The 72089-nt window shown below is 37.2% G+C and overlaps 4 protein-coding genes across 8 annotated transcripts; 1 reads left to right on the forward strand and 3 right to left on the reverse strand.

Moving 5' to 3' along the window:
- The first annotated feature begins 10381 nt into the window (after positions 1–10381).
- LOC121242893 lies at positions 10382–18916 on the forward strand. Its single transcript, XM_041140897.1, has 7 exons — positions 10382–10884; positions 12661–13437; positions 13562–13914; positions 16168–16379; positions 17608–17864; positions 17955–18133; positions 18282–18916. Exons 1-7 carry the CDS (start codon positions 10641–10643, stop codon positions 18363–18365), a joined length of 2106 nt encoding a protein of 701 aa, XP_040996831.1. The 5' UTR covers positions 10382–10640; the 3' UTR covers positions 18366–18916.
- A 1562-nt stretch (positions 18917–20478) lies between these two features.
- LOC121241932 (protein BPS1, chloroplastic-like) lies at positions 20479–21993 on the reverse strand. The gene has a single exon (XM_041139792.1). The coding sequence runs from the start codon at positions 21491–21493 to the stop codon at positions 20540–20542; it is 954 nt and encodes a 317-aa protein (XP_040995726.1). The 5' UTR covers positions 21494–21993; the 3' UTR covers positions 20479–20539.
- A 3232-nt stretch (positions 21994–25225) lies between these two features.
- On the reverse strand, positions 25226–44758 carry LOC121242933 (histidinol-phosphate aminotransferase, chloroplastic-like). 5 transcript variants are annotated; one of them, XM_041140945.1, is made up of 10 exons: positions 44656–44758; positions 44303–44566; positions 29319–29402; positions 28969–29123; positions 28741–28838; positions 28412–28520; positions 27778–27935; positions 26773–26915; positions 26507–26647; positions 25226–25642 (listed from the first exon to the last, which is right to left on the reverse strand). In XM_041140945.1, exons 1-10 carry the CDS (start codon positions 44701–44703, stop codon positions 25511–25513), a joined length of 1332 nt encoding a protein of 443 aa, XP_040996879.1. In that variant the 5' UTR covers positions 44704–44758; the 3' UTR covers positions 25226–25510. The 5 variants fall into 5 exon arrangements, with proteins under 5 accessions (XP_040996879.1, XP_040996881.1, XP_040996883.1 ...); XM_041140947.1 differs by lacking the exons at positions 44303–44566; positions 44656–44758 and adding an exon at positions 34101–34224; XM_041140949.1 differs by lacking the exons at positions 44303–44566; positions 44656–44758 and adding an exon at positions 33320–33444 and having other exon boundaries at positions 28969–29179.
- A 10958-nt stretch (positions 44759–55716) lies between these two features.
- On the reverse strand, positions 55717–56602 carry LOC121242934. The gene has a single exon (XM_041140950.1). The coding sequence runs from the start codon at positions 56480–56482 to the stop codon at positions 56006–56008; it is 477 nt and encodes a 158-aa protein (XP_040996884.1). The 5' UTR covers positions 56483–56602; the 3' UTR covers positions 55717–56005.
- Positions 56603–72089: the final 15487 nt, after the last annotated feature.

A 72089-nucleotide genomic window follows, 5' to 3' on the forward strand; every position in this document is an offset into this window, starting at 1 on the left:
GCCTCTCACCCCTTGGCCACCTATAAATACTTCCCTCCCATTCTCATTTCACCCACACCACAGCTCCAAGCATCCTTTTGAGCCTTGAGAGCATTTCTCCCTCTTAGAGATCAAAAGAGTGCAAACCGAGTGAGTTTTAGTGAGTTCTTGAGTGTTCTTGTGTAAGGTAGTCTAGAGAGCTTGGAAGACCACAAAATTTGTAAGTTTTCTTCCTTTTGATCTTACCTAGCATGTCAATCTTTGTTTCTAAGTGTTGGTACAAAATTTGGTTGAGTTTTGAGAAGGTTATGATGCTTAATGCAAAACCGGGTCAATTAAAGGAAGGTTTGAATGATTGAATGTTTTTAATTGAAAATTTAGCTATGACATGTCCTAAGCATGATTTGATATGATCTGAAATTTTCCTAACATGATTACGGAAGGTTAAATTTGTGATTAGAAGCATGCCATGATAGGTTTTAAATCTATCTTGTTTTGATTATCAAGCATGAATCAGTTTTAAGCATATTTGGTGATTAAGGATTTCTTAGCTTTGATTAAGTGTCGGAATGAACTTGAATACTCAAGGATTAGACTTAATAATGTCCCTAAAGATGTTAGTGATCATTAGTGATTAAATAAAATCACATATGCATGCATTCATAGGGATCAATAGTTGAAAATACATATAGGCATCAGTTAGGATGCATGCCACGAGTTGGGACTAATTGGACAAGTTTCACTTAGAAATTTTAAAATTAAAGGCCATAGATAGTTTTAGAATACCAAAAATATGAAGTCCATAAAATTTGATTAAATTTGGAGTTCATTTGCAATCAGTAAAAATTTAGGGCCTAAATGACAATTTTTGAAAGTCTTGGGATATTTTTGTAAATACTCAATTTTTGAAGTTTTTGATTTTGAATCTATCCATAAGAGTATTAACCCTAACTTAGTACACACATGATTTACGCAGCTACGGTGCTAATTTTGAATTTTCCCGGAAGTTTATAAGTTGACCTCTAACTTACATCTTGATAAATTTCTTATGAATCATTGATAAATGCTTCATTTATTCTTCAATTATCATTTTGAGCATAAATTATCATGTGAAATGACACATTGAGTGCATACTTACATAATATATGACATTTTCACCATTTTTGCATATTACATTTATAAAAGTTATTTTTTGCGTGAAATTTACTACATTTGTAAATGTCATGAAAAATATTTTTTTTTTAAAACATAGCATGAAAATCATTTTGTCACGACCCCAAAAGCTAAGATGGGGAATTATCCTGGTGAAATTCCTCTGTCCACTCTAGAGTGTTTAATAATGGAGTGGTAACCCCTAGGTTGACGAAGATCAGTCAACAGGCTTCGAATGGGTTCTTTTTAAAGAACGCCGAAGCGAAGTCAACATGTTATGAAATCTAACACTGGTGGGTGTACACGTTATAATTTTTATGATGTTATTTTATATACCAATACATTGAGAACAAGTCTATAGACAACATAATTTCAACGTAAGTTATACTACAGTCATCGACAGGTACTCACAGTGCATATGAGGAACTGTGACATTACCACACGTTATGTTATTAATTAAGATAATGATATAAGTCCATGATGATGAATGTTTATGATGAAATTTTTATGAAGAAGTTATATCTTTTCAAAAATGATGACGAAATTACTTGCTAAGTAAAAACCCGTGTCTCCATATTTTTTAAAAAATGTTGAGGAATCTAGATGGGAGACATGCATATTGATTTCCTGCATCTCATACATTGCATATTTATCATTTTTCATGATTGATTTATCTTTGTGTCAGTTAATTATTTAACTCACTGAGATTTCGAGTAAATCTCACCCTTTTGTAGGACCACTCAGAATAATAGAAGTTGTGTCAGGGATCGACCAAGACGAGATTGATGGAGCACTGGATTTGCATGATTGAGGAGGAGCCGGATTTGGAGAGAAAGTTGGACTTAATTTTGATGTTCATAGCCCAAGTCCTTTATACTTTAGATCGCATGAAGAGAATGATATGACTTTGTATATAAGTCTATGCTACTTTAGTATTTTGAACATGATGATTATCTAATGAAGTTGGGATGTTTTAATTATTCTGGCATATTTTTTTCACCTTAACATTTTATTTCCACTGCGATTATTACATACTGCTAGTTGCATATTAGGATGCATTTCATATTAACTGTCACGAACGAGAGTATGTAACCTTGTGTTGCATGTCCCAATACTCTAAGTTTCTATTTGATCCCAAGCGGGGAATGGGGGCTTCACAGTTATTGATTAGGGGTGAGCTTCATTGTTTGCCCTTCATGCTCCATGCACGGAGGACTAAGTGGCTGCCAAGCGCATTCCTTAGAGCAAGTATCACTGCTTGCCCATTTTGCAAGAAGGCTGAATGACTGCCAGGCTGGTTGCTTGGGGCGCATTTCATTACTTGTTTGTGATATGGGGAAGGCCGGCCGAATGACTACCATGCTAGTTGCTCAGGGTGAGCTTCATTGCTTACCCATGATGCAGGAGGTTGAATGACACTAAGATGGTTGCTCGAGGCGAGCTTCATTTCTTGCTCGTGATGCAAGCAGGGTGAGTGCTTGCCACATTGGTTGCTTGGGGGCAAGCAATGAAGCTAGCCCGTGATGCATGTAGGTTGCATGCCCACCACACTCTTTGCTCGGGGTGAGCTTCATTGGTAGCGAGCGAGCTAAGTGCTCACCATTCACGTTGCTTGGGGCGAGCTATGGAGCTCGCCCATTTGTTGCTCGGGGTGAGCTTGATTACAAGCTGGAGCTTTAGTGCACATGTGGACTAAGTGCTCGACCCTCAATGTGTTTTGCTTAGGGTGAGCTTTAATGCTCGCCCTTGCACGCTGTGTGCATGGATGTGCATTGCCTATATTGTGCAATGCATGTGCTTGCCGCTTCAAACTTTAAATCATAAAATAAACATGTTGTATTTGAAGAAAGTGACAAGAGACTTATCTTTGTAGATGTTTTATCGTGGTTTAACTAGACTGCTCCTTCTTTTAATCTAGAACTATATTCATTCTTTCTCATTGTAATCATCCGTTGAGTACAATGCCTCATTTGTAGAGAACTAGCTTTTGTTGGGTCATGTTACCTTTCTTTTGTTTGGAGAGCGGCAAATTGTTTCCACGGACAAGGCCTAAGATTAATGCGATTTTTTGGGGATCGAAGCCCAACAATCCAGTCGAATGGCCCAAGATGGTACATGGGTGTTGATTTGGTGCTTGGATGCTTGCCCGTGACTTAAATAGTAAATAAAGTATATAAAATAAATGTAAATAAATAGAGAGACACAGACATTTACATAATTTGGTATAAAGTCTTACCTTTACGAGTTGTTTAAGGGAAAATCTACCATGTTTGGTGATTTTATGTTTCTCATGACCTCAAATAGCTTTCAACACAATTGAGAAAATAGGGTTGATGAAAGGTTGGACAAGATGCCATCCTTGTAGAAATATGAAGAGAAAGATAGAATCCCTAGAGCGCGTAGATTCCAAGCTCCACGTTTGCAAACATCCTCATTTTTTTTTTTTCTTTATAGGGGCATTCATCATTCTCTAGAGTACTTAAGTCCTACTTGCTTTATATCACTTTAATATTTTTGTACGACAGTCAACAATGTTTAGTTTTATCTCTTACTTGTCTTATTTTGTCCTTTTATTTTAGATAATGAGCTCAATTGGTTTGGGGAGGGGGGTGAGATAAAACATAAAATTATTATCTCATCTCATCACATCATTACACCTTTTTCGGGGGGGGGGGGGTGAGATAAAACATAAAATTATTATCTCATCTCATCACATCATTACACATTTTTCAAATTCACATATAAAATATAATAAACAATTCAACTTTTCAAATCTCAATTCAACATTTTCAAATTTCAAAACAGTAATAATATTAAAAAATAATATTTTAAACTTTTATCTAAAATAAAAAATTCTCATCTTACCCTCCCAAATGCCGTAATATCTAACAAAGATAATCTTGATCCAACTTATTTAATTAAACAATTCAGATTGTTTAATTTTAACTAACTAATTTTGTGTTAAATTCATACCGAGTATACTGGTTTATTAAAAAAATAAAAATAAATGGCGAATGGGACCAAGTTTAGGCGCAGTGAATCCTACACTCGAAAATCCGGACAGAAGCATACTGAACCTAATTTCAGGAAGTTAAAAACCCCTTTAAAATAGATTTCCTGTCAGATTTTTAATTGGGGTTGGAAAGTCGGTCTTCAGATTTGGTTAAAAATCCCTATAAGCTAGATTTCCTGTCAGAATTTTTGTTGTCTCGTTATGTTCGAGTGTTCTCAAAATCTACCTTAATTTTTACGTATATTTTCGTTCTTGCAGACTTTTAATTTTGAAAAATGATAACTAGACACTAAAATGAGATGAGATGATCTATAAATAATAATAAAATATTTTATAAATAGTAATAAAATCATTTGAGTTAAGATATTTATAAGATTTTAAGAAAATCGAATTATTTTTTGTGTTTTGTTTGAAAGTTTGAGAAAATTGTGATGATTAGATGTAAAAGTTCAAAATTTAAATTTAAAAAATATTTGTGATTATGATATTTAGATATTGAGATGAAATTGAGGTATCTTGCTATCCAAATTAGGCCATATAACTATAACTATTTTATAACTTTACGTTAAATGGATGGTAGTTTTACAATATTAAAATTTAATTTTAATGAAGTGACATAATTTCATTGATTGCTTAAATATGAGTTGTAAAATAATTGTAAAGAGTTGTAAAATGTATTAATATCTTGGGCTCAAAACTAAAGTATCTCATCTCATCTAATATAATCATTATAATTTTCTCAAACTCTTATACAAAATATAATAAACAATTCAATTTTTTCAAATCTATAAAAAAATTAAAAAAAAAATATTATAACAATATTTTATTTAATTTTTAACAAAACATCTTATTTCATCTCATCTGAATTGCGTAATCAAATGAAACCTTTATAGTTCTAATTTCTGGATTTCATAATTTTGTCATTGAAATCATTCCTACATATTTTTGTCAACTAACTTGATTAAAAATCACTGAAATTTTGTACACATATTTTGTACTTTTTTAATTTTTTTATTTAATGGTTCAAGAAGTGTTCTTTTAATATTTTTTATTTTTAAAAATATTTAAATGGATTTAAAAAAAAATTACACGATGAAAAAAATTGGTAGAAGCTTATGTGGATGTAAGATCACCCTTTATAAAAACTACGTTGCAAATTGACTTGATACGATACATTGACTCCGCTGTACAATGAAAAATATTTTATAATAAAAAATATTATTATTTTTATATTAAAAGAGTTTTACAACTTATCTCAATTTGTTAGGAAGTTTTTATATTTGTTTGGACTAACTATTTTCCTAAGTTTATTAGTGTCAAATAGGCAAAATGATCATTTTGATTCAAAATGAAAAATCAAACTAATGTCTTCTCGAAGTTTATTTATTTATTAATTTTATTTTATCAAAATTGTTAAATAAAAGTGTAAATTCAGGAATAAATGAGTATTTAACCTAAAACAATTTTATAAATTTAATTTTATTATAAATATAATGATATATATTTTTTAAAATATATAGTTGTCCCTTTTTTTTTTTCATCTTATAAGATTTTTCTGATTTTCTGGTTTTTTTGGTGCTAAGAATTTAGATGAATCATTCCATAATTGTAAATTAATTTTAATATAAATTATAAAATAGTTGTAAAAAATAATTAAGAGTAATGTTAAATACACTTTTAGAATGTGTAAGTCTCGAGCATTTTCTTTTAAAAAAAATGAGATCTACCATTAAAAAAATAATTTTTTTATGTAAATTTCAGATTTACTCATCTTTTTTTAAAAAAAATTGCATGAGACTTGCATACTCGACTGTAATTCCAAGTATTTTCATTCAAAGGCTTCGGGACGATGAAGGAAAAACAGTATTATGCAGCTTCAAGATGAGTATGGTAATTGGAAAAAGGGGTTTCAATGGAGCATTTGATTATAGATTATTTTAAAGTTTTGTTTACTACTGTCGAAAATGTTGATATGGAAGAAGTCTTATCTGGAGTAGAAGTGAAGGTGACTGGATAGATGAATGATTGTTTAACATGACCTTATGATGCTTAAGAGGTTGAGGTTGCAATTAATCAAATGCATCCTTCCAAAGCCCCTGGTCCAGATGGGATGTCTCTAGTTTTTTATCAAAAGCATTGGTAAGTGCTAGGTAAATCTGTCACTGATGCTGTTTTATCTATTTTAAGTGGTGAGGAGTTTCCTAGGGATTTAAATCACACTCTTATTACTTTAATCCCTAAGAAGTCTATTCCGATTAAAGTGGCAGATTTTAAACCTATTAGTCTTTGTAATGTGTTTTATAAGATTATTTCAAAAGTCATTGCTAATAGGCTAAAACAAGCTTACTTGATGTGATTTATGAATCTCAGTGTACTTTTGTGCCTAGAAGATAAATTATTGATAATGTTTTGATTGCCTATGAATTATTACATTATTTGCGACATAAGAGGAGTGAGAAAAAGGGTTTTATGTCCCTTAAATTAGATATAAGTAAGGCGTATGATAAAGTGGATTGGAGATTTTTAGAAAGTATGATGGGTATTTTGGGTTTTGATTCTGGTTTTATCAGCTTAATTATGAAGTGTGTACGAACTGTTTCATTTTCAATTCTAGTCAATGGTGGCCCTACAAGTACCTTTTTTCCAAGTAAAGGGTTAAGGGAAGGAGATCCTTTGTCTCCCTATCTTTTTTTGTTATGTACGAAAGGACTTCTCAGTTTATTGAAAATAAATGATTGTTGAGATGGGGTGGAAGGTATTAGAGTATGTCAGGGAGCTTCTCGAATAAACCATTTGTTGTTTGCAGATGATAGTATGATATTTTGTAAAGCTGATAAGAGTACTATTGAAAAGATTCATTCTCTTTTTTGTTAGTATGAAAAAGCTTCGGGGCAGTGTATAAACAAGGAAAAGACTTCTATGGTCTTTAGTAAAAATGTTAGTGAAGCTGGAAAATCTGAAATCATGCAACTTTGGGAGGGAAGCCACACTCAACAGTATGAAAAATATTTGGGATTGCCGCCTATGGTGGGGAGATCAAAACAACGAGTTTGCTTTTGATAGTATTAAACAAAGGTTGTGGCAAAAATTGCAATTATGTAAGGGTAATTTGTTATATCAAGGAGGTAGGAAAGTCCTCCTTAAAGCTGTTGTTATGTCCATTCCCACGTATGCTATGAGCTGTTTTTTATTCCCTATATCTTTATGCCATGAATTCGAAATGTTAAAGGCTAATTTTTGGTGGGGCTGCAAAGGTCAAGGGAAGAAGATTCATTGGGTTAGCTGGAAAAAGGTTGTATGATTCAAAGTTTAGAGGGGGTATGGGATTCAAAAATCTTAGGATTTTTAATTTGGCTCTCATTGCTAAACAGGTTTGGAGACTCATGCATAATAAGGTATCTCTTATGTTTAGAATGTTTAAAGTTAAATATTTTCCTCACACACCCTTGTTGGAAGCTAAGATGGGTGTAAACTCTTCGTTTGTTTGACAAGGTTTTGTTAAAGCCTTTGATTATTTCAAGAGTGAGTGTTGTTGGAGGGTGGGGAATGGTAGAAGGGTGAGGGTGTTTCATGATCCTTGGATCCCTAAAGTTGTTGTGCGGGATCTTCCAGTTGCTGGTCCAAGTGTGGATTTAAATTTGAAGGTTAGTGATTTATTGGATGAGGATTCAGGTTGGTGAAATGTGGAGGTATTGAGAGCTCTCTTTAATTCAAGAGTTGTGGCACAGATTCTTAAACTAAATGTGTCTTTAAATGTGGAAGATAATTTGTTTTAGTTTCTAGAAAAAAATGGTCACTACTCTGTCAAAAGTGCTTATAAACTGTTTTTGCACCTAGATGGACAAGCTGGGGGGAAAGCTCTAGGGAGAGTCCTATTAAGAGAATAACTTTAGACAAGAGACATCTATAAACTGAGAATAACAGAGACCAGTAGTGCGCTGACATGTAAGGAGCACATGATAAATTATACCCTGCGTAAACAGCAGATCAAACTTTCTATTTGCCTCTCGATTCTCTACTACCCTCTCTCTCTCTGCTTTCTCACTCTCTCTGTCGAAGACGAAAAACCATGCTACCTCTCTCTCTGCTCTCTCAATCTCCATCTCCGAAAGATACATCCGAAGGCATCATCCAAAAAATCTGCTCCCTCTCTCTCTACTCTCTCAATCTCCATCTCTGAAAGATACATCCGAAAGGAATTATCCTAAAAATCTGCTCCCTCTCTCTTTGCTCTCTCACTCGAACCGAAAGACAATACCTCCGTCTTTGTCTCTCACTTCCCTCTATCTCCATCTTTTCAATAAAGCCACCAAGCCCTCATTGAAGAACAAATATACTTTTAAAATTAATTTGTGGCTAAATGACTAATCTTCTGCAAAACAAATATTTTTTTTTTAACTGCTGAAAGCCAAAGAGGCTCTTTGGGAGTTACAAGAACAAAGAATGTATAGAGAAAATTCTGAAAATGGCTGGCTATTCAAATCCACTTAGCCCCAAATTCCAATCTACAAAATCCAACAAAGGTCATTTCGAATCTGTAGTACGTATAAATGAGTGGGTCAAAAGTTGTGCCACCATCCACCTCTAATCGGACTCCTTCTGCAAGCAACACTGAATAAAGCTATGGAACACTTCCGACACACTCTCCAGTAAGCTCGGTGGCTCGCCAAAACAGATTGCGCACATTAGGGTCGCCCAGTTGGGTCTCTGACCAGGTGGTAGGAACGGAAAATGGACCAAGTACAGCCTCAACAAGGTTAGCCCCAAGCTCCATATGTTGTTGGCGTAACCATTGTAATTCTTGCCGTAGTTGTCTAAGTCGGACCGTTTAGGGCTCATGTAGGCACAGGTACCGACGTATGAGTTGCACGCGTATGAGAAAATTGATTTCGAGGGAGAGAGAAAATCGATTTCGAGGGAGAGACAGAAAGCCGATGGGGCTGATTCGGGCAACGTTTCTATTGATACCTTGTATGCATCCCCACATTAACAACTGAGGAAAGCCTACATGTTACCTCTCTATTTGTCTCCGTTATTCCCATTTTATAGGTGCCTCCGTCCAGCAGCGTTTTTGATCTATTAATTCTTTTTGGAAGTGTTTTTGGCATCTAAAAATTTCAAAAAAGATTAAGATTTTTGGATGGAAAGCATGTCTTGAAAATCTCCCTTCTGCTCTTAATTTGAGAAGAAAGAAAATGATGGTGGATGCTAATTGTGCTTTGTGTAATCAAGCTAGTGAAGATGTTGCACATGTGTTGTTCTATTGCTCGTGTGTTTTTACTGTTTGGGCTCAATATTTGCCTTTTTTGCATGACATTCAACCTGATTTATCATTTTCGGAAGTGGTTGAATTGATCAAGGAGAAGGGCTCAATAGATGATCTCTCAAAGTTTTTTTGTATTGCTTGGGGTTTATGGTATAGACATAATCAGTTTCTGTTTGAGCACAAACTTTTGGATGTTAAAGCTGCTGTTTATCACTTTTTGGCTGTGCATTATGAGTTTAAGCAGGTGCAAGCTTTTGATGTGGGTTGTAGAGTTGTTAAAAGAGTGGTTTGTTGGGCTCCTCCTCCAGTGGGGTTTTTAAAGATGAATGTTGATGGGGCTACTTTCTTTGATCAACAGAAAGCGGGGATTGTAATCCTTAGAGATGAAAATAGTTGTGTAATTGTAGCCTGCAGTAAAGTAGAAATGGAGGTGACCTCTTCAGAATTTTTTGAAGCAATGGCTATGTTGAGAGGTTTGCAATTATGTGCGGGATGGGAGGGGGGGGGGGGGGGGGGGGGGCGGGTACACTTGAATCTAACTGCTTGGTTCTGGTTAATGCTTTACAGGATGCCACCACTCATTTTCTAACAGCTTTTGACTACTTACTCAGAGACATAAAAAAGTTGATGGGTGGATTTAGAGATATTCAGCTTTCTTTTGTTAATAGATTGAGAAACTTATTACGCATAGTTTAGCAAGACATGCATGGGACCGAAGATATTGAGTTATGGCGGGAGGGGTGTCCTTTTGTATCACAAGTTGTTGGGCTTGATAGTAATAATATGGCGAAGAACAATTGTTTTGTTTGATTCAATGAAATCTTTGATTACCAAAAAAAAAACAAACTTAAATTGATCATTTTTTATTCATAAATATCTAAATCAATTTCAATAGAGTTTCTTTTATTAAAAAAGAAAAATAAAAGCGCAAGCAGGTAGCAAACAAGAAACTAGATCGAAAACATTACAACGTCAGCTTCTCTGTCGCTGTTAGAAAATCCAGGCGTGGGTCGGGTACAAGAAATCCACGATCGTGAAAATTCGCCGGGCATCCATCGCCGGCTTATCCATCAAAGCATCCTCTGCACTCTACTTGCTTATTTATTTACTTGAAATTATTTTCCAAAAAATAAGAAACAGAATATTATCATCATTATTAATTTATTATAAAAGAAAAAAACTGTGTCACTTCCATCACACTCTCTGCGGTGAGAATGGTACGATGCTAAAATGGCTCAGCACAGGCTGCAATCGGGAGCGGACAGGTTCGTCCACCATTCTTCTTCCAACGGCACGCCTGATCACGTTTCCATCGGGATTCGCGCCGCTCAATCGCACAAGCCGTCACGGTCTCGGCGCTCGGCACGGTCCGACTGGGGCCGACGCATCTCCTTCGGCGCCGTCATCTTGATCCTGTCCCTGGTGCTCGTCGTAACCGTCTTGGCGTACTATTACCTTTCCAGTGACATTAGAGGTCAGTTTCTTGGTTTTTCGCTGTCGAGAATATGCGGGAAACCACGGCGGATTTGTTCGCTTTCTTTGTATGGTCACCGTGGATAAAATGCAGGAAAAGGAAAATGAGAACGGATCTGTGTGTTTCATGTGTTTATATGTTGTTTTCTTACTTGCATTTTGATTTGGATTGTTTGATCTGTTTGTTGGCTGAAAAAAGGTGTACGAAAAATTGGACCACTGGGCGGCAACTTCTTTGTACTGTGGTTTCATTGTTTTTTTTTTTTTTTTTTTTTTTTTTCCAGTGTACTTTTTGAGTGTTGTTTCTCTGTAGTATTGATTATCTCGAGACATTTGCTCTTGCTGCCAAACAATGCTCAATTCCTTACCAGCCATTCTGGCAGTTGCAGCTGTTTTTCTTGGTATTAATTGGCGGATGATATTTTTAGTATGCTGGATTGGAAACTCCGAAACTTGACTGTGTACTCTCAATTCCTTTCCTACCTTTCTGCTGTGTGCATTTGTTTCTATTTCTGTATTGCACTACATGCCTATCTGGTTGCCAAGAAGTTTCAGGTATCGTTTGGATTTGAAGATGAGTTGAGATGAGTTGAGATAGGTTATGAATAGTAGTAAGATGAGTTATGAATAGTAGTGAGATTTGTGAGTTAAAGTTGATGAATAATAATGAATAGTAGTGAGATGAGTTGAGATGACTTGCGAATACAAACCGGGCCTCAGTGTAAGAAAACTGGAATTTGAATTTCATATGGATATTGTTTTGGGTTTCATTAACCCTTTGCCTCCAGCATCTTTTAATTTAATCTCACCTGTGCTGGCCAAATGGTTGTTTGATAACCAAATAGATGCAAGGTTTATAGTATGAAGGGGCTGTTTGATCACCAAAATAAGCACTGATTCATTTCAAGTGGATTTGATAAGCTCTCAGTTTCAAGTCCAAACATTCTTATGTGATTGATAATCATAATAATTCAGCTTTACATTAGAATTGATTTAAAATTCTATGGCTGCTCAAAACTCATTGCTGAATGCTGAATATTCTCCATTTCGCGTTCTTTAAAGTTTTCATTGAAATGACATGCATATCTATGAATGTATGTGTTTTTTTTTTTTTTTAAATTCTTTTTTGTTTATCATCATTTGTGCAACGAATGAAATCATCACATCACATCAAAAGGACTGTTGTCTATGCTACCATGTCGAAACTATCAAACCCACTCGAGGATAAATTCTTCCGCTATAACTGCCAACTTGATTCCGACCCACATGACACCGCCAGAATGATTTTCAGCTTCACAGCACCATTCCTCCACCATCACCTACTGCTATCGTTTTTGGCCCTAGGCTACTCATTCTTGTCATCACTATCACCACAACCACCTTTGATTTGGTTGTTGCACCATCTTTGTTACCAAATAGCTAAAGAACAAAGGAAAAACAAATATTATGGAGAAAAATCTAGGAGATTGTCTTTTATATTGAAGAGTGTATTCAATAGAATGCCTAAATTTAATAATTAAATAGCACCTAATTCTGTTCATTTATTTTTGCCATCTACATTTTCTTCTCAGCAATCAAATGGAGTTTGATGGATTTAATCTCCCTAATTTTTAGTAATTTTTCCATTCTGAACATCAAAACACTGGATCATTTTGTCATTGTATGAGCTTTTTCTTTCAAATGGATTATTTTACCTTGGTCGATAATTGATTTATGTACTGACTACAGGAGTCTGATTATTATCTAAGCATTTGAATGATTATTTGTGTTTGTGTAGATGTAAGTAATGCTGAGAATGAAGGATTGAAGAATGATGATTTCCTAACAAATGTGACACGGACAAATAGGTATAAAGTTCTCAAGTTTGGCCAGGGTTCAGTAGGGCATGGCCGGGACTCGAGGTATTGGGATAGAGATGATAGGAGAAGGGATGAAGATTACAATGAGGATGTTCTGGAGCATTCTAGTGAGGCTGCTACTAATAACGCTTCTGATAAGGGTGACGTTCTGGTGAAAATGAAGAATGGAAACAAGAAGTCCTCTCTTGACGATTCTACTAATGGTTCAGATCGGAGAGGTGTTGGATTGTACAATGAAGCTGGGCGTAGTGAATTGAAAGTTTATGAAGCACAATACAAGGCTTCTTTAGAAGATGTGGGGCAAAAATCTTCAGAAAATGGTAACTCAAATCAGCTATTGGATGCTGAGGATTTGAAAAGGCAGACTGAGGTGGTTGATACTGATGATGAGTATGATGATGGTTTTGGATTTCATGATGGTAGAAATGAAGACTATGATGACAACGGGCATGGGAAAGGGGACCATTTTGATGAATCAGATTCACACAATGAAGATGTCAGAGACTCTAGGGAGTCATCTGATCTTCTTAATGCTGGAGACGAGAATCAGAATGTGGTTGAGGTGGAAGAAAAGTCAACTAATTCATATGAAATGCGGAATTATGATAGTGTCAAAACAAAATCTAGACGTGTCCGTGCCAATGGAAGACAGTCTACAAGGACAAGGTCAGATTCAAAGAGGAAAGCAAAGCGCCGTAAGTATTTTGGCAACAGTTTTGTCTTCTTATGCAAATGGTCTGGGTCCATGTCACTTTTTTCTGAACTTGGTAACCCTATACTCTGGTTTTATTCCTAACGTGTAATGTTTAATTGCTTTAGGCTCTTGTGAGATGAAGTTCTTAAACTCGACTGCACAGCTTGTAGAGCCTTTAGAAAGTCGAAAGTTTGCTAGGTTTACCTTGCAGTACACAGAGGTAGAGGAGAAGCCCAATGGACAAGGGCAATGGGATCCTAGGTTCGCAGGACATCAGAGCCTTGAAGAAAGGGAAAATTCATTCTTCGCACATGATCAAAAAATAAATTGTGGCTTTGTTAAAGGTCCCGAAGGATCCCCAAGCACAGGATTTGACTTGGCCGAAGATGATGTAAATTACATCAGTAAATGCCACATTGCTGTGATCTCTTGCATTTTTGGAAATTCAGATCGCTTGAGGACGCCGACTGGTAAAACGGTACACGATTTTTATTTTATTTTCAAGTGAGAAAACTTAATGTTTTGCTATTTTTCTTCAAGGAAAAATATTTATTCTAGAGATTTATGCATGTTGAAGGGAAAGTTAGACCACAATACACCTTCTGCAAGGTTAGAAACTTAGATCTAGGAGACACCACATGAAAGAACCAAAATCTGAGATTCTATTGATTGTTGAGCTTCCTTTTCGTCAAAGATCTGTGCATTCTGCTTCCTCAAAATACACCACATTAAGCATAAAGGGCCATCCTTCATACTAACAATAAATGGGAGTCCAATTTAAAGTCTATAAGGCCTATGAAAATGGTACTAAGTAATATACTTATATAGAAAGACTCAATATTGACAAAATACTCCTAAAAATGTTGGATGTTGGATGTATAGGTTCCATTCAACACATAGTAATGATTTGCTTTGTCTACCAAGATGTATTTCTAGGTGATAATACTAGAGCATTTAGAATTAACCTCTAGGGGTTGGCTCAAGTGGTAAGAGCCTTGAGGGAGGTTTGGATAGTGAGTTGAGATGAAAGTTGAAAGTTGAATAAAATATTGTAAGAATATTATTTTTTAATATTATTATTGTTTTGAGATTTGAAAAAGTTGAATTGTTTATTATATTTTCTATGGGAATTTGAGAAAGTTGTAAAGATTAGATGATATGAGATAAGATGAGATGAATTAATTGACTTTTTGTATCCAAACCTCCCCTTGGTCTTGGTGGTATGCAGGGGCCATAATATTGGGGGAATTTCCCCTTGAATTACCAAATGTGCACTTGCAGCAAACTCCTTGTTGAGGGCCTGTGCACCCCTGGGATTAGTTAGGACTTTGTTCCGGATAATTGGTGCCAATAAAACAAATACTAAAGCATTTAGAATTTAGAATTTATTTTCTTTAATGAGAATATAGTGAGAGATGGGATAATCTGTTCTGGTGCAAAACTGATGTGGAACATATCTGGAAACCTGTCTACTAATGCCTGCATGGTGGGCTATGTTAAAAGAATTATTATCATCAGGGTTAGGGTTACTAGAAGAAAAGTTTTGAATGCTTGATATAGAAATGGATTAATTGGGCTTTGATGTAAACATTTGAAGAAATTTTATAGTACAAGTTGCAGGAATTTTCAGGCACTAGCTAAATTTAAAGGGTGGTTATGATCAGTTAATTGATTGCTGGCAGTAGGGTCATAATGGGTTTGAGTGGTTCTTGTAGGTGTAAGACTGGGGTTTGGGTTTATCATCTAGTCACAGAATTTCATGGCTTTCAAGAATACTTTCGGCTTGGGGAGGAGCATTGGTGAGAGGCGAAGAAGGAGGAGGAGGAGATTTTAACCACCCTTTTTTCTTATAGGATCACTCCTAATAAAGAGAGTGAGACGCTTAAAAAATTAAGTTGGAAATTATTTTAAATCACACACAAAAACTCACTCAGTAATCGGAGTAAAAAACATGCCCATGGGCCAAAATCAACATTTTATGTTCAGCAAATCAGAGAATTCTTGAGACACACACATGTTAATATGAAATAATTAAACCAATTTCCTATCAACTCAAGTAAACATATGCTGGCAGCTAACCTCAAATTCATTATGTATGGTCAATGGGAAGTGCAAAATCAAATAGACTTCTTACCTGCCTATGCTTTTTCTTGGAACCACAGGTTGTGTGCAATTTCATCATCACTCAAACCATGTGCCTTAGGGAACCTATAAGTGCACTAATTGTCAATTGGTCTGAATACCCTTTACTGAGGGTTTACGTTCATTATATATTGCCGAGAATCCATCATTGTTGCCGGATTCTATGCATCTATCTACCACTAATATACTATACAAGGAAAGTATTTACATCCTAATTGACAGCTATATACAATGTAGCCATAAAGGAAAGTATGACCAAAAGTAGTACAGATCTCCCAAATCACATCTCCGTAACTAATCACATTCTTCTACAATAATCATGGTATATTGTTATGCATCTCAGATATTAAACTAGTAATCAGATGTTGACATTAATTTTGGCCAAATGAAGTATTTCTTTTTTCCAAATTTACAATCTGGGAATTAGACAAGTGGATGGAATTATCTAAGGTTACAGTGATTTTTGAGCTACATCTGGTCAATTTAAATTCTATTGCTTTCCGGAGTGTCATTTGTATCCGTGCTATGATCTTTATCATCAAGAGTGTGGTTCGGATTTTTAAATGATCTCAATTTCTCTTTATTCCAGGTGACTCGACTGTCAAGGAAAAATGTATGTTTTGTTATTTTCATGGATGAAGTTACTTTGCAAACACTTGCTTCAGAAGGTCTAGTGCTAGATAGAATGGGTTTTATTGGCTTGTGGAAGGTTGTGGTCGTGAAGAATCTACCTTATTCTGATATGCGAAGGGTGGGAAAAATACCTAAATTATTGCCTCATCGACTATTTCCATCTGCGAGGTAAGAATGCGACTAGTAATACTAATAGAAGTGTTACAGAAGGTTGTGTTTCGTGATGCAGTTGATTATAAAATGCTGTAGTCCTTATAGCTTGTTACTGTACTAATTTGTGAGTGGCGATCTACATTTGTATCTTTTATACACGTGTCAACATATCATGGATGGCACATGATATTGATTATTACATCTATTCCATACTGCAGACAACTATACGATGATGGAAATTGAGTCCTGTTTAAAATTATTTTAAATCATGTGGTCCTTATTTCAATTGCTATGCAGAAATGTACTGGAATAAATTCATAATGAAATTCGTTTCTCCTTGATTATCTTGTCTTCTTAAGAGTTTATATGATATATAGAATATGTTCATAGTCCATTTTCATACAATCTGATTAAGATCCTCTAGATTTCCTAGGGTAATCAACTGGATGGATTTCTTTAAAACCCAATCCTTGCTTTCAATTCCAATGATAGAGATTTTGACATGTCAGCATTGGAACCCTGAGCAGACTGCGGGTGATAGATTAGTTTTAAATTCAAATTCAATGTGCTAAACATGGTAAATATTAAAATGATAAATATTTGAGTTTGCAAGTGTTAAATGTAGTGTGGAGAAATGCCCACCATTAAATTTGAATGCAATGGTTTGGATTGAAAGAAATCTACAAAGTGGATTACCCTAAGAAATCTAGACGATCTTAATCCCTTACAATCTTTGTTTCCCATATTTTAGTAAATCTTGAACTTGGAATGATTTTGGGTATGCGCATGGGAAAAAATGTTATCAATGGTCACTAATACATAGGTGTCGCTCTGGTATATGTCCCAAGCATTTGTGCTATGCCTATCAATTTAATCAATAAAATTTTTGTGTACCGATAGAAGAAATGTTACAAGTGTGCCTCAGTTTTAACCTGGTATAAGCTGTGAGTTTTGGAGAATGAATCAACACTAGTATATGTAGCTTATATTCTAACAAAAGGTGTAGCTTATTAATTGCATAAAGGTTTTGATTATACCCATAGTTATCTCCAATATTTTATATTAATAGTATGATTATTAAGTCAAATACCTACAAACACCCATAAGTATTTTCTGTAATATATATATATATATATAGTGTTTTTCAGGATTACACACTCAACTCATGTGGGGAGTACTCTTTACACGTAGTACAATTGCCCAGGCACTCATGTCTGATCTTCTGTATCTAAACTATTTTCAGGTATTCGATCTGGTTGGACAGCAAATTGCGTCTCCAATTTGACCCTCTTCTGATCTTGGAATACTTCTTGTGGCGAAAAGGTTATGAATATGCAATTTCTAATCATTATGACCGGCATTGTGTATGGGAAGAGGTTTCGCAAAACAAGAAACTGAACAAGTACAACCATACTATCATCGATGAACAATTTGCATTCTACCAGGCTGATGGACTGAAAAGATTTAATGCCTCGGACCCAAACAAGCTTCTCCCTAGCAGTATGTTTTTTCATAAGATTAATTGTCCAAAACTTGCTGATACATATACTTCCTCCTTTAATTTACAGCATAATTTGCCAATGTCTACAGATGTACCTGAAGGATCTTTTATCATTAGGGCACACACTCCAATGTCAAATTTGTTCTCCTGCCTTTGGTTCAATGAAGTTGACCGGTTCACTCCTCGTGATCAACTGAGTTTTGCTTATACATACCAGAAGTTGAGAAGGGAGAATCCTGGCAAACCTTTTCATCTTAATATGTTCAAGGTTAATAAATCTATGGAATTTAATCACCCTTGAAGTGAATTGAAGCCATAATGGCTGTCTGAAAGAATTATTCATGTGCGCATAGTAAAAGAAAAGGTAAAAGGGGGTCGAATGTGGATCTAACAATTTTGTTTGGTTCCTTATGCAGGACTGTGAGAGGAGAGCCATAGCTAAGTTGTTTCATCACAGGTCAGAGGAAAAGCGGAATATTCGCCAAAGTGCAATCGAGTGAAATGTATCATTTTGAATAGGAAGTTGGTATCTTTACGCTGTGCTTGGTCATACACTTCTTGAATGTTCCGTGAAGTATGCCCTGTAATGTTGTACATGTTGTAGAAGTGCTGCGTGTGGACGTGATACATGAACTTTGTGATTCCAGTGCAAGGAAAGGCTATAGCAGATGAAGAATATTATTGGCAGTCATCCCTTGAGGTGAGGTCAAAATTCTGCAGTATTTTCAAATGTCTGTCTCATTAGAAACATACAACTCCAATCTTCTCTAGCCACATTGTATGCATTTCGTTATTCTTTTTTTTTTTTTTTCCATTCATTGCTTTGTTTGGATGCAAACAAAGCACCCGGTATCTCTATGCCACTCCGACAACATCCCTTCCCACTTACATGGTGAGTTTATTGTTGCCTTTACAAGAAATTTTGAATTTGTGGTTCTGACTTGTATTATAATTGGGAAATTTTACTAGTGATTTTGCAGTTCTGATTGTGTTTGGTCACAATGATTCATTGTACCTATATTCTGGGTGAAAAGTGAAATTCCATTTGGTCGCTCTATCTTTTAGAGGGTGAAGGTTGACACTAAAGTGACATGTTTTTTAGTTCATTCTTCTGATAGGTTAGTACAATAAAGTTCCAGTGACTGTCAGGTATCAATGGTTTCAAGTGTTGGATCGTTGCTCACGTTGGGATAAGTATGTTTACAAACTTAAGTGACTTAATATGATACGTCAGATTTATTTGACACTAAAAGAATTTTGCAATCAAGCATATCATACTTTTAAACCTTTTATTTTTAGTTTTGGTAAGATCTATTTATAGACCAAATATTTATCTGAAAATAAAACAGCCCCTTCTAAGAGGATCTTTTATATCACTAGCCTTAGCCATAAAGGTTAGTATGACCTATACACATTTGTCAGAAAGATTAGAATTGTGAAGATATTATTTTCTTTTTGTTGAAATGATTGAAAATCGAATACTTTTAAAAAGAGAAGTTTTTGGCCAAAAATATTAATAAAAGGCATATTTCTTTTTATGCGGAATTAATAATAAAAATGCATATATTCGAGTACTAGGTCCATAAAATTGGACGGATGCCACACCTTATGTTCCATCAGACTATTCTTTACCTAAAGGGTGCTTTGACGATATTCCAAAGACACAGAGCATAGCAGGAGTAGATCCTTGCTATGTTAGTAAAGATGAGAAGTGCATGACTATCATCTCTCACGAAAGAAAAGTCTCTCAAAGTCCAACCTCCTTCCTTTTCCATTCTTTGCCTTTTCTTTTCCCTAGTTTTTACCCTTTATCGTTCTGATCAGTTTGCCAATAATGTACATGATCAAGACCACCATTAGCACCACCACCTCCTCTCATGTCGTCCCTGTCAGTTTCGCCAATGCGTGGCTGTCACGTTTTGCTGGTGGTACACGTGAATGCCACATTACACATGAATGCCATGAGGCGCCACCAACATGTATGCATGTCCCACATTGTTACCCCTAAGATTCTATCAAGTTTTAACCAATCTTTTAAGTTTAACCTATTTTAGCTCGCAGTGTAGGCCTAATGGTTTTTGTTTCATTTCTCTATTTTTTCCGTCTTTTTACTTTAAAGCAAGAGTAATTTTATATATGACCGTGAAGTGTGTAAATACTGCGTAATCGTTTTGAAAAAATGAGGTCCATTATTAAGAAATTAATTTTTTCATGTAGATTCTATCATTTATTCATTTTTTTAAAGCAATTACACAGCAGTTGCACAATTCATGATTGTAAATATCTTTTCTCTTTAAGAAATTTGAACTTTAGAAATGTGACTCTCTATCATCTCCACCATCAACGCATCTTTCCTAAATTCCCTTGGTATTTGGCTCCAACAGCACCATCAACTAAATTTTCCTTCCGACAAATACAGTAGTCGTTGGCGCGCGTAGTTTCCATGCATTGTTGTGCTTCGCATAGGTTTTTACTGTTGTGGGTAACTGTATAGCAACCCAATTCTGTATTGTCTCAAACCCTCAAAATATTAAAGCAAATTATGTGTGTATATATATATATATATATATATATATATATCTTATAATAATTATCTTGCAAGAATGTACAATATTTCATAAGCTCTTCTTATTCATCGTTTTATCAAAATACACTAGCAGAAGATCTAATCTCACTAATTAACATCAACCATAGCCAGCACCTTATTCCTTCCATTGACAACCTCTTCAAACAGCTCATCCACTACAGATTCAAACATCTCCATGCGTTCTTTGAGAACCAGAGAGCTTTGCTTCAGCAAATTGATAAGCTTCTCTTGATCCACAGCTTTTCCCTTCAAAACCTGAGCTTTAATATCCAAAACTGCCTTCTCTATAACCTTATTCTCAACCAAAATTGGCATTGATTTGTCTTTGACCCCCTCAAGTACCTTCAAGAAGCAACCCACAAGCTTCCCAATTGAAACTGAGAATGATTTTAGCTGAGGAGACACCCTCCTGTAAACTTCCTTATCCATTGTAATTGAAATTGGATAGAGCAGTGCAGAAAAAAGCAGCATGCCTACCAATCTCATGCTGCTTTTAATGGCATAGATAAAACAGATGGTGCTATCCTTGCTTTTAGTTTTAGGCATTTCAGTCTTGAACAAATTCATATCTTTCCACTTCTCAACTCCATAAATCTTCTTACTCTCACTTACTAATCTCTCAATCTCAGTGATCTTGGTAGTTGCATCTGAAATATTCCCACCATTTCGCAACTTTCCTGCAGCAAACTCAATCATTAGCCTGTATCTTTGCATCCCAGAAATGGCTGATTTTAGAGAGTTGCATAAATCAAGGAGATCTAATGTCTCTTTCATGTACTCCTCCAAGATATCTGTACCATACCACAAAACGGGTAAGTGATATTTCTCAAAAAACAGAAGAAAATGAGAGTGCATCTTCCTCAGGAGATTAATGGCTTCAGAGCACCATTTGAGGGTTATGGAATCTCCAGCTAGTGATGTTTTTAGCCTCTCGATATCGCTGATTAGGGAAGAAAATAACTTGACGGGTTCATTGATATTCATGGAGGAAGAAGATGATGATTTTCCTCTGCACAATGGGAAGCCTGTATGAAACACCATTTCCTTTGTGGAATATATATCAGTTATGACAGTTATGTTGAGATTGAGATCTTCTACCACCTAGAAAAATTTCTTTCAGGTAGGAGAGAGATAGATACACGAAATGGCCGTATAGCATTTGAAGCCTTAAAATTCTCACAAAAACTTGAAAATATATTGATGATTATGACAATCATTTGCAAGATATCTTTGTTTAATGCTCAACCGACTTGCAAGATCACTTTCCATTAAAAAAGATTCTGGAAAGTAGTTGCATGAGTCATTGGGAATGGAATTCTTTAGCTTCATAGCGTAAAGTATGACTTTTATCGCATCAATGGAAAAGAATACGTGATACTTAAGCACTCCATGAGAAAGCAATGGGGAATGTAGAAGAAAGTATTCTTATGAGGCATAATCACTTTGTATTATGAGCATAAATGAGAGCAACCGTAGGTGTGGCGGCTAGATATTAAAATTGAGGCAAAAAAAAAAAAAAAAAAAAAATAGATCCGACCTTTTACTTTGACATATAAATTTAAGCCCTATAGGCTGAAATAAAGAGATTGAATTTTCTGTGGCATCTCATGCAATAGATAGAGTAAACCTTTGCAGAGTAAATCTCGGTCTCGTGTACAGCACCCTCGAAAGTTTCTCTACACGAAACTGGTTAAATCGCTGACTTTTCATCAGCGGGTGAGGCCCTAAAAAATTGTTTGCACCCATGAAGAATTTAGCCTTGGACCTTGAAGGGAGTGACATCCCAAGACCAAGGGCCTTCACCACTTGGGCCAACCCGCTTGGGGTTTCATCTCATGCAATATGGGTGACAAGTAGGAGAGATTTGTTAATGAATTTGACACAAATAATGGATTATTTTCACTTGGCTCAAATTCATATGGGGTAGCTGAAGAAAATTGCGCTAAATCCAAAAGCTTAAAAAAAAAAAAAAATCATATGGGTAGTTGAAGTTGATTTACATATGGGATTGCTTGATAAAGACAAACCCAGATGTGAGGCAGAGTGAGGACGAATTGAATTGGGACAAAATGCCTTGTCAACAAAACTAAAGCCAATAAATTTATAGAGCAGGGGCCAGCAAAATTAACGCCATATCAAGCCTGCATAGAGATGGCACAAACAGGCATTCTTGTTGGTAAAAAGAAACTAGATCACTTGCATTCACAGCTCGTGCTAAGCAGTATTTAACAACTAGAAAAGATTAGAACGTAAAAAACCAGGGACTATTTTAGTACTTAACCTTAAATATATGACATGGCCTAGCAAATACATATGTTAATATGATATCAAGTGTGCATCAAAATGTTATGTTATAAATAGACATTCATGTGTATAAAAAGATGAGCTCTCTTTTGCCAAGCCTATATACATACATGCATAAAGATGATATACATAGACAGCTAGCGCTAAGCAATATTTTACAAAACCTTCACCATGAAAAAAGATTAGCAATGTAACACGACCTTCCTGAGCCAATGTCTAGCCCTCTGTCTCTTCTCCGTGAGCCAAGTTTTCTCTTGCAGCTTCATCATCACATTGATCATTACCTGGGATGGTTAAACTTGTAAAAATAAAACAATGAGTCTAATTCTCAGTAAGTAAACGTATCATAACTTCTTTAGTCTTTTCCTTTAGATCATCAAACATAACTTGAGCATTTATCAATCATTCAATCAATTCCCCCCTATGCGCATGGGTTGGCAATCGTGATGAAATCTTGTCAAAAGGAGAAGAACATCACTAAGCGCACAACTAGTGAACCATTGACATTTTGGCATTGCCATTCGCCCCGCCATCTGTCATCATTTACCGCTAATACGTGATCAATAATCCGTCATCAATCACTTTCCTTTTCTTTTATTTTTTCATTCATTTTCCTTTCCTTTCTGCCACTCATTCAATGATAATAATACTAGTAATACATATCACGGCATGGTACAAGCATACAATTAAATCCGTTAACATTCACATGCTGGGACACATAAAAGGGGGCTATCAAATAATAGGCTTTACACATAATAATCTTAAAAGACATGATTTTTCAAATGAGCATTTCATTTATAAAAACATGTGAACATAATAACATTTTGAAAGGATGCATTTGAAGGGCATGTCCGTAGTTACTCTCAAAACTTAGAAAAGATACATGTCAAAGGACATAAATCGTACGCACTTACCAAACTCGAATAAGGGCATGATCATATTTTACTTACCTAGGACGCGGCAGCAGTAAGCTTATGGCAGCTTGAAGTGTTCTGGTCTAACCTGACAGTTCACAACTGGGTGAGTTTCATGAATCTAAATTCAAGCTAATGCTGGAAAGCTGCCATAGGTATGTGGTACTTACACTAGAAGTGAGTATTTTAATTTTTTACTTTCTTGGAGTTCTTCATGGTGGAGAACTGGAGATAGACAAGGAAGTTGGGTGACACAGTTTTTTGTTTAGGATTAGGACTCCTAATTGTTCTGGGTGTGTGGCAGCAGTGGTTTTCCTAGTTTATTTGAAATTCTTTGGAACAACTAACAAGAGGGGTGGCAGGAGAGGTGTTTTTGTCGCTGGAATTTTGTTTCTGTAAAGTGTTGGGATTCAGCTAGTGTGTAGTTCAATCCTTCATGGATTTGTTTTTTTCTTTTATTGGCACCTGGTGTCCAGGACACAGCGTCCCGACTAATCCCGAGGGTGCACAAGCCCTCGACAAGGAGTTCCCTACAAGTGCACCTCGGGTAATTCAAGGGAAAAATCCCCCGGTCCGATGGCCCTTAGGAAATGTTTTCACCCAAGAGGATTCGAACCTTAGACCTTGAGGGAGCATACCACCAAGACTAAGGCCTTTACCACTCAAGCCAACCCTAAGGATTCTACACTTATCAATTAGTATGGAGGTATCAAAATCTCCCCCCTTAAATTCCTGATGTTCTCAATAGGCCATTATAAAGAGCTAGAACTTCCCTCCCAAACAGCCATTCCATCATAGGTGGCACGGATCATGTCCCACACTTCTGGTTGGGATAAACTCTTATACCCTTTGTAACGCCCCGAGGTAAGGCCCAAGCCACATATGGGCCATACTCTAAAAGGACTAGTCAATAGTACAATAGGAATCATTATAAAGAGCAAGAATTTCTCCTTCTCAAGAAATGTGGGATCTCATACATCACCTACATTCATTAGTTAGTTAGTATGGGGTATCACAATATATGTGGTGATAGGGTCCTAATCTGTCTAGGATTAAGATTCCTAATGAATTGGGGGTTTTCTTGGATCTTTACTGGCTAGCCACTTCTCTAGGTGTTTCCTGACGTATCTTGGAGTCCAAGCAAGCAGAGACTTGTAGAGTCTCTTGACTTATCCTAATTGAATTAGGATGGGTAGTCAACTCAGGGGTTCGGCCAGGGCATTTCCTACTGCTTTCTTGAGCCTAAAAACAATGCTTTACCCAAAAATCTCCACTCAATCCCTATGCTGGCAGCCAATCTGCAAGGTTGGACCAAAACTAGTCCAAAATAATAACCCAAATCGGTCCAGAATTATAGGCCCATGGGCTTAAATCCCAAAAAACTCCAATCATTTTTTATGACAAGAAATTCCAGAGACCGTGCAAACACAACATATTTTTACCTCGATAAATCCCAGACCCATGTCTCCCAACAGATATCCAATCCTAACAATAAGATCTAGGGCTAGGGGGTGATAAGTATCCTTTTATGAAGAAGCAAAGAAAAACAACCATATAAAATTGGAATTCAAATGTAAAGATAATTGAGCCTTTCGCTCTGTCTCTCTAGCAAAGAAGGTTTTTTTAACCATAGAGAACTGTCTAGATTAAACAAGAACGCACCATTCACCTTCCACAAGAAAAAGAAGATATCAAATTTGAAATATAAATATCATTTAATTCCAAAACAAAGAACATATAACTGTTTAAAATGTGGTTTAATTAGCATAAAGTACAATTTGAATTTGACCTCTTAATCAGATTCTGCTCCCTAAAATGTTGACCCTGCTCAGTTTCAGGACTAGGACAGGAGTCTAAGGCAGTTCATCAGGGCATCTGTGTGCTCAGGCTTCCCAACAGACATGCGAACATAACCCTTCAGTTCTTTGTTATTGTAGTGACGGATCATTACGCCCATTTTTGCAAGGTCCTCCTGTAATATCAAAAGATTATCAGAACATTTATTTATCTGGCACTCTAATTGTTCCAAAGCATACCAAGCAGCAATGGCCATATAAATTATCCTTTATAAGCACTGTAAAAATTCTTAATAGAAAAATAAAAACCATCTTCATGGACCATCAACCGGTAGAACTGTAAGCTGGTTCTCCAAATTACATCTCAAACTGACTGGATAGCTGGTTCAGCAGTTATCTGGCTGACCAGTCAAGCAAACCCAAATTTGATTCTTCTAAAGTCCCTTGAAATCAATCATCTAGGCACATGTTTACCAAAATGCATTTGATTGCAAGACAAAGCAACCGGTCAGGATGCGGCCGAGCGTCAAGGGCTGGTTTGGAATGAGTTGTAGACATAGATATTTTGGATTTGATTCCAAACTAGTTGTTTCCCAGAACTACCTGATACACGTTTTTGGTGGGTGGTTTGGAGTTTACTCCCCAAGGGTCATCCAAAGGGACCTGCCTTTGTAAGGTTCCATGGCATTAAGAGAAAATTTGAGAGATGAAGCTGAAATAGAGGATACATTATCGATATTTTACCCTATTTTCCAAGGTGGCTCCTATGGATCATCATAGATTTGAGTAGAACACTACATACTGTGTAATTTTGCAACCTAATAGCAGCATAAAGTGAGGTCACAAAGATTGCCCTATCACAGAGTAAATCTAAATGTAGTTGTCTAGAAAAATCATTGTTCATTTTTAAAAGGAAGGCAACTATCTTGTCAAATACATTTATGCCAGATCATCTGAGTAGATACAGCAGAAATATTGAATCCTGAATGAAACTTCTTTTTACATGGTAAAGTAATGATATAGGCAAAAAAGTTACGCACCTTTAGCTTCTTAGCATCCATTCCAGATGCAACCTCACAAAGAATGAAATTAGAATGGCTGGGATATGGATTGAGAAATGGCACTTCCTTAAGAAAATTATAAAGCCTCAACCTTTCTTGTACCAAAGCATCTTTCACTTTCTGGTAGAGATTGTTAATTCATATTAGATATGGCATTGACTGGAAGTAATAACAGTTTCTCTCTTACAAATATCAATAACTGATGATATGTATGGGCAATACAAATAAGTTAGATAGGAAATGACCTCAAGATATGAGGGATTCTGCAAAGCTGCACAAGCAGAAACTTCAGCAGCAACCGAAACATTATGAGGTTGCTTTGCTCTCCAAAGATACTCAATAATACTCAATGGAAATGCTCCATATCCCACACGAAGTCCAGCTAAACCTGCATCAGTTGTTTATTTGCAATTTAAGGTTCTGATCATTTCACATTAAGGAAAGAGGAAGGACGTTTCTAAAAGGAACTAATATAAATTTCTTATGACAAATAAAAAAATTTAGAATTGGAGCCATTAAAGCTGAAGTTTGTGGCATCGGAGTGTTGCAAGACAGTTATCTTTGATTAAACTAAACCAGTAAGAAGGCATATGGCACAAGAGTATTTGTGAGTTTTGGTTCATGTGCTATTGCATACGTCGATGGACTCATCCATAGTGATTAGCCTTCCCAATATCCATTGGACAAAGAACAATAACGGGTATCTCATCTACACAAAATTTCCTTTGTTCTACATTTTGCTTTAGGGTTGTAAAATTCCCTAGCATAACTTATTTATATAGAAAGAATCCCAGGCACTGGAACACAAGTTTGGACCTTATTGCTAGGAAAGTGGAAAAAGGAGCTTTGCTTTGTCGATATTTCATGATAAATGTAATACAATTTTAAGAACTTACCCATTAGTACACTGGGGAACTATAACTCTCTACTACTTCCTTTGTCTTTTTTCTTTAAGCATTCTAAAGAGCAAGAACTTCTCCTTTCCAAGCAATGTGGGTTCCCATACACTACCCACCTTTATCATTCAGTATGGGGTATCACATAATAGATCTTGTATTAACAGATCATAACAAAGTAAAAGATCTTGTAATTACCAATTCAATAACAGGATTGATGCTCCCACAATAGAACCATATGAGGTGACATGCAAGTTCCCAAATAATTAACTCTAAAGAAAAGGCACTAAAAATATACACCTTTTTTTTTTCCTTTTTCATAGTGCTACAGCGGAACTAAAAATATTCACCTACCAGCCCTTTTGCTAAATGTTCGAAGAACAATTAAATTCTCATGCTTTTTCACCCATTTCATCTTTGACTCAATTCCTGAAAACTCAATGTATGCTTCATCCAGCACAACGAATATGGGAAGCTCAAGGATTTTCATGAGAACTTCGTCATCAATTATACTGCATACAGTAGGTAGTGTGGAAATATAATGTCAGAGTAGAAATTACATGACTAGAAAATAATCCAGAGTTCAAGAATTTCACATATATTGTGCAGACTTATTAGATCAGCATAACCACACCAGACCAAAGATAGAGTCAAAATCCTGAAACTCAACACCAAAACAATGTCAGAATCTTTAAGTTAAGAAGACTTAAGACATTTAAAGAGTGATTTATTGTCCCTAAAAGTAGACATGTTTACTAAATGTAACAATATACACAGACATTATAAGAATAGACCATCTAGCCATGTACTAGAACCCAAACTATGAACAGATCTTTTCACTTTTCTTATGTCTTCAAGAGGTGATGAAGTGATCTTCTCTAAATTTGGTAGACTGCCCACTACGGGACAGTAAGGGAGGGGCAAGTTAAAGATCTCAAGCCAATTATGTATGCCAAAAATACATGAAGAAAAGGGAATTGAGGGGTACCTCCCATCTGGATTGTTGGGAGATGTTAAAAATATGCATTTGGGTTTCTCCCGTTCAACAACATCTGTTATTTGTTCTACATTCAAGCTAAAATCTGCCTTCCTTGGAACTGCAGAATGACATAAAATTGCAGGAGGTTATGCACATACAATGTGACATGCAAATGAAAAGCAAAGCAGGCAGTGAAAAGCAGAGCAGACAGAGAAATGACAGATGTTTAGGAACTCTATGTTGGTGATGAACACAAGAATTTACATTAATGAAAGAATGAATTAGAGACTGCAAAGACTGTAGAAGAAACTAGGAGAAAGTACTAAATTTATCTGTACCTTTTATTACAAATGCACCATTTACTGCAGCATCAAATTCATACATTGTAAAGGTTGGAGGGCAGTCCACTATCTTGTCACCAGGATCAAGCACACATCTGCAGGATATGGTGAATATCAACAAAATTTGCACAAGATTACTAACTGTTTGTTACTGAAGTTAGGGAGATAGACAATAAGGGCATATTTATTTGGAAACATTACAACACACAAAAATTAATTTCTAACCTCATAATCAAATCAATGAGCTCATCCGCCCCACATCCTGCAAGAATATACTCAGATTCAAGTTCTGAATCTTGGGCAAGGGCAGCACGCAAACGGCGGCTTTCAGGGTCTGGATAGACGTATGGAAACTTCATCAAGGCCAAAGCTTCGAAAACCTATAAAAATGAATTTCTATTTAGGATAGCAAAGGGTGTCAACACTCAGAATGTGCCTGCAACAAACACACTCTTTTTTTACTTCAAATATTTAAACACTAAATAATATCTCGTTAAAATCTTTAACCAAATCAAATAACTTAGTTTTTTAATATTTAATATTACATAGAAATTATAATGGCGAATATGACTTGCCTCTGGGGGAGGACCATAGGGGTTTTCATTTGCATCTAATTTGATGATATCCTCAGGCTTCCTTCCAAGACGAGATGATAATACCTGTACCAAATAAACCCTTTCATTTATCCAGATATCAAATAACTAATTAATATGGATTTACACTGAGTTGCGTAAGAAGTGATACAAATCGTTCTCAACTTGAAATCATTCTCAGCACTGATCAACCCAATCACAGATAAAAAAGCACGATATGAAATTGATTTTCATATTCTTTTCATTTATGAAAAGTAAACAAACAAGAACAGTCAACAAAACTGATTATATAGAAACCAGTTGGCTTAAAGGAAAATGTAGAGAACCTGCAGTAAGATCCTTTTCAATTAAGTTATCAACGAGCCAGATAATACAGAAATCTGGCAGTGGATTATAAACAAATATATAACTAAACTGGGTGGTGACAGGGTTAAGGCCATAGGATTAAGGTGGGCTGCCGTAGTCAAATTTCAGTAGTTGTTGAAAACGGGTTTGTGAGAATACTTCATGAAGTTTGAGCATCTGGTAAAAGCTTATGATGGTCAAAGATCACCAAAGGTTCATTTGAGCTTAATGAAAGCACCTTAATTAGTAGGGCTGCATAATGATTTCTTATGAAAAAATGGTTCACCTAAGTAGGTCAAGTGATAAATTTACAAATTTTAAATGGTAGACCATTAAAGTAGAATATACGGTAGAATGTCAAGTACTGACTTCAACCCTCCACAACTCAGTAATAAAAAGAAAGTAAAATCAATCCAAAGAACATGAAAACAGATAACCAAGATGAACAAGACTCATTCAAGAATGCAAATGACAATCTCGCAGAGAAATTTCGAGGAACTCACTCAAGTATACAAAATGCAAGCCACTACACATAAAACGCACTCTTCCTATCCTCACTTAGATGAAACACAGCGAGGAGAAAGGACTTTGGCTTGGCTTGGTGACTCTATTCTTCAACAAATCCTGCAAATTTTTTCAACTTCACTTTTCTGGTAATGGGGATATCTATAGGGCCTCACTGACATAGGTGAGGTTCCTTCTTTCAAGACAATCTGATGATTAAATGATCTTGGTGGTGGTAGCCCCACTGGCTCCTCAAAAACCCCTTAGAACTCATCAAGCATAGTTGCTACTTCAGACTGCACCTCATTAGCCCTTTTGCTCCCTTCTACTGCCACCAATTGTAACAGCCAACCTTGTTTCCTCACAAAAGACGACTTCAAAAATTTTCCACCTACTTCCACTAATATGCTCTCAAAATAAAGGCCTTGCAAACCCAGACTCCTCCCTTCTACCACAAACTTCATCGACATATTTGTAAAGTCCCAATTAATGGGACCCGATGTCTTGAGCCACTATTCACATCCCCCAAGAGTTAGCACATGAAAAGGGACTACAAATTTAGTACCTTGAATTATGATAACCTCTTCACACCTCTCTTGACTTAGGCCTCGTTTGCATTCAAAACTCACCTCAACTCATCTCAATTCATCTCATTTCATCATTACAACTTTTTTCAAATTCTCACATAAAATATAATAATCAATATAACTTTTTCAAATCCCAAAACAACTTTCTCAAATTTCCACACCAAATATAATAAATAATTCAACTTTTTTTTACTATTCACAAACTATCTCAACTCATCTCTGAATCCAAACAATTCCTTAGAATCTTATCCCCATTAGCTACTTTAACTTGCAAGCTAGAATCTTTTGAATTCTCAACTTAGTTGTCACCACCACTAAGGGATCCAAGAAGTTATGAATACTTCTCGAATCCAATAAAATTTCTACTGAAAAAGATCCAATATTTCCAAGCAATTTCATGGCATTGTTGCTAGGGCAGCCAGAAATAGCATGGATAGATATCTCCAAATCCTCACCCCCACTCTTTTGCACTTCTTCACATTTATGCACTGACTCAGGCCCATACTCATGTTCCTCTTCTCCTTCCACAAACTCATCTAATTGCAACAGGTAAACATTAGGATTTTTACAAACATGGGTTGGGTTCCACTTCTCTTCACAATGGTAACAAAGGCGTTTCCTTCTCTTTTCGTCCATCTGAGAATAGAAACCCATTTTAGTTGGAACATTATTTCTCTGCATTCTATTCCCCACCTCTAATGCTCTTTCAAAAGAACCTCTCTCCACACTTACTCCATTTTGTCTCCAAAACTTCCTTGAAGCCTATAGTAGAACATAGAGAGAATATTTCTTATTATTCATTGATGTTCAACAACATATACATACTACATACAAATGACAATTATACCCTCATAAGTTACACTAATTACAACCATGTCCTCTAACACTCCCCCTCAAGCTAGGGCATATATATCACATAAACCTAGTTTGGATCAAATAAGCTTTAAACGACTATAACACAATGGTTTGGTAAAAATATCTGCAAGTTGATCAGTAGACTTCACAAAGGGTGTAGAAATGTCACCACTTAGTATCTTAGCCTGAATGAAGTGACAATCAATCTCAATGTGTTTAGTCCTCTCATGGAACACATGATTAGACGCAATATGCATTGCAACTTGATTATCACAAAATAACTGAAGAGGGACAGGAGTTGGAAACCCAATCTCTTGAAGAAAGTGTTGCAACCATGTCAGCTCACTAATAGTGTGAGCCATTGCTCTGTATTCAACTTCTGTACTAGATCGAGCTACTACTGTTTACTTCTTACTCTTCCATGTAACCATGTTACCTCCCACAAAGGTACAATATCTAGTAATAGATCTTCTATCTGAAGGAGATCTTGCCTAATCAGCATCTAAAAAAGCTTCAATTCTAAGATGTCCATTTGGTCTATAAAACAATCCAAGGCCAGGAACTTGCTTAAGATAACGAAGAAGATGAATTACAGCATCCCAATGTGAGACCCTGGACGTTTGTAGAAATTGGCTCACTACACTCACTGCATAAGAGATATCAGATCTAACGATAGTAAGATAATTCAATTTCCCAACAAGTCTTTGATACGTACATGGATCTCCAAACAACTTCCCTTCCTCTTTCAAGAGTTTACGATTTGGGTCCATAGGAGTGTCAATAGGCCATGCACCTAACATGTCAGTTTCTTCCAGAAGGTCAAATACATATTTTCTCTGAGATAGGTTAATACATGTTTTATAGGTTAATACCTGTTTTAGATCTACCGACTTCAATTCCAAGAAAGTATCTAAGTTTGCCCAAGTCTTTTGTCTGAAACTAATCATGTAAATTTGTTTCAGCCTAACAATTCCAACTGAGTCACTCCCAGTAATTACAATATCATCCACATATACAACCAACAAGATATGACCTACATCACTATATAGGTGAAATACCAAGTGGTCTGTTTGACATCTATGAAGACCAAATGCCAATAAAACATCAGAAAACCTCCCAAACCATGTTCGAGGAGATTGCTTCAAACCATATAATGCATTTTTTAACTTGCACATAGTACATCGACACTCCTCGTGAGCAACAAACCCAGATGATTACTCCATATACACTTCCTCATTTAAGTTGCCATGTAGGAATACATTTTTAACATCCAACTAAAATAAGGGTCAATCCAAATTAGCAGTAAGAGAGATCAATACTTGAACGGAAGAAATTTTGGCAACTGGGGAGAAAGTCTCGCCGTAATCAATGCCATAAGTTTGAGTGTAACCCTTAGCAACTAAGCGGGCTTTCAAACGTTCCACAGAACCATCAAAATAGAATTTGATTGTATATACCCATCTACAGCTAATAGATTGTTTACCAGATGGTAGAGGAACAAGATCCCATGTTCCATTATGGTGAAGAGCATCCATTTCATTTTTCATAGCTGTCCTCCATCCTGGATCAGATAAACCATCTTAGGAACAGAAAGTTTTGAAAGTTGAGAAGTAAAACATGAAAATGATAGAGATAAGACATGACAAGAGACATATTGGCTAATCGGATGTTGAGTAACACAAGAACGAGTACCTTTTTGGAGAGCAATAGGTGGAGAGTCTGAAGCACTAGGTAACTCAAGATCAATCTGATGATGGAGACAAGGTTGGTGGAGGCATGGGAGCCGGGGGCCGCAAGCGATACGAGTACACCTATAAAGGAACAAGGGGAGGCACTGAGAAGGGTTGGGTAAGGGAACAAGATGGAGAAGGGAGAGGAACTGTCAAGCTGATGAAGGCATACAGTTAATAAGGTGACACACAGTAAGAACATCATCACTCCAAAAACATTTAGGAACATGCATGTGCAGTAAAAGTACTCGGGTTACATCTAACAAATAGTTATTTTTGCATTCAGCCACCCCATTCTGGTGAGGTGTATAAGAGCATGAAGTTTGATGAACAATTCCCTTATTACTTAAGTAAGTGTCAAAGGCACTAGATTGATATTCTTTAGCATTGTCACAACACAAAACTTGAACTTTTTGTCTAAATGGAGTTTTAATTTCTTCCTGAAAGATTTTGAATATGGAAAGAAGTTTAGATCATGCCTTCATTAGAAACAACTACGAGAATAGTCATCAATAAATATAACAAAATACGGAAACTTGTTTGATACAATGTTGATTGGTCCCAATATATCAGAGTGAACCAATTCAAAATGACTAGATGTTCGATTATCAACTTGAGGTACAAAAGACACACGATGGTGTTTGCTAAGCTGACATGCTTCACAAGGAAATGAAGACATATTTCCAAGATTCCTAACTTGATGTTTCAAAAGAGAAAGAAATGGGTGTCCAAGGCAGCAATGCCATTCAAAAACAAGTGATAATGAGGATGTGAGACTCAAGTGGGTGACTGTTTGACATCAAGGTAATATAGACCACCAGTTTCATGCCCCATACCAATCTTCTTCCCCATCTTGAGATCCTAAAAGATACATACAGAGAGATAAAAGATCACAGAACATTGAAGATTTTGAGTAATTTTACTAATGGGCGGCAAACTAAAAGGAAAACTAGGAGCGTATAGAATAGAAGACAAGGATATAGAATTAGTGAGTTTAGTAGGTCCAATGCCTGTAACTTTAGTAAGAGAACCATTAGCAAGATCTTGTATGTCATAAGGGAAATTGTAAGCAAAAGTGAATGTCTTCTTGGATGAATTCTGTTGTATTAGCAGATTGCCTACACCTTTGTATTGTATTTGGGACACTCAAAGAAGGGTCGTACTGGATTTTTTGGAGTGTTCCATGCTCTAAATGGCACTTTAAAACCACAGATGCTCAATGGATTGTGACTTAAAGTACGATTAACCAAAGATGATGAAGAAACTAATTTTGACATTCTAAATCTGTCACAAGAAATTACAATGAATGCATCTAATGATATTTAAGAATGAATATGGCCAGCAAATAAAATGTTGTAGAATTATACAAAACCAAACTATAACCATAGGAAATATTAGCACCTAAAATTTATATAATATATATATATATATATATCATCTTGAATGACATCCATTAAATGGTCATGGAAGCATATTTTAAAAGGTTATTATAAACTGAGAACAACAACATAGAGGATAATCTTAAGCAACATAACTGAGATACAATAACGCCCGTCCTTGTTATGGACTTTAGAAAATAATTTTAGAAATGAGACAGGAATTACTGACCCTTTTAAAACTTTTTCCCTTTCCTTCCCAGGATATGAAAGGTTCCAAGTGTAAGATAAAAACCTACTCTATCAGTTAAAAGAGAGTTTGCAGCAGAAATCTTTAAATTAAAATGAAAGTCCTTTTACAAAATTACCCTTTCATACATTACATAAAACCCGCCTAGGCTTCAATCACACTCTTTGGAGATGTCATAGTATCTAACTTAGATAAGGAATAAGACAAACCGATCAGATGTCCATTAGTTCCTGAATCGATAATTCATGGATCTTGAGTAGATAAGACAAGACATGTGGACATTGTACCTAAATGGGCAAGAGTAGCTATGGAAGATGAAGCCACTCGTGAGCTCCAAAAGCTGATCATACTCATCCTTCGATATACTAATCATCTCTAGAGTCAGGTTGGAGTTTGTTGACGGCGATGTAGCATCTTGGCAAATGGCCTTATTAGCAGACCTAGATGATTTACCATGTAGATCCCAACAATAGTCCACCGAATGGTTAGAACGACCACAATGGGTGCACTTACAAGATTCACGACCTCGAGTGTGATTACCTCTGGCATCACGTCCCCCACGTGCACCTCTACCACCCTAGCCTCCATACCCACCAAGAGTAACATAGGAGGCAACTAAAGCGGATCTCTCATTACTTTGATCAGAAGACAATTGAGATCCTTGTCCAAATAATGTGGCTTGTTAAGGTCGGGAGAACGCATCAGAAAATGAGGAAAATTATAGACTTGCCAAAATTTGATAACGCACCGACTCATACTCAGGTTTTAAGCCAACAAGAAACCGAACAACATTAAACTCTTCACGTTATTGTAGCATACTTGAAACATCAAAAGTGATAGGTTGATACATTTTGGGTTCTTCACATATGCTCATTACTTGAGAATAATACTCTTCCCGGCCCAAGGCACCCTATTCCAACCCAAAGAATTGCTGACAACTCATAAATGTCAAGATTGGTCTGAATACCTCTTTCCATTGTTTTCGTTCATTTATATAGACAAGGGTTACAACCGACCACTCATTCCAACAGCTAGTCTTACTATACACGTTAAGTCTATTTACTGTACACAAAGAGTCTATTTACTGCTATACTATCTAGATATAGAAAGCATCTCTGTAACATCCCCCCTCAAATTGATGCTGGTGGATCAAGAAGCATCAATTTGTCAACCAAGAATTGATGCTGGTGCCGAGAAAGAGCTTTAGTGAATATGTCTGCAGTTTGACGTTCAATGGAAATGTGAGGGAGTGTAATCACATGTTTGTCAAATGATTCACGTATAGAATGGCAATCGACTTCGATATGTTTCATACGCTCATGGAAGATAGGATTAGCAGCGATTTGAATAGCACTGGTATTATCAGCGTGAAGAGGAGTGGGATGTAGTTGAGGAAAACCAAGTTCACCCAATAACCCACGAAGCCATGTGATCTCAGAGCATGCGGAAGACATAGCACGATACTCAGACTCAGTAGAAGACTTGGAAACTCTGCCTTGCTTCTTACTCTTTCAAGAAATGAGTGCATTGCCTAAGAACATGCACCAGCCAGTAACAGAGCGACGAGTATCTGCACATCCGGCCCAATCAATATCACTATACCCCACCAACTGTAAGGAAGATTCTTTAGGAAAGAACAACCTGCATGTCTGCGTGTATAGGTGCCCTTCAGATATCGGATAATGCGACGAACAGCGGCTAAATGAAGATGTCGGGGAGCCTGCATAAATTGACTAACTTGATGTACAGCAAAAGAAATGTCAGGACGAGTAATCGTCAAGTAGTTCAAACTCCCAACAAGCTGCCGATACAAGGATGGATCTTATAAAAGCTCCCCTTCTTCCTGACGCAGCTTAAGATTTACCTCCAAGGGAGTAACAACAGAGTTACCCGATTGGAGACCACCCAATGAAATAACGTCCTGCGTATATTTGTGCTGGTGTAACGTACCAGTTGGAGTAAGCTGTACCTCAAGGCCAAGAAAATACTGCAAGGGACCAAGATCTTTCATGTGAAAAGAGGCCTTGAGATGAAGTTGTAATTGCTTAATTAACTCAGTATCGGAGCCAGTGATCACAATGTCATCGACATATACGAGAAGTAATACAATTCCTGCAGAAGTCTTGCGAAGAAAAAGAGAGGAATCAAACTGACTCTGAGTAAAATGAAAAGCAAGCAGGTTAGAGCGAAATTTGTCAAACCATGAACGCGGAGCTTGTTTCAGTCCATACAAGGATCGGCGTAGCCGACAAACCTCTGAGGAAGGTGTAGCAAATATGCCGGGAGGTGGGGGACATATAGATTTCTTCCTTCAAATCCCCATGTAGAAAAGCATTCTTCACATCCATCTGCCAGAGAGACCACCCTTGCGACACGGCAAGTGCCAAGATAGTTCGCACAGTAGTCATTTTGGCAACAGGTGCAAATGTTTCTTCATAATCAATACCATACTCCAGTCGGTTCCCAAGAACCACAAGACGAGTCTTATATCTGTCCAATGAGCCATCAGCTCGAAACTTGATTGAGTACACCCATTTACAACCAATAGGTTTGACATCAAAGGGACAAATTATAAGGTCCCAAGTGTGATTGTCTTGAAGAGCTTGGATTTCCTCTTGCATGGCCTGTTGCCAGCACACTTGGGTGGATGCCTGGGTATAAGAGTGAGAAACAGAAATAGTGTCGAGAGTGGCAGTAAGCGAGATGTGAGGAAAACCATACCTATCTGGTGGATGTGTAACCCGGGTGGACTGCCGAGGTATAGGAACCGCAGAATCAGATGACGGATCAATGTCTGGAAAGGGCGTTGAAGAAGGGGGAAGACGTCGATGATACACCATACCCGGTTGAAATCGCTTAATAGAAGAAGACACATCATCAAAAACGGGAAGAAGAGTAATAGGAGGATCAGAAATAACCTGAAACTGAAAGAAATATTGATTTTCAAAGAAAATCACATTCCGTGAGATTCGGGATTTATTTGCATGAGCATCATAACAAACAAATCATTTCTGAGTAGGACTATATCCCATAAAGGCACATGTGACAGACTGTGCAGCAAGCTTGTGACGCTCAACAGGTGGCAGATGAACAAAACAAACACACCCAAATGTATGAAAGGATTGATACTCAAGAGATATGCCAAATAATCGAAAATATGGAGAATCATAATCTAGAGTAGTAGTAGGCAAACGATTGATCAAATAGACAGCAGTAGATAAAGCTTCTACCCAGAACTTAGAAGGTACAGAAGAATCAATCAATAAAGTACGGACGACATCTAAGAGATGACGATTTTTACGCTTAGCGACTCCATTTTGTTGAGGAGTATTAGGACAAGAACGCTGAGAAATGATCCCCTTTTGCTGAAGAAAAGCTTGAAAAGAATGAGACATGAACTCTCCCCCTGAGTCGGAGCGTAAAGTTTTGATACAAGTACTGAACTATGTCTCAACAAGCGCAATAAATTTTTGAAAGACAGAAAATACGTCAGCTTTAGAACGGAGAAAATATATCCAGGTGAATCGACTATAATCATCGATAAACGTCACAAAATAACGATACTGGCCATGAGAAATAACAGGACTCACACCCCAAACGTCAGTATGCACGATCTCAAAAACAGTTAGAAGCACGACTACCATACGCAGGAAAAGGTAAAATTTTACTTTTACCAAGACGACAAGTAGCACAATCAAAAGATACAGGAGAAGAAGAAAATGAATCTTTATTGCCCAAAAACCATGTTTCATAAGATGAGTCAAGACAACAGAATTAAGATAACCTAATTTCTTATGCCAGACTTCATTAGTATTGGCAGTAGCCATACAAGCAAGGGAAACAACATGAGGAATAGAAAACTGTAAGGGAAATAAACGTCCTATTTTAGGCCCCTTCGCGATCACCGTCCCCGACACCTGACCCTGCACAAGACAACCACCACGAGAAAAATGAATATCATAATTATTATCTACCAATTGTCCAACAGAAATCAAATTGGTAGACAATCCAGGAGAAACAAAAACATCGCGAAATGAAGAGCCCAAATTACCAACAGCAATAATAGGAAGAGTATTGCCATCAGCGATCTGAATATTTTGCGCGCCTCTATACTTACGAACACCATGGAGACCCGTCATATTACCAGTCATATGATTAGAAGCGCCCGAATCAACAATCCAAGAAGTTGAGTTAGTACCTGTACCTTGCAGGCCTAAAGCCGTAAAAGCATACACAATCATTTGTTGAACTATTGCTGGTGTGAGAACAGATGAATCAGAGCTTACAATAGGCGGCGCAGAAGATGAAGAAGAAGACTGTACAGTAGCCTAAAAAGCTTGGGATTGGCGATTCTGAGGCCGTACTCGACAATCTTTGATGAGATGACCTTCTTTCTTGCAGTAGTTCAAACTTTCTTAGAACAGTTGCGAGCAATATGACCAAATTCCTTGCAACTGAAACATTGCAACTTGTTCCTCCCTCTCCCTTGTGCTGCATAGGCTACATTCACAGTGTCAAAAAAGACCTTCTCAGAAGTCATACCTATTTGAGTGGATAACCGATGTTCTTCACGCAACAAATCTCCCAAACAAATATCCAAAGAAGGAACCGGATTACGGTTCAACAAACCAGCTCGAACAGGCTCAAATTCGGGTCGAAGCTTCATTAAAAACTGATCGAGTTGACTCTCAACATGAACTGCTTGAAGAGCCGCAAGTGCTATAGTGGGAACCTTAGCATGAACAATGGCAAAATACTCGCACCAAATGTTAATAAAACTAGAATAAAATTGTGCGATAGGTAAATTGCCTTGACCATAATTACTAATTTCCAATTCTAATTGAAACTTCCGAGCACTATGATCTTGGTGGTAAATGCGGTGAAGATAATCCCACATAGCCTGAGCCGTAGTAAAACATCGAAAATTGGTCACAAGGTGAGACTCAATCATCCCCAATAGCCAAGAGATTACCTTGGCATTCTTGACCTCCCATTAAACAAATTCTTTTTCATCAGTGGGAATTTTAGCAGAATTATCAATATGATTTGATAATTCTTTTATAGACATGATGAAAAGCACTTAGAAAAATATGCTCTAAGTAGTCAATCAAATAAGCTGCAAGCCTGACTTAAATTAGGACCAAAATAAACCAAAACTGATAAAGGCCCAAAGTCACGGTAATAAGTCTACTCCCAAAATAAAAAGGCCAGCCCAAACAACTGAAATTCCCACGTATAGAAAGCAAAAAATTTCACCCAAAAAATTTCGATACTCACCAAAGGAGACACCCGCACAAATGAATCGGCAAACCGATAGGCCCGATATCACGCAGAGAAGAAGGTGCACCCCGCACCGACGTCAACCAGAGGAAGCCGAGCACCTCGCAACCGCCACAGAAATTGCCGTCTGCCACAGAGAGAGTCGACGGTCCCACAGCGACCCAGCCACCACAAAACAAGCACCGCGAAAGAGAAGAACTTGCCAGGAAACAAACGGCAAACCAAACCACAACAGAAATGACTGATGGTCACTCAGCCACCCACAGACAACACCGATGGCCACAGACGGTGCCGTCAGCCACACAGCCACCCACAGACAGTGCCGACAGACACCAAAGATACGAACCCACCACCGAGAACAACCGAAACAACCGAGAACCACCACAGATAGTTCCAACTCCACAACCAAGAACAACCGAGAGCAAGAAAATCTTGCAGAAACAGAGGAAAAAAAAATTCCTCCTATCGCACATGAAGGATTTAAACCACAGAGATGAATATCAGGTTAGTGGCTCTGATACCATGTCAAGATTGGTTTGAATACCTCTTTCCATTGTTTTCCTTCATTTATATAGACAAGGGTTACAACCGAGCACTCATTCCAACAGCTAGCCTTACTATACACGTTAGCTGCTATTTACACATTAAGTCTATTTACTGTACACAAAGAGTCTATTTACTGCTATACTATCTAGATATAGAAAGCATCTCTGTAACAATAAATACTAGTTATGTTCCCAGCACCTGAATACATCTGTTTGAGATGCCTCCACACCTCTTGAGCGATGTCAAAATGTATTAAGCTAGTGCAAATATTAGGCTCAATACTAGTCAACATCAGTGACAAGATTTGAGCATCTTCTTGCTCCCATTGAGCAAACATAGAACTAGTTGAGTCAAGCATTGGATCAACCAAGTGGGTACGAAACCCTTGCCTTTAAAAAACATTTCAACAGATTTTGACCACAACATATAGTTTTTTCCATTCAACTTCACTGAAGTCATAGGCATATTAAAGTTTGGTGCTAGAGACAATGACTCAAATTTAATTGCCATGGAGAAAAAAATCACAACTCAACTTGGAGACAAAGAATCCACACAGAATATGAAATATGGATGAAAATAGGGGTGCTACCCGCCCCCTACAGGGCGGGGGGTGGGGTTTTCACCCCCGTCCCCCGCCCAGGTGGGCAGGGTGCGGGATGGATTCCCAATCCGCCCCACCTCCATCTACTTAGAAAAAACACTACATTTTACTTGGTTTAAAAATTATTTCTAAGTCCAAAAGTAATTAAAAATACATTTTTATACCCAAATTATAAATTTAAATTTTGTAAATATAACTATAATTTAAAAACTATGTAATTTTTAAATTTGCTAATACATATTTTGTGTAAATTATAGTGTATTAGTTTTTAAACTATGTAGTTTTTAAATTTGCCAGTGCATATTTTGTGAATAAGTCTAACAAATTATAATATATATTTATATATACACAATTTATAAAATACAAATATATATTTATGTTTACATATATAAATATATATATATAAATGTAAGCGGGGGTGGGGCGGGGCAGGGCTGGGCCCTCCCCGCAACCCGCCCCCGCTAGGGGCACTAGATGCGGGGCGGGGGGGCCCTCCCCTGCATGGACGGAGCAGGGTTGCCAGCCCCACCATTCAGGGGTGGGGCGGACGGGGGCAGGGCAGCGGGGTGCAGGGCCCCGTTGCCCACCCCTAAATGAAAAACCGAGAAACACAATCTGGAAAAGTAGAAATCTAGCTTAAGTACCCAAATTTCGGATTTGTATGGGGTGGAATCAGCCTGTACAAGTTGAAACAGGCATGTATCAGCTCAGAATCGGCTTGTATCGGGTCTGAACAGGGTTGTTTCGGGTTTGAACCCGGATGTATCGGGCCTGAACCGACCTGTATTGGGTCTGAATCGGACTATATCAGATATGTTTTGGGTAGTGCCGGTACCGGCTTCAAAACTAACCTTAAACAGGGAATAAATTATCCTAAACAATAATAAGTGAAGCTAGGTTTACAGTATTCTCGTTACCAAACGGGTATTATTCCGAATAGGAATAAGCTCTTACTCCAGGTTAGGGGCATACGCACTCGAGAATTGGATAGTTGATACCTACAACCAAACACCCCGAGACTTCGACGTCGCCGGCAACAAACAGACCTCCTGACAGTCGATGACAACGGGAAACTTGGTGGGGTGCATATAGAACGACGACGAGCTCGATTCTAGTGCCCAATACCGGAGACGACACCTAAAGAGCACTGGAAACACCTTGAAAAAATCTACCGGCCGCCAACGACAAAGAGGAAAAACCACCAGAGTGCACAGACAACGATGATGATACCACACTAACCACCACTAGCTCCGTCACATAACCACCACCAACCGACCACTCAACTCTCTGATACCATGTAGTCAAACATAGAGATAATACTTCTTATTATTCATTGATGTTCAACAACATATACATACTACATACAAATGACAATTATACCCTCATAAGTTACACTAATTACAACCATGTCCTCTAACAAAGCCAAAATATATTGTTCCTGGATTTTTGCTAATCCAACGGCTGCACTTAGGTTGATTGGATTGAGCATTCAAACAAGTCGAATCTAATCCTTCAACCCACTCAAGAAGCAACTGAATTTGTGCCATTCAGACAACCATTTCAATCTATTTGATTGTCCTTCAAACTGGGCCTTGATACCAAACCAAGGCCTCCATAGGGCTGTTGGCCCAAATCTATTGACCACAACCTAAGGCATCCTGATACCAAACCAAGGCCTTCCCTTCTATATGATAAGAGACCATTAAAAGGCTCTGGTTGGAAGGTATATGATGAAACTCAAAATATTGACTAACCTTAAAAATCCACCCAACATGATTGTTCTCATCAAAATGGGGAAAATCCAAGTGCACCCCCCTAGGTATAAAACCCCTCTCCTCACAACCCTCTTCTCTAGGTTCCCGAGACTCTTCTTGAATAGAATTAACTTGTCTAGATTCAACTAAAGCCTTGATCATATCTGTTAGTTGATCTAACCTTTCAATGATTCCATAAATGGCCTGCTGCGGGTCGTCCAACTGCTTCTATGCAGCTTCTTGATGCCTCTACAAGCCTTCTTGGTGCAACTTCAAAGCAGCAGCATGTGGCCCTTCTGCCATGAGAGGATCGCCTCTCTGATACCAATTGTCAAGTACTGACTTCAACCCTCCACAACTCAGTAATGAAAAGAAAGTAAAATCAAACCAAAGAACATGAAAACAGATAGCCAAGATGAACAAGATTCATTCACGAATGCAAATGAAAATCTTGCAGGGAATTTTTGAGGAACTCCCAACCTCCCACACAAGTCTACACAATTCACAGATGATCCTTTACTGAACAATTCAAAGGTTCTGTTCTTACAATTAGTCTAAAATGCACCGTATCACTAAGTGTACAAAACTCAAGCCACTACACATAAAACGCACTCTTCCCATCCTCACTAAGATGAAGCACACCGTTTCATTAAACCTCAAAACACACCGCATCTTTCCTTTCCTTTCCTTCCTCATTTCCAGCCGTTAATATCATTACCCTCACCCGTGACAATCTCCTCCCCCTCAAGGTCTTGCCCCCAAGGCACCAGTGACATAGAAACCAAAATACTTAAATATTCATTCTCAGTCTTCACAGGCAGCGTGAGACATACACACACACGTAAACAAGATCATGGATTGTGGTAGGAGTTAGCTTGGAAAGATACTTGCCCGTGGATTCATGAAATTCGGGGAACAAATAATAGAAAAAAGAAGCAAGTAGTGGGGTTCTCATCTTCTAGTAATGAACTATCAATCTAGCTCGTTCTTAAACCCGAACGACACTGAAGTGGCTGACAAATGAATTCATAACAAAAACATAGCCATTTTATGGACGCAGCAGAAATGAGCAAAAACAGACAACACAAATGGGATACTCAAGAAACAGGAAAAAGGAAAATGGGTTTGATTTAAATACCTCGAAAGGCAAAATGGGCTGATAAGGAGATAACTTCCTCAAATGGGGTCGAATGAAGGAGTCACCGGTCAAGCGCTGCTGACCCTCATCGACGTGTTGTACTGAAGGAACAGTGGAGGTCATAGCAAAGACCCATGTGCGTTTCCCTTCAATTGAACAAATGGGTCTGTGCAATTGAGGCGCAACAAATTGTTCAGAACCGGTGTTGCGCTTGATCAAACAGAGAGAGGAGGCGTTGTAAATTTCAATGGCACCCATGAAACTCTGCATATTTGACAATCAGGAAAAAATAAAAACCAAAATAAAAAAGGTATGAATTTTGCTAAGGGAAAGTGTGAGGGATATTCAAATACCTCAGTGGAGTCAACGACAAAACTCAAGAGGAAGGGATTCGGTGGCATACAAGAGGCAGTGAACTAATACAAAAGTTGAGGGAGAAAAAACAAAAGAAGAAAATATTAATGATATATACTATACTCTCAATCTTATTTTTAGTATATGATATATTTATTACTATTTGATAATAAAAAAATATATAATAAATAATTATTTGATGGTAATAAATATAATATATCTTATTTAATAGGATAAAAATGAGATGGTAGTATAATGTATAGAATTTTTTATTTGAAAAGTATAATGATATACACAATACTCTTATCTTATTTTGATCATACTAAGTAGTATGTGATACATTCATCACTATTATATGATAAAAAAAATGTAATAAATAATTATTTAATGGTGATAAATATGATACAACTTATTTAATGAGATGAAAGTAAGATACTAGTATAGTGTATAGAATTTTCCATTTAAAAAGCATAATGATGTATACACCATCCTATTTTAACGGTGTTCCTCAAATTTATTATTCAATTTTATGGTTTATGTATTTTATTTTTTTATTTTTTTAACTTAATAATTAAAAAAATAACTATTAATGAAATTATGTATTTTTTTAATAATAAAAAATGTTTTAAAAGTACTTAAAAAATAAAAAATAAAAAAATTATAACTAGTGACGGCTCTCTAGCATGATTCTTTTTTAAATTTAAAATTAGAGATAAATGAGAAAGAGCTGATGAGAGAGAGAGGAAATGAGAGAGAGAGTAGAGATGAGAGAGAGAGAGAGCGGAAATGAGAGAGAGGACGACAAGGGAGAGACGATGAGAGAGAGGCCAAGATGAGAGAGAGAGTTGAGGGGTGAGAGAGAGAGAACTGAGATGAGAGAGACGATGAGGGATGAGAGAGAGAGTCGATGAGAGAGAGAGAACTGAAATGAGAGAGACGATGAGGGATGAGAGAGACGCTGATGAGAGAGATAGAAGCCGTATGCATTTGAAGGAAAAAAAAAAGTGGATGAGAGACATTTACATAGTGTGTGCATTGTGTGCACTACTATAATGGATGCTCTCTAACACTACTCTTTAAAAAATATATGATATAGATTTTACTACATAATGTGTACAAAAATGACTGCTATAAATAATAATTTCCCTCAATAATATTTCTTCTATATATTTAAACATTTTCATTTGCCCCTTCTTTTCGAAAAGGGACGGCATTACATCCATTTTTTTGGGAGGAATTCTCTCGAAAGTGGAGTAACTTTATCATTGTTCTAAACTTATTATTATTATTATTTTAATATATATTTTCTAATCTCTATAAATATTTAAAAAAATCATAAAATTATTAAAAAATAACTTTCTAATCATTAAATAAAATAAAATAAAAATAGTCAGTGCCCACTCTCATTAGGATGTGAATAATATTTTCCTTCCGAGAAGTGCCTACGCAAGTACAATTAATTTACGAGGTGTAGAAAAAAGTATAAACAATATAATTCAATTAGAACTATAAATTTGATAAGTAATGTGTGATAAATAATATTTTAATAATTTAATATCATAATAGATGATAATGGTACGATGATAATATAAACATGATGAATAGTACTTCTCATTTAGCGTGCAAGGTATTTGAGTTCTCTGGCTTTCCATTTTTACAAAATTGATATATGAATTATAAGAAATTATCAAATAAATACCTCCGTCAGTTTGCAAAAATTAAGAATTGATGCCTCGAATTAAAGGTATATGAAATTTTAAAAAGTAATTTTACATATAACTATAAAGTACGTAAACGTCGCGTAATTGTTTTGAAAAATAGTAGGGTCATAATTAAAAATTAATTTTTTCGTATGAATCTCATATTTTATTCACTTTTTTTAAAATAATTACGCAACAGTTATACAATTTATAGTTGTAAATATCTTTTCTTAATTTCAAATTCTAATTTTACAATTAATCCAAAATTTATATATATATATATATATATATATATATATATATATATAAACACGTTCTAAGATTCCAGTAATGCACGTAGGTCTGGGACCTCTTGGTTATATTACTTCGAGGGCATCACTTTGATTTGGAGTAGCGATTAACTGCATGATTCCCACGTGTAGTACTAATTTTGTAATTGATTAGAGCAGGGTGCTTTTATTTGATGGTAGTTGTGGATTTGGAGTTTTTTAACCAAACCCGGTCCATTTCAGCGAAACCTGTGGACCATGACTTGGCAAGTCAGGGAACAAAAAGGGAGAAAATTCAAACCGGCCCAAGAAGGGAGAAGCACATAATATACCATCAGATGTGACAAATTAATAAGAAAAAGATCGTTGGGATCTTGCCACCAACAAAATCAGCTGCATTAAATGCGATGTCAAATAACCAGTCCCAGGGTCGAGTTCATGTTGCTAACAAGAACGGTCGTATTAAATACAGCGCCACGTTGTCCGAAACAAGGGATGATCATTACAATGACAAAGGAGCTAGAGATTTCTCAAGGGACATGGGTATAAAATTATAAATAAAAGAGAGCAGGCAAAAAGGGAAGGTGAGTCACTTTAAACTTGCTCTCTGTTCTTTCTCTCTTTTCTCCTGCACTGAATATATTCTGACTTTAGCATTGAATGTGTCATGAACACATCTGACCACCACATTCTTCTCTTTTATAGAAACTCGGCGCGATTCGGGATTGGTGGTTACAAAATATGCTTTAACAGTTGGTGTCGTTTGTGAGATCGATAGATATATTGATCTGACAGCATCAGCATACCTTTTGTATGCCAGCCACAACGCCTCCCGAAAGACCCTCGAACAGGAATCTACTTCTACAAGCATGGAGGGGAGAGTTGCAGAAATGGAAGAACTCATTAAGAAAATGGCCAAGGATATGGAGGCCCTCTGACAGGAGAACGGGGCGCTAAAATAGAGGAATTTTGAGCTTGGAGAAGCCACCTAACCAAGTTGAATCGAATGGATGGAAGGAGAGTCGTAAAATGTTAGCGGGGTACCACCTAAAGACAAAGAACGCAAAAGGATGAGCAACGAGTTGTGCAGCCTTATGAACAAATACAAGGAAATGACAAAGAGAATAAGGGGATCATCCTCCGTGCACCAACTACTCAGCAGCACAGACCTCCCTTACAGTGCCAAAGTGATCATAGTCCCATTTACACCGAAATTCAGAGCTATTCAAATAGAGATGTACAACAGGTCCAAAGACCCCGTCGAACATTTGGAAACATTGACCCACATGATGCTGCATGACTTCTCTGGGGAAATCACATACCCAGTGTTCCCCCTAATGTTGAAAAGCTTTGCCCGGACATGGTTCGGAGCCTTGCGGCCAGGAACCATCCACGACTTTGAGGAGTTAGGCTGGTAGTTCTTAACGCAATTCATGACCAGTCAAGAGAGAAGGCGATTGGCCGCTTACCTCCTCACTGTAAAACAACAGGAAGAAGAAAGTCTAAAAGTGTACTTGTACCAGTTCAATAAAGAGCGAATGACCACAGATGATCAAGATGAGAATATCACACTGGCAGCACTCTTGGACCGCATCTGGCCTCAAAGCCCCTTCGGGGCAAAAATAGCGCGAAAGACCATTGTCACCCTGCGGGATTTCATGGACCGCGCTAATGACTTCGTCAATGCCGAAGACACCCTTAAGACTTTGACCACCCCGAGACGCACAGTAGAAGAACAGCTGGTGAGCGGATTCAAGCGAGGCACCAGCACAAAAATCTAGAACCCAAGGTGAAGAAAGGGCAACATGAGAGAAGACGTGAGGGTGGCACAACCCCTTAAAAAATGCACTCAAACATGAACGTGCAAAAGCAACACGAGAGAAGGCAACGATCGCGGCCAGATGGCTCATAGGTACTGTACTTACCATAATGCAGAGGGCCATCAGACTGAAAATTGCTATCATCTGAGGAAGAAGATGACGAAGATCTAAGAAGAGGTTTGGGCACCCGCCCTTCATGCCACCTAGGCGAGCAGTTGGAGAAAGGCAGGAACCAAGATGGGAGGGTCGTTGAAGTGAAAGCTCAAAGAGGAGGGGAACGTGAGGAGAATGGAAGAAAGCCATTCGCGGCGGGACCAAAATAATATGTTGTTGAGAGAGATCCATACTATAGTTAGAGGACTCACTAGCAGGGGTGCGTCGGCATCTGGTAGGAATGTATACAAAAGGGTGAGATATGAGGAAGTTTTCAGTGTTGGGAGACTGCCTAAACAAGCTTGAACCCAAAAGACCCCGACAATTTCCTTTGATGACGTTGACTATGAGGAGGTGATCTACCCGCATGATGACGCCTTGGTAGTCATGATGCTGGTAGCCAACTTCACCACTAGGAGAATACTGATAGACAATGGTAGCTTGGCTGACATCCTCTTCTTGTCAAAAAGGGGATCAACCAAGACCAATTACGCCCGTCTTCCATGGTACTGAGGGGATTTTCTGGTGAGACAGTACAACCATTAGGTTCCATAACCCTGCTTGTGACCATCAGAACGAGAAGACTCACGGCAACCACCATGGAGGACTTCCTCGCAGTTAAGGCCGACTCCTCGCACAACGCCATAGTTGGACGGCCAACATTGAATAGCTTCAAGATGGTAACTTCGACATACCATTTGAAGATAAAACTCCCAATGAAGGAGGGCGTGAAGGTGATACATGGCAAACAAGTAGTGGCGAGGGAATGTTACTGCGGGAGCTAAAAGGCAAAAAAGGGTAGCAGGCACAAGCTATAGTAGTTGAGGGGCGAGAAATCGACTTCACTAACTAAAGATGACAAAAGCTCAACCAGCTAAAAATCCCACGGTAACAGGTAAAGATTTATTACGACGAGAGATAGTTCCCTCTTTTTCCAGTAGCTCCCTGTGTAAAGAACAATTGATAAACCTAATAAAAGATATAGTATGCGTGTATGTATATGTGTGTATGCGATTGAATGTTGCAACGTCTCTCCTCACCACTCAGCATGGTCGAGTCCATCTCTTATCTAGTTGTCGAAGCTGATGTTCCGCGCTCGTACATTGGCGATTATAGGAGCTAACACCTCTCCCAAGTGTCCTAGTCTCTCCTCGCCACCCAGGCAGTGTCTCAGTCTCTTATTGCCACTCAGCGCGGTTGAGTCCATCTCTCGCCTAGTTGTCGAAGTCGATGCTTCGTGCGTGCACCTCGACAATTATAGGAGGGAACACCTTTACCAAGTGTCACAGTCTCTACTAGCCACCCAACGTGGTCGAGTCTATTTCCCACCTAGTTATCTAAGCTGAAATTCCACGCTTGAACGATTATAGAAGGGACCACATCTCCCTATTGTTTCAGTCTCTCCTCGCCACCCAGGGTCGAGTCCATCTCCCGCCTGGTTATCTAATCCGATACTTCACGCTCGCACCCCAATGATTATCAGAGGGAACACGTCTCCCAAACATCACAATCTCTCCTCGCCATCCAGCGTGGTTGATTTTATCTCCCGCTTGGTTATCTGAGCCGATACTCCGCACTCAACCCCTGCGATTATATGAGGGAACACCTCTCCCAAGTTTCTTAGTCTCTCCTTGCCACCTAACGCAGTTGAGTCCATCTTCCGCCTCGTTATCTAAGTTGATACTCCGAGCTCGCACCCCGAGTCGAGGGCCTCGGGCTCACACGATGTTGAGAAAGACTAGTGTTTACGAAATCAAGTCATAGGGAAACCTCCTCGAAGGCGGCAATTGAGGAGGAGTCCCACTTGGCAGAAGAGCTTGAGGAAGATGAGGATGTTGAAGACCCATCCTCACTTAGCATCATGGGATCCTCACGTGAAAGGCCCTTGGGGACTATGGGCTCAAGAGGTGCCCTGCCGTCAGAAGCCATGGTAGAGCCAGAGTCCAAGGGACATGGGTTGCCCACGATGCTGCTTTGAACGACTCCCTCCATCCGACAAGGAACACCCCCATAAGTTGACAGGGCCCCTCGATCAGCAACCCTTGAGGCGGTGTGGGCATGATCGGTCCCTTTAAGGTGATCCACGGTAGCGAGCTCCCTGGGTGCGCTGAAAGCTAGGTGTTGTAGGGCCTCAAGGAACGCTGCCTCCAACTCTTCGATATCTTGTTCAGGACCGGACATCCTCCTTTGGTCTCCTGGCAGGGTAGAAGGGATATCCTAAAATGGTGGAGGTGTAGCCATGGTCTCTGAAGTAGAAGACTCAGATCGCCCTGAACCTGCATCAAAGCGTTCCAACTCAGGAGCGATTCCCTCACCCTCCGTGCAAAGCCTTTTTTCTACCTCCTTGACGGGGCCTCAAATGGGTTTTCACCTGGCATGGTACAGAGGGCTCCTTTAAGAAATTGCTACCCACTAGGAAGGACTGATCTAGAGCCACCAGGAACCAGTCGACATTGGCCTCAATCAGGAAGGCGTCGGTCCAAATCTCTTCTTGGTGCTTCCGAACCTAGGAGTACACTAGTTGAATGCGAGCCCGCTCACACTCAAATAGGTCGACCCCAATCCTCTTGTCTTCAGGGATGATCTCTCAGTTCGAATGAACAAAAAACTCTTGGGTAGTAACTTCATTGGCCGAAAACTCCCATCCTTACTAAACAAGAAGAAGAACTTACACTGCAACTATTTGGCATTGGAATGGCGCCCCTCAAAATGGGGCAGTCAAAACTTGGGACAGGAGTAGAAGCTACAAATGTTTCCATCCATGCCCTAACTGCATGGGTGAAAACGAACTTCCGAGCTATTAAATCCAAGTACTCCTCCCCAATGCCCTATAAGACCATGCGCTATACCACACAACACAAAGTCAGGATCCTCCAGGTGTTAGAATGCATTTGGGTTGGGCCCACACCCAAGAAATCCAGGACATCGAGGACTGGGCAACAAAAAGGAAGCCTCAGACCATGTGAAAACATGCCGACATATAGGGCAACCTTCTTAGCGTTGCCTTGGAATTAACGGCCCTGTAACCAAGTCTGGGACCTCCAGGATGATGGAATCTGGGACTCTAAAGGTGTTTTGTAATGCATTGAGGGTTGTAGTGTAGACAGTAGAGGACCACCCACACCAATCATAGAAGGGAAGCTCATGACGAGAAGAAGAGTTGGGCCTCTTCTGGGACTTGACTCGACGGGAAGTGTTCTTAGAAGCCATCAATGGTAGATATAAAGGGTAGAGAAGGGAAATGAGTCAAAATTGAAGAAGAAGGTGTCAAGTGAGAGAAATAGAAACTGGAAACAGGGTGGAAGTTGTTTTAAGAACAAGAGGAGAGCCTAAATAGGAGGAAGGTGGCGATTTAGAAGCCTTAACAAGAAGTTGATGGGATGTATGGACATGACCGTTGTGCCTGTTCCCAAGACGTGGAAATGTGCATTGAAAAAATGAATTCAAGAATGTGAGGTTGAAACATGCAAAAAAATAAAATTCCCGCCATGCTTATGTGCAAAAATTTGCAGAGTAGCTGGAATGGAGTTTTTGTACCCAACTAGACCGGCCAAGTCCAGTAAACCGAAAGCTGTGGCCCATGACTTGGTAGCTAGGGAATAAAAATGAAGGAAACCCATGCCAGCCAAAGAAGGGAAAAACACGTAGCATACCATCAGACATGGTGCATTAATGAGGGAAAGACCGGTAGGGATCCTGTTCTCGACAGGATCAGTCGCATTAAATGCAACGCCAAATTGCCAGCCCTAGGGTCGAGTTCATGTCACTGATAGAAACGGTCGCATTAACTGCAACACCATACTGTTCAAAATAGGGGTGATCATTATAGTGACAAAGGAGCCAAAGATCCTTCAAGGAACAAGGGTATAAATAAGAGTGAGTAGGCAAAGAGGGAAGGTGAATCACTCTGAACTCATTCTCTGTTCTTTCTCTCTTTTCTCCAGCACTGAATATATTCTGACTTTGGCATCGGATATGTCACGGATACACCTGACCACCACATTCTTCTCTTTTACAAGAACTTGGTGTGTTTCGAGACTGGTGGTTACAAAGCACACTTAAATATTCCTACGTTGTCTTTGTGTTTCCTAATGTCATTTTGTCAATTTTTTTTTTCTTGGTGTGCTAAGCCTTTAGTCTCGATGGCTCTAGTGGTGATAAGTTGCTCTGTTTTTAGGACAATACAAGAATGTGCAGATTTTGTTGCAAGGAATTCTCTTTGTTTCTGAATTTTTTTTCTGAACCTTTAATTCGATACTCAATTTCAGATTGCCAAGGGAAGTAAATAGAATTGTAGACAAATTCACCTAATAACGAGTTTGAACCATAACCGACGAGTCAAGTAGGTCAAGCTATGTCAAACAAGAGAAAGTAGACCCCAATAAGAGAAACTTGCGAAACTTTTCTCTTACTTTATAAGAGGGCATGAAGTATTAAAGAAGAGAGAGCTTTATCACTCTACAAAATAAATTGGAGAGTATTAAACTAAACAGATTCTTCTTTGATGTATTGGTCTTTTCAATCCCCTTTTATATGACCATTTTCAGGAAAGATGTAGAGATCAAAGGCTTTGTAGTTTCTCAAAGGGATTAAGAAAGAAGAAAATTGTTTGGTTACCTCATTTACTCCCTATATCAGTTCAGTTGTCATACAAGACTAAAGTAAGTTAAATTAGCACTACAATGACTGCAACACGTTGGGTTGTGATCTCCAAGTGAATTTTTGGCATGTGTGTGATTTTGATTGGGAAGGATTTATATAGTCTTGGGGATGCTACTTAGGACAGCATGACAAACATGCATGAAGAGACCTTTCCAGCTAAGGTCCATTGCATTGTGATAGGGGCTGAGAGCTAAGTAATCAACTATAGCCAAATTCACTTTTAGTCGGATTTTTAGCTAGTTATCTTAAAAAACACAAACTTGTGCTATGATAAATTTAGCCTATGTCATTTCTCCTTGCTAAATTTGGCGAGCAAATTTGGTTCACCATTCCTTTCTTTCGTATTTTTTTCAAATGGAATAGAGATAGATTTGAAGAGTTTATTTTATGATCCCTTTGAAAAGTCGCTTGCTAAAAATAAAATAATGAATTTTCTAATCAAAATTTAGCTAGAGAATAGCTAGATCACTAGAAATGATCTTACGGGAACAAACATCGAACCAAGATAGTTTCCAAGTTCAGTATGGAAGCAAATCACATATAATGTGGAAAGTAGGAGTGTAATCGGTCCGGTTGACTTTGTATATTTTTTAGAACCAAACCAGTATACACTGGTTTTAAAAGTTTAAGAATCGATATCGGACTAACTCACTATTGTAACCGGAACTCTCAATTTTTTTAGTTTCGGTCCGGTCCGATCTAGTTTTACGGATTACATATGTTAGTAATAAAATAATGTTTATATATACTAAACTATTAATCTATTTATATTATAGTAGAAGTATATTATTTTATAATAATTAACATATATATACTAGTATAATATTTAATTTAACTATAGTCTATATAAGTTTTAAACTTTTTATATGAGTATATATGATCAAATGTGTAAAATTATATTTACAAAAAGAATATATATATATATATTATAACTTATTATACAAAAAATGTATTTATTATTGATATATATATATATATATATATATATCAAAAGTAAGATTATTTTTAAAATTAAAATTTTATGTTATATTAATTTATATTATAAGATTAAAATTTATCTGTTATATTAAAAATTATAAAATTAATAGACTTGAATAATAAGATTAGGATCTCATATTTTATTAATTAGCAATTTAGCATATAATATATATATAATATAATATAAAAAATTATGAATATATATACCGGTCTGGTTTAGTTTAAATTAGTTTTCAAAATATGAAAACTGGTACCGCGCCGATTTATGATAGATTTCTATTCTTAAGAATCGGTACTGCATCAGACCGCTTACAAACCGAACCTAATTCACCGGTTTGGTCCACTCTAGTTTAACCCTTTTTTTTTCACACCTAATGGAAAGACTCTCACATCAATTAGTATTAAAAAAAAAAGTGTTTATATTTCGCTTTTTTTCATAACCATCCAAGATTCCGACTTTATATCAAGTTTTGAATTCAGTACCTCTACTCTAATACATTGTTAGTATATTATATATTATAGTATAAGTATATTATTTTATAATAATTAACACATACTAGTATATATAATATTGAATTTAACTAAAGTCTATATAAGTTTTAGACTTTTTATATGAGTATATATGATCAAATCTATAAAAATGTATTTGCAAAAATAATATATATTATAACTTATTATGCCAAAAATGAATTTATAATTGATATATATATATATATCAAAAGTAAGTTTATATTAATAACTTAATAGTAATGTTTATGTTTAAGATTAAAATTTTGTATTATATTAATTTTATATTATAAGATTAAAACTTATATGTTGTATCAAATATTATATTAAAAATGATAAGATTAATTTTATGTTATATCACATGTTATAGTAATTTTATGTAATAAGATTAATAAACTTGAATAATAAGATTAGAATCTCAATCTCATGTTTTATTAATTGGTAATTTAGCATATAATATATATAATAAATTATAAATATGTCCAGTTCAATTTAAAACGGTTTTTAAAATATGAAAATCGGCACTGCACTAATTTAAGACAGCTTTCTATTCTTAAGAACCGATGCCACGCCAGATCGTTTACAAATCTAACTTAACCCACCGGTATAGTCCAGTCCGATCCAGTTCAACCTATTTTTCAGATTTTTTTTTTACACCCCTAATGGAAAGACTCTCGTGTCAATTAGTATAAAGAAAAGTATTTGTGTTTCGATTCTTTTGATAACCATCCAAGATTCCAACTTTATATCAAGTTTTGAAGTTAGTACCTCTACTTCAATATGATTTTAAACTATCACTTATTTCAAAAATTTAAACTAATAGATGTAAATTTAATCATTTATATTATTATCTTAACATTACATAAGAACTAGCAGAATTCCTTTCATTTTAGGCAATTGCATGCATTTGTCTCTCACAAACCAAATTTGGGAAAACTTCAGGAAATCATTTACTCATTTCACCTAACACTGCAACATTGAATAATGATACTAAACCAAATAGTCCAAGATCCCTGGCCATGACGCCAGATCCCAAACTAATATCTGTTAATGCTGCATTATTGCTGCAGCGTCACCAAGAGGCATCCAAACTAAAATACTTCAATTAAAAAACGTTCATTTTCTCTGTATATCCATGAAAGGAACAAGATTTCATGCTAATTACTGTACAATTATAAGTAAATTAATGACAAAAACAGCACTATGAATGAAGTATAGCCCTCAATAATCGAAAGCAAGAGTTCTAGTACACTAGTTTAGCTAATTTCGAGTCATTTTGGGCTTTCCATGAGAATTTTTATGGAGCAAGAGAAGCTTCTTGAACACCTTCATGATCGACAGCATGCCTGGCTTCCTAGTCAATGGCTTAACACTGCCCAATTCCACCATATCTCTGGAAGAAAAAGTATTGGATCTTGACGTAGAACTTCTTGACAACTCTTCATTGAAATATTCCTCCCACAACATGTCCATCTTCTCCTCTTCATCATCGTCGTTGTCGTTTTCGTTGTCGTCATCCTTCCCATCATTCACCTCTTTTCCACCATCCTCTGCACATGAGAAGCTCCCTCTTTGGCTGTTCTTGATTGGTTCTGGTGCAAAACAATCTTCCACATGTTCTTCATGGCTGCAAGAGTCTGGAGAGGCTGCCGGAGAGAGTTGCCACAACTGCGGCGAACCGATGCTGCATAGGAAGGCGTTCCCGATTATGGGGAAGCTGAAATCTTCTGTGGCCATGGCTCTTGATTTTGTATGTTATGGGGAGATGGGAATCACAAGGGTGTTGTGGGGTTGGAGTCCTGGTAATTGTTTCGAAAGTTTTAGTTCAGCTGCTTCAAAAAATTACATTCTAAATTTTAAAGTCCATTTATTTGAAGAAGAGGTTGGGGCCACTTGTTTTATATTTTCCTTTTCCTGGTGAAGGTTTAGCATTTTTCAACTGATCCTTCCAATTTATTAATTATTAGGTAGTGTCGAAGTTTGATATATTATAGTCTTACTTTATTATAGACGTCATTACAAATTAATAAATAAAGTAATACTATATGTAGTCGTAAAGTGCACAATTATTTTAAAAAAGAGTGTGGTTCATTATTAAAAAAATAATTTATTTTTTCACGTAAGTCCCGTATTTACTCATTTTGTTTAAAAAAATTACTTGATATTTGCGCACCCCACGACTGCAAATATTATTTATCTGATATATATATATATATATATATATATAATAAGAAACCTAATGATATGGTATTTTATGATAAAACGAGACTCCACATCATCTATATTATGAGATTTTACCTAATAATCAGCCACATAAGAAAATTATAATCCTGTCATGGTAATAAAAATATCTGCTCTTGCCCATTGATAAAAGTGGAGGGATGTGTTTCATTGACTTCTATGTGGCAAAATTAGTGTAAAAAAGAGGATAATATTGAAAGGTGGAATTTAATAGGTATATATAGAGATATTGATTCTTGTCTCCTTAAATATGTTGACTAGGACAAAGGTTTGTAATGATTGTAACCATCATTTGCTTATTATACCAACTTACATATTGACATCTCAAGGGTAAATATGTCTTTGACACTAGAGAATTTATGAGTTTAATCCAATGTGGATGAAACATTAAGCTACTAACGATTTGTTTCTTAATTTTACTCATGAGAAATTGATTGGGAAAATGACTTTACAGTCCATATGCAACTTGACATGTTTATCGTTCTCAATAGAAATTTTCAAATCTAAGATAACCCATCTAGTGCCGGATTGATAGGAGGACCCTTTTTCCTTTGCTAAAATTTTGAGTTTTCCACAGTACCATTGACAATGATGGTTTGAAAATTGGAAGGGATGGCAATGCTACTTGGACACTTCATCTGGAGAAACATTTGCATGAAATCAATGGCAGCTCTACCAAGTAAGTTACTTGTACCCAAATTTCCAATCAGATAGGCAATGCACCTATTGTCAGGGAAGAACCTAGTGAAAGGACCAAGTAAATAATTCATTTCAATGGGGCCATGCCAAATTGCAAAGATTACTTTCTAGCCTGCCCTTCCGCAAAGGAAAGAAGAAGAAGAAGAAAATTGATTCCTTTTAAAGTTGCTCACAAATGCCTCATTACTTAAAATCAAATGCTACTAGTAGATCAGCTGAACGAGACTAATACTAGATATAGTCTTAGGATACGCAAACTCCATGTATCCGTTTTGAAAAAAAAAAGTGAGGTTCATCTTTAAAAAATTTATTTTTTCATATAGGTACCATATTTATCCAGCATTTTTAAATGGAGTATACGAAATTTACACACTTTAAGATTGTAAATACCATTTCTCATCTATTAAAAAGCTTTGGTTCACCTAAAAATTGTACATAATATTCTTATATTTAGAGACACAAAGGTTACTTGTGAAAAAATAAACGCCAATAATTTTATGTTTTTAAAGAGTTTGCAAGAATCAGCATATCATAAATCTATACAAACAATTTTTTTAATACCCCCAAATAAGTCAAGATAATGGAATGTGGCCCCCTTCTTGGAAAAGATAAGATGAGATGGTTTTATATGAAAGTTGAAAGTTGAATAAAATATTATTATAATATTATTTTTTTAATATTATTATTATTTTAGAATTTGAAAAAGTTGAATTGTTTATTATATTTTATATAAAAATTTAAAAAAAATTATAAAAATGAGATGAAATGAGATGAGACAAAAGATTTCAGAATCCGAACACCCAACTGTCAAAGTTTGTAGGATTATTAGTTATGCATACACGTAAGCAATATGTGCGCTAAATGAAAATGTCTCACTTCCTGGCAAAGATGCTCTCCTATACATTAATTAAGAAAGGCTTTGTTGGTCTTCTTGACATAAATTTCATGATCCCTTCGGCATCTAGAGAGAGAAATAATTTCTGTCTAGACCAATACTCACAAACCCATCTCTTTCTTCTTTTCCCTGGAGTGGAGGGACTCCTCTCGATCCATTTTTCGACCACCTCCACCCTCTTTATAAGTGTCTCAATTAAACATTCTTTTACATTTTGCCTTTTATTCCATTTCCCCTTCCCTAAAGTTTGGCCTAGATTCCCTCTGGTGCTTTCCAGTGTCAAGGCATCTACACGTACCACACCACACCATTTCCTAGCAGCTGATAGCAGCCGCGAAAATACTTGCGTGTGTAAGTTTCACATGCCACTGTGTTACAGAGACTTCGGCAAACAAATGAGTCACGCCATTGGAATTGGCATCCCCAAATCTCTCAAATTAATATGACCCAACCCACCCTCCAGCATCGGCATGTGGAGTCAGGCGTGAAGATTTTCAGCCATCATCTACTTGGGCTAACTGATCATGCTGCCTGTCTAGCTATGTTATAGTTTTCTCTAACAAAGGATTTTTTTATTTTTTTATTTTTTTATTTTTTATTTTTTTTTTATAAAAGGGATCACATTTCATTTATAAAAGAGGACATACAAATTTGATTTAAAAAGTCAATTACAAACGTTAAAGTTTCCCAACACACTACCGTGACTGATATGGTCTAGTCCAGACGACAAATCTCTAAAAATCTAGGTCTAAGGGATCCATCGTGCACATCTATGTCCTCAACAGAGAAATAGTAATCAGGTGACAAAATCCATACCCCGACTAAGCGGAGTAGGGTACATGACCAACCCCATAGACTAAGGATCTGAAGAAAGTGGGTCTCTCCATCAAACAGTTTAGAACAATGAAATACAATGCAAACCAACCAACCATCAATTATATCGGTGAATTAAAAGAAAATGTCATTTAAAGCAGTTCTTCCTTCATGAGGGATAGGTGGGGAGCAGTGTATCGATCTAATAGTAATTTTTTTTTTCTTTTCATGGCTGCAATAGTTGTGATGGGGTATTTGTCGGAAGAAATGATAGTTGCAGTCGTAAGTGCCCAAACGTCATACAATCATTTTGAAAAAAATAAATAAATAAGGGACCAACATGAAAAAAAAATTTTTTAATAGTACACTCTATTTTTTTTTAAGCGACTGCATAACTCTTTCACATTCCACGACTGCATATTAGGGGAGGGGGCGGCCCGCCCCCGCTGCCCCGCCCGGCTTCCGCCCCGCCCCGCATAGAGAGGGTATAGCGGGGGCGGGGGGCGGGATGACCCCAGCGGGGCCCCGCCCCCGCCCCCGCCCCCGCCCCCGCCCCCGCCCCACATTAAAAAAAAAAAATTTATTTATATATATTAAATAAATATATTGTATATAGATATACACAATTTATAAAAGACTTAAAATTATATTCAAGTCATTGGATTGTTTTGGCCTCCTAGGCCAATCTTTATATAGGAGGCCAAGGCAATACAATAGTCATCCTTAAGCAATGTGAGACTTACTACTAAGTCTCACATTGCTTAAGGATGACTATTGTATTGCCTTGGCCTCCTATATAAAGATTGGCTTAGGAGGCCAAATCAATCCAAAATCTAACTCTAATGAGTTTAAATTTTTTTATATTTATAAATTTTAATTTATTATTTAAAATATATTATAATTTTGGTCTAAAAAAATATTTTTAGACCAAAAAAAATTTTTTTTAACATAATGGCAGGGGGCTGGGTGGATGGGGATTTTTCCCCCGCCCCCAGCACTGGGGCGGGGGGCGGGGGGAAAATCCCGAACCCCGCATGGTGCGGGGCGGGGTGCGGGGAAGGGCACCCCCCGCCCCGCACCATGCGGGTAGCTAGCCTGCTGCATATAGCATTACTCATTTGTTGGACACCTTATTCACTCCTAATGTTTTTTTTTTTCTTTTTATTTTAATGAAATGCCTGTTTAGGTAAAAAATAAAAAAAATAAAGGAAAGGCTTTGTCGTCTTCGTTTGAGCTATATAATGACTTCTGCATGATTTATGGGCCTAGCCCACCAGCTATCTCACGAGGGCAGAAGGAAATTTGTGATTTCAGGTCAAAGGTGTGGTTTAGCGTCTCTTGCTTGCTCAAAAGAGACAACAAATTATAAAGAAATCAGGAGGCAAAGATAGTATGATGCAATAAAACCCATTGGCAAGAAGTCATAACAGACTTTTTGCCATTCAGCCTTTAGTTGTGTTATCGACGACTAAATGCATTGAAAAGTCTTTGTCCAATCATTTTTGCATGTTTTGAGGAATAAGGAGGAATGGAGGACTTGTCGGGCACGTTTGGGTAGACTAGGTTTTTTTTTTTTTTTTTTAACTTATTTACAGTAGAGTAATTTTGTAAAAACTTTTTCCCACCCTCTTTCCAAATGTACAAAACTCCTCTCACAAACTTTTTTGCTTTTTCATTAGAAATATATTAATATAAAAATGCATTAATTTAAAGTGAAATCCATAACTTCATCTCAGACTAAAAAGGAGATTTTGCACCCAACCAAGCTGGGCCTAGGCCTTCCATGCCGAAACCCGAAGTCCATGACAAGGCAGACCAGGAAGGAGCATGGAAGAAGGCCCAGGTAGGCCCAAAGAAGGGCGAGACTGCCGACAATCTCCTTAGTCACACCGCATTAATGAGGGATAGACAAGCCTGGATCTTTTCTCCTATCAGATTGACCGCATTGAATGCTGCTCGGAGTGGCCAGCCTCGAGGTTGGATCCCTGCAGCTGACAGGAGTGACCGCATTGAATGCGACGCCACGCTTACTCGGGACAAGGGTGATCATTATAGAGACAAAAGGGTCTCACCAAGGGATCAGATATAAAGGGAGAAAGGCTAACAACAGAAGAGAGGTTACACACTCGATCATTATCGTAAGCTTTTTCCATAACTTATTGCTTCCTTTGCTCCTTCGAGGAAATTCTGACTTTGGTATTGAAAGTGACATAGCCACCACCCGCCACCTTTTCCTTCTACTCTCGTAGGTACAAGAGCATCGTTATTGCCTAGCGGCTACAAAAGACGCTTCAATAGTTGGCGTCGTTTGTGGTATTTGATATTTTTTGGCCTAATAGTGCCAACTTTCCTTTTGTATGCCGGCCACAACGCGCTCTCATGCGACTATTGAGCAGGAGTCTACATCGGCAAGCATGGAAAAAAGATTCACGGAAATAGAGGAACTTGTGAAACAGTTGACCTCAGACGTGGAAGCCCTTTAGTGAGAGAAAGAAATGTTATACAAGAGAAATGTTGAGTTCGAAAAAGGTGTAGGACCAAGTGGACAGATAGGGAGTCACAGAATACTGGCGAGGTACCACCCAAGGACAAGGAACACAAGTGAATGGCGACAAACTGCATAGTATCATGGATAAATATGAGGAGATGACGAATGAGGATAGGAGGGTCATCCTCTGCCGACTAGCTATTTAGCTGCACAGAGATAAGGAGTGAGTTATCAACAATTCAGTAAGCAAAGAACATATGTTAGTATGTAAACATGAGTCTTTTCACAGAGTTCAAAATGCAGAACAAAACATTTTAGCTTCAGAATGCAAATCCAAAAACATACTATTAGAATATCAGAACGACAGTTCAAAATGTTCATATTCAAAAATCCTTTGGTATAGCATAACTGAACATCATCTTATCATATCATATTATATTAGAGCGTCATATTAGAACAGACCATGTTTAACCCCCGTGATAGAGTTGTGTATTCTGAGAAAAGTCAAGCAGAACATAAATCACCATGACACCAAAGCAATTCCACTCAGAATAGAGACCACTATTATAGCTTGTGGCAGGGCCAGAGGCCACTATTATGTCCCGTGACAAGGCCAAACGTCATTATTATATCTCGTGACAAGGCCAAAGATCATTGTTATGTTCCGTGACAGTGCCAGAAGCCACTATTATTACCCATGGTAGGGCCATATATCAGAGCAAATCAAAATCAGAATCTACGGATCAGAATCAGAATATCATGCTAAAGATTTTCAGATGCCAAATCATATCAAAACAGAGTACTGAACAAAATCATATCATTTTCACAAAATCAAAACAGATTTACAGTATCTTCATATAATTCAAAACAGATTCGAAGCATCTTCATAAAACAAACACAACTTTTCAGAATTCATATTCACTCTTTTTGCACAGTTCAGAAACAGAAGGCTAAAAAATAACCTCGTGTCTTTACCAATCATGACAGAAAATACTTTCTTCTTATACAAAGTTTCATGAGTAATGCAGAACACATGACTGGGGTTGTTTTCACATTTCTTTTCAAAACATATCATGCACATTTTTCATAAAATCAACTTTAGTCCCTTCGTTTTATGCAAAGTCTAGCATAAGATCCCTGCTTACAGGGACTTTTTGACTTCTCTAAATTTCCTCATAACAGTTCCGAATGACTATCAATCCTCACCTATAAAATAGACACATAACTTACTTAAATCTCCAATTAAACACGCATTTTGATATTTAAGCCTAAAATACTAATGTAGCATGTTTTTTCTAAAAATCTAAAATTTTGGTAACCCTAGAATATCATCATTTTTCAAATTCATTGATATCTATTTAACTTCTACGACTAATACATTAAATTCTAAATTATTTATATATAATAAAAGTATATGGCTAACATATTTACTCAATTCAAACTAAATCCATATAAAATACATCTACTTAATATTCACTTAACATAATTCCAACTCAATCACTATTCTATTTAAAATCAAGCCCAACCCAATGGAAGATATTATAGATGTTTTGTAACAAATAAAAATGGGACCCACATCAGACCAAGACCCACCTGATAGCGAATAAAATAATCTGCCATGACTACAAAGGGCCAAAAATAAAACTAACATTGAAAGAAAAACTTAGAATTCTTTATGGGAAGCTACTTTAATACAAAGGTCTGACATGCTTTATGGTAGAAGACCAATTACATGACAAGTTGTTGGGAAGGCACATGCACTACAGCTTTGGAAAGTTTTTTTTTTTCCCCTTCATTTGAATACACCCTAACTACGAGTCTTCTAATAGAATAGAGAGAGAAAAAAAATGAGAGAGAGGAGAGAGAAGCAAAATAGAGGTAATTGGGCAGGTGAGCACCCAAAGAAAAATTAAGGGAAGGTTCATCGAGAGAAGAAGAAAGCTCACCGAGAGAAGAAGACACCTAGTGGATTGGTGCTTGGTCTAAGATCAACGGCGGCAACAACGAGATGGAGGATAACGGATCTGGAATGGCCGTGCGTGGTCGTGTCAATTGGTGGTTGGCGTGACCTTGGGTGTGAGAAGACTGGGTTGTGTGCGTGGAGCTGGTTTGGTTTACAGTGAGTGGTGCGAGTCCATGGGGCAGATCACGATGGATGGGTTTGTTGGTGCTAGGTCTCAAGCGGTGGTCACTGGTGGTTTACAGCAGATGGAAGACACTCTAAGAGAGCTCTTGAGAATGAAAGTCATGGAGGGAAAAAGTCAGGGGGAAATGTATAGACAATTGGACGCTCGTCGCAAGTCACCCCCAGGTGGGCAGGTAGAGACAGGCAGGAGTCAAGGCGAGAAGGTCAACGGAGTGAGAGACTAAGAAGGAGGAACATGAGGAGAAGAGAGGCAAGCCTGCCAGAGCGGGATCAAAAAAACGTCCCGCTAGGAGAAATCCACACCATAGTTGAAAGACTCACCAACAGAGGTGCCTTTGCATCGGGCAGGAAAGCTTACTCCCAGTGGGCGAGGTATGAAGAGATCTTTAGTGTCGAGAGGCCACCCAAGCAGCCCAAACTCAGAAGAACCCCATTGTCTCTTTTGATGATGTCGACTGTGAGGAAGTCATCTATTCACATGACACATCCTGGCCAACTACAAAACCAGAAGGATACTAGTAAACAACGGCAGCTCAACCGACATCTTTTTCTGGGAGGCATTCTACAAAATGGGGATCGGTCAAGACAGGCTGTGGCCATCCCCCACGCCGCTAAGGGGGTTTTATGGCAAGACAATGCAGCCACTGAGGTCCATAACACTTCCATTCACTATTGGAACATGGAGGCTCACGACGACCACCATGGCAGACTTCCTCATAGTAAAGGCCCACGTGAACAACTTGAAACTAATGACCTCGACCTACCACGTGAAGATGAAGTTCTCAACATAGAATGGCATAGGAGTGATGCGCGGCGAGCAAGTTGTAGCATGCGAATGCTACGTGTAAGAGCTGCAAGGTAAGGAACCCAACGAGTTCAGGTTCGTATAGTAAGGGAAAGAGAAGCCAGCCTCTTGTTTCCCAATGTCGCCCAGGGCCGACCAAGCTGAACCCCTGCGAACCAGCAGGTCGAGGCATGTTGGTGCGGGTGGAAGCCCACTTTTCCTCTTTTCTTTTGTGTTCGTTGACTCTCCATGTAAAGAACCTACAATGAGAATAATAAAAAGTGATGTTTTCCCTGCATGAGCGTGTATGTGCAGATTGAATGATTGAACAGTCCCCTTTGGCGACCAATTGCCACCCAGTGTGGTCAATTTTAGATCTCGCCTAATTCCTTAGATCGATTTTCCGCACTCAAACCTCCACGATGAAAGGTGGAATACCTCTCCCAAGTGTCTCAGTCCCCCCTCGCCACTCAACGCAGTCAATTTTAGATTCTACCTAGTTCCTTAGGCCAGCATTCGAACCTTAGCAACCAATCGCTACCCAGCTCGATCGACCTCAAATCCTGCCCGGTTCCCCAGGCCGATCCCTTATGAAGGTGGGCGAGGGCATTGGACGTGCCTCAACAAGGTGGACCCTGATAAATCTTAAGATGACAACAAATCGAGATGATATGAACTCACAATTGCTCGAGAAAATAATGCCAAAAAACACGTTTATAAGATATTCCCATAATTACAAAGTGTTGAGCCAAGACAAAGTACCCCCAAACATCAAGCAGGGCAAAAAACAGAAAAAATAAATAAAAAAGAGAAATCATCCCAAACAGTCAAGGGGGTAGCGGGGTCGGAGAAAACGCCGAGCATGAGGTCACACCCAGAGAGTTGAGAGAGTCACAGTCCTCTCGAGTAGGTGCGAATCGGGCCAAGTTCAGGGTCCTAGGAGCATCGCAGGGGTTCACCACCAAATGCCCTTTCACCCTTTCCGGCTCCAAGAACTACCCATGGCTCTAGGCTCGATTACAAAGATTCTTGGCTACCTCAAGCTAAGGAGTGAATCCGAGCAAGCTTCTTGTTGGTGATTGCGAGCTCGGTCTCCAGCCTCTTCATCCTCTCCTCATGACATCTCAACTCCTCTTTGAGTTGCAAGTGGGACGTCGACAGCTTCACGTACAAGTCCTTGGTCTTTTCTTTGTCCCTCTGAAGCACTGCATTCTGCACCACAAATGCATCCCTCCCAGATTGGAGTTCACTAAGGAGAGCATTCAGGTCACGGTGGCGTCCGTGGCTTCTGCAAAAGTGTGGCGATGTAATCCTAACAATGCTTCTCAATCTGCCTCACCTCTTCCTCCCAGCAACGTTAACCTTCTCATGCTCCAGCCTTGGAGGAAGGTTGTTGTCCACCGGGTTGGTCACTTAGGAAACTTTGCCAGAGTCAACAACCGAAGATGTGTTGTGCTTGACTGACAACTCGAAAAAAGGCAAGGATGCCGAGGACCCATCCTCACTTAGCATCATGGGGTTTTCGCGGGAACAATTGGTTGGGGAGGAATTGCGCCCATGGAAGCTGCAGTTGAACCAGTGCTGGAAAGGTGTGGACCGTCACCATCGCCACCTTGAACAATCCCCTTTGGTCGGCAAAAGGCGCCCCCAGCATTGACGAGGCTTCTTGGATGATGTCTCCTGAGACATGGGAAAACCTGGGAATGCCAAACTCAACTCAAGCAGAGCCTCAAAGAACACAACCTCCAGTTCCTTGTCATCCCTGGAAGAATGGTGGGGTAGACGTGGCCTCTGAGGGAGAAGATCCAGGTCGCCCTAAGCCGCCAACAGGTCCTTCCAATTCAAAAGAGATTGCCTTGCCCTCTTGGCAGAATATCTTCGCCAAAGTCCCTGACAAGCCATCTGGTGGCCGCTTCATTCCTTGTGGCATTAAGTGTTTCCCCAGGAAGTCTCGACCCATCATGTGAGACCAGTTGGGCATGACAAGGAATTGGGTGATATTCTCTTAAGTCATGAGGGCGTTAGTCCCGACCTTCTCCTCATGCTCCCGAACCCATGAGTAAATCATCTGAATGTGAACCTGTTGTCACTCAAAAAGGTCGAACCCAATCTTTTTGTCATTGGGGACGACTCCCCAGTCGGATTGAATAGGGAACTCCTGGTCGAAAATTTCCTATGGGGGGACTCTCATCCCTCGCTCGACACAAACAAGAGTTGTTTTTCTATCACTTGGCGTTGGAATGACGAGCCTCAAGCCGGGTGAGTCGAAACTTGGGGTGAGAATGGAAGTTGCAGATATTCTCCCCCAGCATGCAGACGACGTGAGTGAATAGAAACTCTCAGGCAGTTAGGTCTAGATACTCCTCCCCGGCAGACTTTAGGACCATGCATCACGCCATGCCACGTAACATGACATCAAGCCAGTCATCACCCATACAGGGTGGACTCTTTATAGATATTTTTTTAATAAAAAAATTAATTTTCTAATTTAGATTATTTATAAAATGTACAATTGGTGAAGAATTTTGTGGCCCAAGTTCTTGATATGGTTAATTTGATGAGGTTGAATAATTGTTTTTGGGTATGTATAGGGAGCCACGAGGCTTTGGATTTGTGAAGTACCGTTATGCTGAAGTTGTTGTAGAAGCAAAACAACAATTGAACCATACAATTATTGGTGGGCGTGAAATAAGAATTGTGTTTGCTGAGGAGAACATAAAAGAAATGTGTGTAACATCCCGTGTAAGGTATAACAACATTTCAATTATTTTAAATTTTCCAGTAAGACTTTTTTGGTGTCTGGAATATTCTTTGAAATTGGGATAAACTATTTATTTTATTAAGCGCTTGCTGACTCTGTTTTTAGCCTTCACTTCTGCAATCAATTTATTTTGTGAAGTTAGAAAAGTATTATTTGTAGTTCTTTTGTGACTGTTTGCTGCTTTAAATTTCTGTTAAATTATCTAAGCTTATTTATACTCCTTGCAGCTTACTCTACACCAGCTAGGCATGACTCAAGGTTTGGATTTTATCTCTTGGAAGAATTTCCATTAAACATTGGGGACTGTTTGTTGTTTTTTTTTCATTCTTAATAATTCTATGCTATATGTTTCTTCTTAAAAGAAAGACTTCAATGCTATATGCACTTAAAGTAATTCAGTGTTACATTCTTGGAGTACTATTATGGTTCTTTTAATCTTTTTGGTGCCATGGGGTATGCACAACTGTTTTGTTATAACCCTCTGCATATTCTGTTTATTCATTTCATTTGTTGTAGTCAAGCAAAAGTTTTGAGTCAATTTCCTATTTAGGAGTGGTCCTAAGCTGTGATTTTGGTCAAACTGTGTTGTTGCATTAATGGAAGGATCGTGTATGAATTCATTTACACTTTGAACTTTTAAAGGGAGACGGATGAATGGGTTTTTAGCATAAAAGCTTTCATCTTTTAGCAATGCTACTCAAAATTGATTTAAAAGCGTAATTTGCAATCATGATGATGGAGCTAGTGGAAGCTTTCTTTTTCCTTATACCTTACATAAATTAGATAAAAATAATTAAATTAAATTATATATGTATAATATAAAAACTCAAACCATTGGAAATAGTGAATTTTAATCATTTAAATATTAATTAAAAATATATAAAAAAATATCCGATGACATCTTATATTAATTTCATCTGTGCTTGTGAAAGTTGTTTCCATGTTGATATGCAAGTGTATAATGACTAGGCACATTTGCCTCCCATATTCATAGGCAACATGGTTCAATACCTTCATTTATGACTTGGATACAATATTCTTATGCATTCAGGATACTCATTTTGTTATATGGTTTCTCTACAACAGATCCAAGTTGGTGGTTTCCCGATCTACAAAATAGATAGAAAATTGGGTAAAGGAGGACTTGGACAAGTGTATGTTGGTCGACGTATTGGTTCTACCAATTCAACTGAAAGAATTGGCCCGGGAGCTGTTGAGGTATCACATATTTTTTATATGATGTATGTGCTCACTTAGTAATTATGTTGGATAATAATTTTTGTGTTAACCTGTTTGAATGATCATTCTAAATTTTCAAGTAGCTTTAAAATTTGAGCATAGGAGTAGTAAATGATGTAAATATGGACCGCCGTATGAGTGGCAAGTTTTGCAAGTGAGGCCCCTATCAGTGTCTGTATTCTATTTTTTGGAGCATTGCTTTCTCACTTTGAACTTCTTACTATATATATGGTTTCAACTGACACTTTTAATTATTACTGTGCAATGCACTTGGTGGCAGTCATGGTGTTCCACGAGTTCAGAAACCTTCTTTTCATAAAAAATAATTTTTTCACGTTTTCATCTAGAACTTTATTTTCTCCTGACTGTGTTCTGCTCCTGCCATTTTACATAGTCATTGGCTCTTTGTTTACACTTCTAGACAAGGAAAGTAAGAGATGTGCATACTGATGACCTGTCTGTTCTTCAAACAATTTCAATTGTGTTGGATATACTTCTAGATTTAAGGTATGGAAGTAGGGCAGATTATTGTTACATTGCTTTGAATCAGTTTGCATCACTCATGAAACTTTCATTTTTCTGTAGACAAAAAAGACTTGTCCATGAAGTGTTGCAATGTTACATATGTAGAGTGGGAGCTTGGTTTGCAGCAAATGTTTTTGTTTTTGTTCATTCTTTGCTTTTTGATTGTGTTTCTATTTTATTTTCCTTTTATCTTTTTATTAGGAATAGATATTCTTTTGATCATATGAGGAACAAAATAACATGTAGTTGTAGAGAAGTGAATTTTATTAGATAGAGGAGTTATTGGCTAGCTTGTTTTGATGTCAGTTTGTGTTTCTCTCCCTCTCCTAAGACCCATGGATTGTACCAAAAACTTACAAAAATGATAAAATAAAAGAGTAAAAAATCTACTTGTGATTGCTAGAAAATTTGTGAATTGAGGTTATGCTTTCTAATAAATAAAAAAAATAATTAGAAAGAAAAGAAAAAGAAGATGGACAGACTAGTTTTTGAGGATTTTGAAGGATATCAAAGAAGATTTGTTGAAACGGCAAATAGCGATTTTGAAAGCTAGATGCCAATGGAGGTTGCTTTTAACCTTGAAATGAAAAAAAAAAAAAAAATGAGAATATTGAGAATGATAAGAAGATTTTGACTTAGAAAAAACATAAGGGTCCCATTATTTATTTTCGTGTGGGAAAGTGACTACAAATTATTGTGCATTAAATTATTCATTAATTAATTTTTTGGAAAAAAACTGATATTATTTTGTTTAAAACTCTGTTTTACCCAACTAGGGAAACGTGCTTTACACATTACTTTGACCTAGTCTATAGAAATAGCCCTATGAAATTTGTTGTCTTTATTCCTAATTGTTAATTTAATTGTAGCATTTATGTTACTAAAAAAACCAATAAAAATAAACCAGCTAGTAGAAACTTGAAAGGAAAAGTGTAAATAAATAAGAAAAATGAGTTTTTAAATTTATCAAATAGTTTGTAAAGAAATATCAAGATATTTTCTTACCTCTTATGAGATGTTAAAAAAAAAAAATCAATATGAGAATGTGATACTTTTTTAATAACAAAAAAAATAGGCGTAAATATGAAAAATTATTAAAAAAAATAAAGAAACCTAGAAAACTAAGTACTAAGTGAGATTATTGAAAACTTAAGAGGGAGTAAATTGTCTTTATATTGATGACATCTTTACAAAAATATATATAATAAATCAGGTCATTTGAAAATTTTTGGGGGTTCAAAGCCCCGACCCTTACCTGTGTAGCCAAAAATACTGCCAATAAAAATCTCATCCTCATCATTCCCCCACTCATCATATTTAAAATTAAGAGACCTTAAGAAACTCTAAAGTCAAGGAAGGACTCCAAAGTCTACCAAGCTCATTGGTATAGAATGCGTTCTGAAGGAAGATATTGAAAAATAGAGTTCATTGAAAGGTGAGAAAATATTTAAAAAAGAGCAATTCCTCCAATAGATCCTTGCCGTTGACTTGTTTTGACCATATGCTTGATCATCACTTCATAAACTTCTCCACCCGAAGGAGGGGGCATGGAAAAAGGAAATTGTTTAAGAAGCAAAATATTCAATAGGAATAAAGAGCATGGTATTGATTTTCATACCACATCGACGAGAATCATCAGAATTTTTTGTTTCAGTGTAGTAATTAGTATACTATTTCCTCGCATAGTTTTGCTTTAAATTTCGATCCATTTTAATGTATGAAAAATTTTATTTATCATCTTCACATATAATCATATATCTTCCTTTTTTATATTTTATATTTTTTTCTCTTATCAAATGTGCGATATATAGATAATGAATAGAATAATTCAATAAATTTAAGAAGAATAAAATAAAAAAAAATATGACGTATGGTATATGAGAATGATGAATAGTAAAATTCTTAATCTATTCGGGCTATTTCGACCAAAATTAGCTTCTTTTTTTCTAATATTAAATTCGAAAATAAGTTTGATTCCTCTTTTTCTTAATATTCCTTTTTAATATATATATTTCCTATAAAACAAAACTCGAATTTAAAAAATTTAGGAAGGGATGACAATAGCCAATGGGGAAGATTGGGGGCTGGGGCTGTGACTCTTAAATTTTGTGAAAAACAAATTGTGGAGAGTTTTTGGTTATTTTAACAATTTTTTTTTTTTAAAACAAAGAAATTCAAAATTTTATATTTTATCATATATGATCCGTTCAAAAAGAAAAAAAAAAAAAATCTCTAAGTCTTGTTTGGATCTGACATTTTAGATATGTATTCTTTTTATAAACACTCGAAAACATTGCAGTGTATATACTATATTTGGTTGTTAAAAGAAATTCATCTCTTTTCAAACCAGTACCATTACTTTTCAATTTTTCATAAAAAAAATAAACTTATTTTAACTTATTTTATACATTTTAATCTAAAAAGTTAAACTTATTTCAATTTAAAAAAATTAAACGTATCTTAATGAAATACATAAAATATTATTATTTACAATTAAACTCATCTCAATATCTAAACGAATGTTTAATTTTCCAATTTGAGATATTTCTCAAAGCACCTAAATGGTAAAATAAAATCTTAAAATCAGTAATATTGAAAAAGAAGTTGAAAAATATAAACAGGATTTTAAGTTGAAAAATCTTAAAATCTAGCCTCTCCTACTCAAGGATATATATATTTTTTTAACAAATTTTTTATTTATTTTTATTTACGTTTTCTTTTTAATTATTTATTGCCGTGTAAAACATTCTAAC

The sequence above is a fragment of the Juglans microcarpa x Juglans regia genome, chromosome 8D (assembly GCF_004785595.1).
Source record: "Juglans microcarpa x Juglans regia isolate MS1-56 chromosome 8D, Jm3101_v1.0, whole genome shotgun sequence".
In the NCBI taxonomy this organism is placed as follows: Eukaryota; Viridiplantae; Streptophyta; class Magnoliopsida; order Fagales; family Juglandaceae; genus Juglans; species Juglans microcarpa x Juglans regia.

Excerpts from the sequence above, each read along its gene's own strand:
- LOC121242893 (XM_041140897.1), top strand. The coding sequence starts at position 10,641 with ATGGCTCAGCACAGGCTGCAATCGGGAGCGGACAGGTTCGTCCACCAT. Across the intron at positions 13,438-13,561 it reads AAAGAGGAAAGCAAAGCGCC|GCTCTTGTGAGATGAAGTTC; the intron begins GTAAGTATTTTG and ends TAATTGCTTTAG. Across the intron at positions 13,915-16,167 it reads GGACGCCGACTGGTAAAACG|GTGACTCGACTGTCAAGGAA; the intron begins GTACACGATTTT and ends TCTTTATTCCAG.
- LOC121241932 (XM_041139792.1), bottom strand. The coding sequence starts at position 21,493 with ATGGTGTTTCATACAGGCTTCCCATTGTGCAGAGGAAAATCATCATCT.
- LOC121242933 (XM_041140945.1), bottom strand. The coding sequence starts at position 44,703 with ATGCCACCGAATCCCTTCCTCTTGAGTTTTGTCGTTGACTCCACTGAG. Across the intron at positions 28,521-28,740 it reads TGGTGCATTTGTAATAAAAG|TTCCAAGGAAGGCAGATTTT; the intron begins GTACAGATAAAT and ends GTCATTCTGCAG. Across the intron at positions 27,936-28,411 it reads CCCAACAATCCAGATGGGAG|TATAATTGATGACGAAGTTC; the intron begins GTACCCCTCAAT and ends TACTGTATGCAG.
- LOC121242934 (XM_041140950.1), bottom strand. The coding sequence starts at position 56,482 with ATGGCCACAGAAGATTTCAGCTTCCCCATAATCGGGAACGCCTTCCTA.